At 41.3% G+C, this 72,089-nt stretch overlaps 1 protein-coding gene across 1 annotated transcript; it reads left to right on the top strand.

Moving 5' to 3' along the window:
* The first annotated feature begins 29,036 nt into the window (after positions 1-29,036).
* Positions 29,037-66,898, top strand: LOC115426257 (NACHT, LRR and PYD domains-containing protein 12-like). The gene is given in 14 exon segments (XM_030144257.1): positions 29,037-29,170; positions 29,253-29,351; positions 29,871-29,981; positions 31,867-31,873; positions 32,723-32,993; positions 34,580-34,659; positions 35,331-35,354; positions 35,356-36,368; positions 36,896-37,069; positions 47,460-47,633; positions 54,978-55,151; positions 56,452-56,622; positions 64,316-64,430; positions 66,364-66,898. Coding segments are annotated over 14 exon segments (3,030 nt in total). The 5' UTR covers positions 29,037-29,069; the 3' UTR covers positions 66,880-66,898.
* Positions 66,899-72,089: the final 5,191 nt, after the last annotated feature.

Below are 72,089 nucleotides of genomic sequence, written 5' to 3'. Positions count from 1 at the left end.
AGGAGACAGTGGGGAGATTCACATGGACTCAGAAGGAAAAACCCGAACAGGAGAACTTAAAATCGGCCATCACGGACCACTGCAGAAGACATAACTATATCATGGACTGGGATAAGGGCACAATCAGAACATCTGAAACAAACAAATTCAAACGTTGGATGAAGGAGGCAATAGAGATCAGGAAGCAGGCGAGCGGCGCCATCAACCGGGACGAGGGGGCGTACACCCTCTCTCACACCTGGGATTCCCTCCTCCACAGACCACCCAAGGCGGAGGAGGCACGGTCGGCTCGATGGGCACTGATTGGTCCGTCGAGCCGACCAGCTGATAAATGACACGTCAGCAACACGTCGGATGACACTTCTGAGGAAGACTGGAGTCACAGTCGAAACTGTCAAGCAGGTAACATCTAAAAACTATTCCTTGTCTGAACAAAAGACAATAGTATATGTCCATGATTCTCTCCTTTCACTTTGGACTTGGCGCTTTAATGGACACTGCTCATTTCTGTCCAATGGATGAACCACCTCAGCACACCTGGTTTTGTTTACAGATTTGGGTCCACTTACAAAAATGGACAATGTGAAAGCGAACTGCACAAAAAAAAAAAAAAAAGAAAAAACACATTTGGTCTGGCCCAAAGCAAGTGGACTATCGGACTTTCCTGGTGTGAATACACCCTTAGACTATTATATATGGAATTATATTTGTGCCAGTTTCTTGAGCGAGCAATGATAGATTCTGAGCACACAATTAGAGATTTTGAGCACATCAAAATATATTTTCCGAGCACATCAATTATATTTCAAAAAGAAATTATGCTTGAGCAAACAAAAATCGATATTGTGCTCCATAAATGTGTTTGCATGTTAGTTTTACTCATAACATTCTCTCACAAATTCTTTCCATGGCGCACAAACAGACAGCTGCGCTCGCTCACTTTCCCCTTCCCTCTCTCGCTCAACCTCCCTCTCCCTGCACGCTCAGGTTGTCGTGTCCGCACGCTCAACTTGACACGCACGTTACAATTGTGCCACAAAACCAACCAATCGGAGAGCTTGCGGAAGTACACTCTGATTGGCTGTTCGCTCTCCAATTAGCTCGCTAGTTACATTTACCTGAGACAATAATCATAATAATAATAAATACTGACCGAAGTTTGTGTAGAATCAATTCCTCCTCTTCCGGTCCGTGCCTGTCTCATCGAGCGCTTTTTTTTCGGGTAAATGTAACTAGCGAGCTAATTGGAGAGCGAACAGCCAATCAGAGTGTACAAACTCTCCGATTGGTTGGTTTTGTGGCACAAATGTAACGTGTGTGTCAAGTTGAGCGTGCGGACACGACAACCTGAGCGCGCAGGGAGAGGGAGGTTGAGCGAGAGAGGGAAGGGGAAAGTGAGCGAGCACAGCGGTCTGTTTGTGCGCCATGGAAAGAATTTGTGAGAGAACGTTATGAGTAAAACTAACATGCAAACGTATTTATGGAGCACAATATCGATTTTTGTTTGCTCAAGCGTGATTTCTTTTTGAAATATAATTGATGTGCTCGCAAAATATATTTTGATGTGCTCAAAATCTCTAATTGTGTGCTCAGAATCTATTGTTTCTCGCTCAAGAAACTGGCACAAATATAATTCTATAATTATACAGCCTTTTATAGTTATGTAAGTTGCATCTATGTGAAATACAGATATGTGCACCTGTGAACTCCCATGTCCATCATTAATATCAGACTATGTACTATACAGCATCCCACTTCACTTCATACTGTCATGCAGGATTTACCGGGGCTCATAAATTCACAAGTTAATGTCTTCATTAAAATAATTTTGAAAAGGTTCCATGCTATGTATTTAGTTATAATTTTATGTATTGCATGTTTTGAAAGCAACTCCACTGTTACATAAAATGTAGTTTAGTCCCTTGTATTAAGTCTAATAATGTGATACATGTTTTGGTTATTTCTTATTTTGTTTGTAGACAACTTTTTTCACTTTTTAATGTTTGCTTCAGCATTTATGTTTGAGCTGTTTGCAAATACCCAGTGGCTGCAGATGGAACTTTTCATTAGCTAGTAAATATAATTGATGGTAAGATATTTTTGTGAATAAGCCTTTTAAAAATACACAGGGTCGGATCTATCAAAGGTTTGTGTGTATTAAAACGTGTGCAAACTCACTGCACATGCAAAAAAATGTACAAACTGATTTATTAACAGTGTATAATAAGGGTTGCATCTTTCAAAGGTGAAAAATAGCGCGTCTGCATCCAGTTAGTACATTTGAAGCAATGAATATGAAATCTGGGGTGTTTACACGCAGTTGTGCGTGTGCTGGGAGGACAAAATGTAAATATATTAATTCAGCACACACAAAGTGATTTATCAAACCTGAAAGCAAGTTTGCTGATAGAAACTGCGTCTATATTTAACACATCTGAAAAGGAGGAGTGGACGGTCTGGATGTGTAATTACACACATGGAAGTGGTTAGGAGACAGTGAAATGATGAAACCAGAGGCAGAGAACACATGACAGAAGAAAAAATAATTGAGACTAACCCTAACCCTTTTTTTTTTTTATCATATTTTGAACATTAATCTAGTCATATTGGAAACCCCCCTTTTTAGCTTGTTTCTAATAGGGTACGGTTTTCTTGGTGTCTATCAGAATTGGTCAGAGAATATACATATGCAGTTAATTCCTAGAATTAATTTATCACATATTAATATTAAATGTTTTCCCAGAAAATATAAATTCTTTCCCAGAATGTCCAAAATTTCCACTCACGTGTACTTCTCTTGTATACCACGTTTGCCGAAACTTTCCATGAGCTCACATGCTATTTCTTCCCGCCCCATTTTGCAACTTTCCACAACTTCACATGTTCTTTCGATGGCTTCACGTGTTCGTTTTTTTGAAGGTCTCCTAGGAAAAAAGCCAGCTACTCTGGTACAATCCACACATTACACCAAGAATAACTTCAGGCATGCAAATGAATATAGGTTGAAAACTTTTTGAACACAGGTTAAATACTTTTGAATATGTAGCAGGATAGATTATGTGTGACCAGACCTGCTAATAACATCAATGAGAGGAGGGGGGGCGCTGATATATAAGGGGCGATCTTCTCACCAGTCCTTCCTTTTCCACATTCCGCTGGTGTGTCACATCCGAGGTCGACAGGTTGGTCTTGCAGGACCGCTGCTTCGGTGCTGTTTCGGCATATGTGGGCGATCTGCATCTGGCTTGGTATGTGTCCGCTCCCTCTGCGTTATAGTTGGTGCTGTCTGGTGGCTAATACTGCTGTGGCTGCTGGTGGAAATCGAAGGCGCTCTCTCTCTCCCTCCGCCCCTTCCTCTCTCTGTGTCTTGTCCGTATGGAACTGAATCCGGTATGTGTTAGCATAGCTAGCAACCGACACATCCTCTTGTACGTTTAACACTAATATCGTTCTCTATGATTAGGAGTGAGTCGCGTGGCTACTGCTGTTTTGTCCCCCATGAGTGTTGTTCTCCGTGGTGTTCCTGCTGCTTGGGACAAACGATGCGTCTCCCCCACGCTGACTCGCTGTTACCTGCTGCTTGCGGCTAGCTGGCGGTCACTTGGCTGCGCTCTGCCAGCGTGTGCGTCGGGCCTGCTGTCGCCGTCTGATTTCTGTGTACGCGCTGCATTCTAGAGCAGCGCACTGAGGCCTTTTACTGTGCTGTTTTAATTGTGTCAATGGTGTCTCAGTGCAGTTATTAATCATTGTCATTTGGATCCGTTATTTAGTTTCGTTTATTTTGAATTCCTTATGTAATTTGTTTGTATTTGATGTGTTTTCTTATTAATCATTGTTTTTTGGATCCATTATTTAGTTTTAATTTGTTTATTTTGGAATTCCTTATGTAATTAGTTGGTATTTGAATTGTCTTATTACTTTGTGCGTTGTTTACTGACTTGTTTATCTTTTTCTTCCCTTTAGTTGCTGGAGACTGGTGGTGGCGCTGGTGGCGGCGCTGGTGGCTGGTGTCCCCTTCTTCGTCTGCTGTGTCCCGGGAGCGGTTAATGTCACTGAGGGTTTTTGTCCACGCGTGCTGGGTGATTTCTTTTGGTTTGTTTGCTTTGGCACTAGCTGTCACTCACTTACCTGTCTCCAGCCTTATTTAGCCTTTCTTTTGTAATATGTGCATGGATTCTCTGATGGCAAAATAAACTAATTTATATATTTTTCAATCACGTCTCATGCCCTGTGTTTGGAGCCAACTTACCTGCGTGCCTTATATTTCCTTTTATTCTCCAGGTGCAATTCCTGGGCTGGCGTTGTCGGTTCCTTTTGTTATATTAATTAATTTGTACCATTTGGTTAATTTGATTAGTTCCAGTCGCCAATTATTAAATATTAGTTTATATTCTCATTTGGTCCTTTTCCTTCACCGCATTACCCTCGCACCGCCACAAATACAAACTGAATACTTTTAATTAAAATACTGATTTTTTGACACCACAACCAGAGTAAGAGAACTGAGGCGCAGACAGACACAGTGACATCTGACAGAGAGAGTGATGAGGATGATAGAGGAGAACTTGATGATGTAAACACACGTGAAGAAAACAGAGACAGTGCACATGGAAAATCAAAGACTCAGCCACAAGCAGACACAGTTAGTTCAGAAAAGGACAGTGACCATGAATAAGGCTTGGGAAGGGAAGAAGAGAGCGATGAATATGTAAACACGCAGCAAGCAGTAAACCTCAAAAACCACAATTAATTTCAGTTAATGAACTACTGCCCTAGTTTCTTTATCTTTAAACCACCGCCTACTGTAAATCTCCGGTTATCTTGGACAAAAAGCTGCATGTTCTAGAGATTTTTAGACTAGCAGTGACTCTAGACCACTACATTTAGAGTGCTACCAGAGGGGGGTCGCTTTATTCAAACTATTAACTCACCAGTTATGTTTCGGATGGAAGGACCAAACCAGGAGAAATGAAGAATTCACCAAAAAGAAGGGTTGAGGTTTAAAAATTTAAAACAGAGCTTGATTTATTGCTTCAGGCAAAAATAGAAAAAGTTACAAAAAAGAGAGAAGTCAGTTATCAATTAGTCCAGCATCAAACACACTATTCATCTCTGACACATAAGAAGTTTCTTCAGTACATTTTATAGTCTTTAGTGACTCGTAGAAGACTTCCCACTGTTTAGTTATTCCCCTATTTGGTTACATAAATCCAACATTCACATATGATTGGTCTGACAGTTGTTGCTGGGTAAAACATGTCAGCTTACGTCAATAACTCCACATAAGCTAATGCTAAGAAAAAACACATTTGAAAGTTCACCTGAGTTAGTCACACCTTGGTTTGACATTTGCACCAACAATTTAGCTTACACTGCAGAGTTTAACCACAAAGACTTTCTGTAAGTACATCTAGTTCTAAAACTTGCGCAATTCTTGACCACAGAAAGTCCCTAAGTTCATAATCAAGATCAACTCAGCTCGCTTTTACCACAAAGCTGTGAGATAAGATCTTTTTCTTAGAATCTGACGTTTTCTCTAAATTCAGCACACATGAAGACCTTTCACTGTTCAGTACACATCAAATAAAAATCAGAATATAACAACTTAGATTTGCTAAAAATAAAAGACTCTTCAAGCAAAACCACTTGTAACATTACATTTGTTCTTCTCCATTTTGGTTCATGATGTGTCATGTATGATGTTCATCCAGATTCAAAGTCACAACATTCAGCTTCCATTTCACGCAAGATACATCTCACAAATATATAACAGAGGAAAGGGTCCAGACAAAAGTCAAAGTGTGCAAACAATCAGATTAACATAAACAAAAAGAATACAGAAATTGCAAAGCAGGACCAAAAATATTCAAAATCACTATTACAAGAAAGCAGTGGAACAACATAAAACCTAAACATGGGAAGATCAAACTGGCTGCCCCTTGGACTGATGTGCTTTAAAGGTCCCGTATTATGCTATTTTTCAGTCACGTCATATAGGTCTCAGAAGCCCAAAAACATAGTATTTAAGTTTGTTCGCCCCAAAATCATCCTTTTTTCGGAGTTTCAGCGGTCGAAAAAGTCCCTCTCACCGGCCCTCCTCAGAACAGTCTGTTTCTGGGCCTGCTTCCGGGTATGCAAATGAACGCATCTGTCCACGCCCACTCCCCCTCCCCTCTCTGGGAGAGGACGCGGCTTACGCTAGCGGTACTACGCGCTAATGTTGACGGTGAAGCCATCATACACGTCTCAGACAGAACGTCTTTCCAAACACTGGCTTTCTTTGCCTTGAGGCGTGACTGAGCCCCGACGGAAAACGGCGGTGTTGTGTCGGGTTCGTGGACCTGACACGGAAAGACGCCTGCCGCCACTAATGCAGGCAGCTACTAACAAGCTTGATGCTAACTCTACTGATACCAACCACAAAAGGCCCGTGTTCAGAGTAGTTCTGTTGAATGTCTCTTCATATTATCAGCTCTTGCATGTTAACGGGGACGCGAACGTTAGCAGCAGTAACCGAGCTATGTTAGCTGCCATGCTAACGTTAGACGTACACATCAACAACCACCAGCTTATCCGTAGTGTAGGGTTATGCAGTAAAGATACAAAAAAATGAGAAGAACTTACATCTCCCACACTTGTACTTGGGTCACGAAGCGTTGGTACTGCGTCCTTCTTGATTCGGAGTCTTTGTGCTAAGCCGCAGCTGTATGGGCCCATGTTAAAAAAAACACTCGTCCGTGAAATGCCGGGCACACACATACAAGCGTTTGGGAATGTTGTTTGGTACATGACCATCACAGACAGAATCCAGCCACTTTTTACGGAGAGGCTCGGAAGTGGGGAGCAAAAATAAACTATCGTGTTGGTGTGTGCAGCCAACAACACCACAACTTGCGTGTCTCGCCTTCGCAATGTTTGTTGTCCAAGAGGTACTTTGCCAGTGCGGGGCTCGCTTTGCCAGGGTGGGGGCACAGTCAGGGGGAGGAGTTAAATCCGCTTATGTCGTCATAAGCGGACCCAACTCAAACTCGGCCGTTTGAGCAGGCATTTTAACAAAATGTGGTGTAGCAAGGCAGGGAGGAAACAGACAGTTTTCAAATTCCAACCTCATAATGAGGCTACTGCAACACACACTACTATAAGAAAACTTTCACAAAGTGAGATTTGCATAATACGGGACCTTTAAAATGAGTTTAGAAAAAACAACCCATCCTGCACACTTACTTTCAAATATCAGCACGTCAAAGGACCACATTCTCGCAAGAAGTTTTCCTCTTTTTTCTGTGCCACAGCAAAATGCACATTTGATGGATGCAAGGCCGCATACAATTTTCAATGAAGACAAAACCAAACAATGTAGACAAGATCTCCTTTACAGTCATGTGCTTTGGTGATGTGGTACACATGAAAGATCAGAGGTGTTTTTGTCACATCTCTGCCTGTTCTGTTCTCTCTCTCTCTCTCAGTCACACCTCCTCATCTCTCCCTGTTGCTCCTCCTAATCACCTAACTCCATCCACCTGTGGGTCCCAGCTGCAGCTCATTAGACCAGGGCCTATGTAACCACTCCCTTTTGTCCTTGTATTTTGCCAGATTGTTCAACCTCCAGTTGCAACTCTTCAGTGTTTATCTGTCTGTACCTCTGATACCGAACCTGTTTGTCCTGACCTGACCCACCTGCCTGGATTCCCTGACCACCCGCCCGTCTGACCAAGCCAGCCTGTCTTCTGCCCTGGTAATGACCAGCCTTCGCCTGACTAAGTCTGTCAGTCTCAGCCCTGGATGTTTCGACCCACCTTCAGTCTCCCGACCACGTCTCAACCTCCACCCTTCTGGTTCCGTTTGGATTCCTCGGCTCACGACCTCCGCCTGCCTTTGACCTACCTGTTGTGTGTCCCCTGTCTGTCGCAAGTTCATTTGTTAATAAAACTGTTAAAAGACTTAAATCTGTGGTGCTGCTTCTGGGTCCTCTGTTGTGCTTGTGTCAGTTTTAGACCAGAAAAATACATAAGAAGAGGGAAAATCCCCCAAGCTGTAAGAAAAGGTGTTAGTAATTACTATTACAGACAACTGAAAATGACACCAACTGATGAAATAATGTCTGGCAATATGACAAGAAGTCTCACAAAAGACATTTTAAAAACAATATCCTCCGAAGTCATGAAAAGTGTGAGACTCCACAACAACATGATGCTTGAACTCCTGTTCTTTCAAAAAAATCATCAAAGAGAACAGCAGCCAACCATCATCAAATGGCTATGTGCAGCACCTGCAAATCAATCCCTTTGCTGTGCATTTACATACAGACACTGGAATGAGGATTTTAGCAGAGCATTTGACAAAAAAAATCACCTGTCGCCTTTCACCTGGATGCCACAGGTAGTGTAGTACAGAAGATCATGGATCAAAATAAAAAAGTTCTGTACTATGCGTTAGTTTTGCCAGGTATGGGTAAGGATAAGCCTCCTTTGCCTGTCACAGAACTAATCACCAACAGTCACTCTATTCCATCCATTTCCCATTGGCTCATGGAATTTAAGAGGAAGCTGTCTTATAAATCAAAAAGACAAATTGCACAGCTTGAGACAGATTACAGTTGGGCTCTAATTAACAGTGTTCTTACAGCCTTCAACAAGGAAAATATGTCAGTCTCCCTTGACAGAGCATTTGAAATAGCTGCTGGACAAATGTCTTCTGTTCCCAAATTCACTGTGCTGCATCTGTGCTCTGCTCATGTTATTAAAGCTGGAACACATGCATTCAGCCAAAAATCTAAAGACTGAGGCATAAAGGAGTGTGTAACATTTTGTTTTGCCTATCTTCTCAACTGCACAGATATGAACATGGCCCTTAAAGTTTTTTATCACATGCGTGTACTTTTTTTTTTTTTTTTGCACAAAGTCTTTTTATTGGTATTTATGCAGGGACTCTACAGAATTGTGTTTCATACATGAATGACAGAAACAAGAACAGTCCCCACCCCCTGCTTCCCACCCATGTTCCAACAGAACCCCACCCCTAACAAAAAAAAAAAAAAAAAAAAATTTAAAAAAAGGTCACTGTACTATTTAGTAGATTGGCTTTAATTTCTCTATAATAAAGGGTCGGTCTTACTAAACATCAGTATGGGTGATATCCAACTTCTCTATATGCGTTAGAAAAGGTTTCCATATCTCATAGAATTTCTGAACACACCCTCTAGTAAAATAGCAGTCTTTCTCTAGTGTCAGGTGGTGTAGAAGGTCCACATCTTAAAGGTTGGAGGGTGTTTCTCCTTCCACCTACGAAGCATTAATCGTCTGGCAATGAGAGAGGCAAAGGCTATCATATTCTTTGCATGTTGGTTGTGATGAATGGTTTGTGAACTTATTCTGAATATCGCAGTAACAGCAGAGGGCTCTATATGTGTCTGTAACATGAAATATTGGATGCCAGAAATTATCTAGTTTTGAACAGAACCAGAATGAATGTGAAAGGGTGGCTGGTGTTTGCTTACATCAATCACAGATGGGATCAAAACTCGGTATAATCCTTGCTAGTCTCGCTTTCGACCAGTGGAGGCGATGTACAACCTTAAATTGAGTAACTGTGTGCCGTAAACAGATTGAGGAGGAATGTATTCGATCTAAAGCCTTTCCCCAAGTCTCCTCGGAGGTCTAGCATGTACTTTTTGATGCACAGGATCAGACATCTTCAGTAAACGAAAGCAAAACATACCTTGATGCCTGTGTTTTCAAAACTAAGCACATAAAGGTGGAAGACAGAGGACCTGTGATGAAAGAGGAAGAAAGCAGTGGCGAGAAAAATGCAAACAGCATTATGACCAAGTCACCATTCACAGCTGTCTTCCAAGCACAGTGAGACCAGGCTGAGTGGGATGTTCTTTCAGATGATTCTGTTCACATTCCAAACTCATACTACTGTCCTGGTGCTGTTAGAGAATTATATGGGGATTTTTCCATCATGGACTGGATTGTTGCTTGGACATCTCTCCCGTCATGTGAAAGGCTTCGGTGTTACAGGAGAAGGAACAGCCAAAATACGAAACACCAACTGCTATGTTGAGTTCTGGTTTGCTCTGGTCAAGCACAATATTCTTCTCAGGGGAGGTTCCGGTTGTTTGGTTCCTGTTCCGGTTGTATGAGTGGCCTGTTTCTGTTGGAGTATGCTTCGTGTTGATGCTTGGCTTTTTGGAAACTTTTGGACTAACTGACTACTGATTTCGGATTACGGACACCAGAGTTACTTGGCATGCACACCATAATGCCGCCGAAAAAAAGCCCGACATCAAAGGAGTTCAAGGACATGAAAAATTCCCTCGGCTCCTTGATTGAGGAAGTGGCCACGGTTGGAGAGCAGCATAAACAGCTTCTGGGGTTGCTGAAGGAGGTCAAGCAACTATATCTCCAGAACGTGGCGAAAGGCCGGCGCATTGTGGAGCTGGAGAGGTGAGTAGACGAGCTGGAACAATATTCCCGCATAAACGACGTTGTTATCACCGGCATCAAAATCAAGCCACGCTCCTATGCACGTGCGGTGACTGTGGACGGCGGGGAGCCCAGCGAGCACGAGACACACTCGGTGGAGCAACAGGTGGCATCCTACCTCCTGGGACACATCAAGGCCTGTCATTCACCCCCTACAAAGAACGACAGACCACCGGCCGTCATAATGAGATTTATAAGTCGAAGAAACAAGACAGCACTTCTGAAACAAGGACGCAAACTAAAAGGGACAGATGTTTACATGAACGACCACTTGACCCGAAGGAATGCCGACATCACTAAAAAGGCAAGATATCTCAAAAAACAACACAAGATTCAACACACCTGGGTAACAAACTGTAAAATATACATCCAATTGAATGGAACTCCAGAGGAAGCAAAAATGTTGATGGTGAGGAATCTCGAAGATCTGGATAAGTACTGATCCCAACAGTCAAGGTAACATCTACTATGAATAAGAAGAAGTACCTAAGACCAGCTGACTTCATTTTTAAAAATGTTTGCATCACTGCAAGGAAGATATGCGGAGCATATCATGAAACACAATCTTCCTCTCTATATTTTAGATAGAGACTATCAAATTCCTTGCAAACCAGAAGATGACCATGAAGAACACTGGAATAAGCGAGGCAGCTCTGATGCTCAACCTAAGAAAAAGTCAAAGTATATTGACAGTCAATAGAAACTTTGAGGTAGAAATGTCTGCATATTTCTATTTGTAGGGGGGTTGTAATTATTCATTGTGGATTTATTGATGACTTAGTGCTCGGGTAGTTCAGATAATAATGAGTTGTCACGGTTCATTGCACATGGGTTGGACTCTTTGCAAAAGTGGACCAAATACACATTGAGCAATACTCAGTGGATCTGTGCACAATCTGAGGATTGGTTTGGAAGGTCTATATAAAGGCCCAAAAAAGGCCACCATTGTTAGTCCAGTGAACGGCATCATGCCACGTCTATCACGTGAACAACATCTCCGGGCACTGGGTATGGTGGAGGCCGGTTTGAGTTACAGTGATATAGCCAGGCCTATGTGTGAGCTGTTCCCAACCCACAATCACAAACCCGGTTGAACGCCACAACACGACAGGCTCTGTTGATGATAGACTGCGTCCAGGGCGAGAGACAGAGAGCGACAACTCCCGACCAGGATCGCTACATCTGGTATTGACTGTTGTGACTGTGTGTTTAGCAGGTGACATTTTCTTTTGTTAAGTTTTTTGTTTTGAAATTATTCTTGAAACTTTAGATTTTTGTTTCTGTATGCCAATATCCTAAACAAATGATTCATATGAAAAAAATCCAGTTTAGGGTTCAAAATAAAAATTATGTAAAAAAAATATGGTCTCAAAGTTTTCATTGACTGTGTGTGTACTTTAGTTCACCCAAAAAACTCCCAAATCCCAAGAGACAACAAACCACAAAATTCCAGAAAAGAAGTGTTGTCGTATCTCTGTCTGTTTTCTGCTTTTTTCTCTCTCTCTGGCCCTTTAACCCTGACACACCTCCTCATTATCCTGATTCCATTCACCTGGTGAGGGGAGCTGCGTCTCATCAGGGGTGGTGTATATATTCACTGCTCTGGTGTCTGTCATTGCCAGATTGTTCTCCAGCCCCGTGCGAAAACTTTCCAGCGTTTATCCTGCCTGACCATCCGTTCTTGACCCCGTTCGTCCTGGTCTGCTCTGCCAACCTGTCGCCTGATCCCCCGCCTGACCCGTCTGCCTGGTTCTGCCTCTTCGTCCGTTCCCTGGTACTTGACCTGCCCTTTGTCCCTGACCACGTCTCTCCGTCCGCCACCTGGTATCGACCTGTTTCCGTCTCTGACCACGTCTTCAGTCACTGCTCCTCTGGATTCAACTGTCTCTCCTGTTACTGGACTTTCTGCCTGTTCCCCACGTCCCCTTTTGCCTTCCCCCTGTCGGCTTTCAGAGACTTTGTTTGAGACTGTGTGCTCTAATATTGAACACCCGTTGCAACAGCAAAGTTTCAGTAAAGGCTTTTCAAACGCTTACCTCTGTGTCGGTCTGCATTTGGGTTCCGGTTGTACCCGTTACAAGTGTAGCAGAGGATCATCAAGATAAAGATGCTCAGGTAAATATGGTTTTATTCAATAGGAAGGACGCAGAGTGCAGATCACTCTGTGTGAAGTTACAGTAATATTGGGGGATCAGTGAGCTCAAAGTGTTATGGATTAGCCAATGAAAAATGTTCAACTGCTTTTAGAAGTAGAAAAACATGGATGGTAAAGTGAAGTAATCTAAGTTACACTTACAAGACAAAGTAAAGTGAGAGATTTTGAATATATTTTTTAGTAATTAGGTCACAGTAACTAAAGTAATGACAATCATCATAATAACAGCAACAGTGGTCATTATAGAAGTACATCATGCCTAACAGTAACTGTAGCAGTGGGTGTGTAGCAGAGGCGATTCCTCATAGACTGCAAGGGAAGCTCGGCTTCCCCTAAAATTACGAAAATTAAATGCTCAAATCTGTTCAGTTGTGTTGACATTTCATTGACTCCAAATGTGTTAGAACACGTTCATCTCACAGACAAGTTTGTTCAGAATCAGCTCTATCCCAAATCAACAGACTGGATGTTGTTCACTTCTCCTCCATTCCTGTGTCTCTGGTTTCTCATTCCATCTCTGCTCAGTGCATTTGTCCGTAGACGCTCAGAGTCCATGCACTTCAATGGGACTGAGTGGAACTGGTTCTTTCACTGACTCTAAACTGGACCATCACTGGATAAATGCCACGATATTGTCCCGCCCCCGGATGCTCGGCGTCTCTGGGGGTGAATGGAGCTGTGGGAGGAGCTCGGCCGGGCTGGACGCCAGGCTTCCACGTGCTGATTGGAGGATCAGTCGAAAGGCTGAATCCAGTTTGATTGACAGCTATTTTCAGATCTACTCCTTCACTGACAGTTCAGTTTAATACCGTCACACATTCTGCTGTGAAATCAAGAGAAACCACTATGACATTAACTGTTCATTTCTCTCACTGTAAATAAAACACACTCATTGTACTTCCTTGTTTCAATTTAACATAATTTCAATATTTTCTTGTTTACTTGGTACGATAAGATCACTGACCATTTTCTTAAAAAGGAACAGAGGGACAAATTTATGTTTAAATAACTTGACTTTTTTTTAATGTAAGCCGACAATGAGCTTCCTCTGTCTGAAAGACGAGTAGCTGCCACTGGTGTGTAGCAAGACAACAGAAGAGTTCAGTAATGATAGGGAACCTGCATGTATGGTTGACAGTTCTGTGATTGTTTCTTCTTCTTTCCTAGCAGACTGAGTACTGAGTAATTTCAATAGTTCACACTTCATTTTCATAGCCAAATATGAGTTTGCCTAAAATCAGTTATCTTATAAATAGAGCTGGGCAAGTTAACGCGTTATTACCGCGATAATGCATTCATTAAATAACGCCGACAATTTTTTAAAAATCTCACCTTAATGCCGTTTTATTATTGTTCTGCCTTTCAAGTAAGTCTTAGTTCATTTATACATGCGGACTCTTATTTTGAAACTCATGCTCAGCGCCGGTGCTGTGTGCACGTGCCGAATGAGGAGAAAAGCCAGCGAACTTTCCCAGTAATGCTGAATCAAACTTTATTTAACTCCTGCAGTTCAACACCTGTATGTATCAATCATTCTGTTGTTTACTAAATAATTTCACATACAAACATGCCGTTAGAAACATGTTTATGACGTTATTTTGGATGTGTTTATTACAATATGTTATTAACATGTTTAAGCTAATTCGTTTATGCTAGCAGTCGCAGATGGGTTGCTAATTCTTTATGCAGGCTCATGTTAAGTTTACGTAAATTCATTGGTTGTGTTTAATATGCCAGCCTTTGAACTAACCTTTATTTATTTACCATGTGATTGTTGTATTAGCAGTCAATTTATGTTTATAATGATATCTATGCATTCTCCGTGAATATGCATATCATTAATAGACATAAGTAATTGATTTATTTTTGTCTTTATTTTATTAGTTAGTTCCTTCTTATGTCCGAACTGACTACGGTAACGCCGAAAGGACAAAACATACGTTAGTGCAATTTATTCCGACACTGGAATTATTTTTATCACCGGAGTACTTCAAATCTGAAATATCACTTAAAAGCAATAGATGCTGTTGATGCCAGCACCCCCCCCACCCCCAAAAAACATAACTATACAATTAATTGGAGAAATCCACGTGATTAATTCCGATTAGAAATTTTAATCGCTGCCCAGCACTACTTATAAATGAATAAACTGGCCAGAGTAATGCCCTTACAACAGTAGGTGTTGGTGCTCATGGGAAGTGGAGTCTTTGTCCTTTAAAAACACCACCGATTCCGGCCGAAGGTGTCGCTGCAGTCCACTTAAAATGAATTATCTGTACAGGACCTTTAAGGACTGACTGGACATACCTTTAAGCCACCCTCATCCCGAAGGTCCCTCGTAGCCTCTGCCAGGACTTTTCTGAATAGGCGGGTGAATAGAAATCTTCCAACAATCGTTTGTGCTTTTTTTCTCTCTACCTCATCTTCCTCCTGCACTGTGTGGCCATCTTGGAGAGCCTCTAGATCTTCAATTTGAAAAAGGTGCTTTCTCTTTATCCACGCCTGCATGACCTTAACATTCTTGGCCACAGTAGGGCTATAATGCCCCCCCGCCCCCAAAAAAAGCACATATGAGCTGAGCACAAGTGTAAAACTGTAAATGGTTTGTGTGTGCTCTGTCCACAGCAAATATCAAATGCCATATATATATATATATATATATATATATATATATATATATTTATACACTGAACAGAAATATAAACGCACCACTTTTGTTTTTGCTCCCATTTTTCATGAGCTGAACGCAAAGATCTAAAACTTTTTCTATGTACACAAAAGGCCTTTTCTCTCACATATTGTTCATAAATTTGTCTAAATCTGTGTTAGTGAGCACTTCTCCTTTGTCCTTTGCTGAGATAATCCATCCACCTCACAGGTGTGGCAGATCAAGATGCTGATTAGACAGCAGGATTATTGCACAGGTGTGACTTAGGCTGGCCACAATAAAAGGCCACCCTAAAATGTGCACTTTTACTGTATTGGGTGGTCCAGGGGGGTCAGAAAACTAGTCAGTATTTGGTGTGACCACCATTTTCCTCGCACAGTCTTCTTCATGAATTCTCTGAAACAGCTTTGGAGATGGCTTATGGTAGAGAAATGAACATTCAATTCACAGGCAAAAGCTCTGGTGGAGATTCCTGAAGTCAGCATGCCAATGGCATATTCCCTCAAAACTTGTGACATCTGTGGTATTGTGCTGTGTGATAAAACTGCACATTTTAGAGTGGCTTTTTATTGTGGCCAGCCTAAGGCACACCTGTGCAAAAATCCTGCTGTCTAATCAGCATCTTGATCTGCCACACCTGTGAGGTGGATGGATTATCTCAGCAAAGAAGAAGTGTTCACTAACACAAATTTAGACAGATTTGTGAACAATATTTGAGAGAAATAAACCTTGTGTGTACACAGAAAAAGTTTAGGATCTTTCAGTTCAGCTCATGAAAAATGGGAGCAAAAACAAAAGTCGTGCATTTATATTTTTGTTCAGTATATATATATATATATATATATATATATATATATATATATATATATATATATATATATATATAATGAAAGTCTGAATATATGGATTGACAGTCTGAAATTCATTCAATATATGTACACTTTCAGTCCATATATTCATACTTCATTCAAAATATATAGACTTCAATCAAAATATTCAAACTTCATTCGACATATATCGGCTTTCATTCAAAATATCCAAACTTCATTCAATATATATCGGAGTAAAGCAAAGTAGATTCAGATTCAGATTGACAAAAATTACATATTTCTTCCACATCATAAAATCGACACAAAATAGTGTTGGAGGGATATATGTTATGTAAAATTTTGAGATGTAAAATTCTAATTTTGTTTGTAACACAGTATTTATATGGTAATGACCATGCTTTTGACCACTCAATTTTAGAAAAAGTTGAATTCCATACTGCTTTACCTCTGGGGGAGATTTTCTTCTTTTCATTCAATGCATCATGTATAAGTCTGTTATTACAGCTCGAACTAAAAATATTAATACCATTAATCAATAAACAAGGTTTATTTTTCTGTGATGTTAGATAACTAAGATGATTTTTCATAAGTAAGAGAATACCATTGGGGATCGCTTTGAATACGTAGTTATATTCTTTATTTGGAATTGGAAACAAATTTATTGTCATAAATTGTTCATATCTTAATAAGTTCCCATCTTTATCAAAGAGGTCATTAATGAAAATAATGTCTTTGTCAATCCAGCTCTGTAAAACAATTGATTTCTTTCTAACAATAATGTTTTCATTATTCCAAATAATAGCTTTGTGTGGAGAAAAATTGTGTGTATAGCAAAGTTTCCAAGAAAGTAGAGCTTGTTGATAGAATTTAGAAAGTTTCAAAGGGTGTCTGGTGATATTGTAATTACAAGACAATAAAAAATGTAAACCTCCAACATTTTTAAATATGTTGGGTGGAATATAAAACGAAATAGATTGAGGAGCCATTAGACATTCCTTAATCTGTTTAATTTTAAATGTGTTGTTTAAATCGATAAAATTCAATAACTCAAATCCTCCCTCTTTTTTTAGATCCTGAAAGTATGTCTTTTTTGAGGAGATGTTTTTTGTTTTTCCATGCAAAATTGATAAATAACTTATTTATGTCTTTTAAGGGTTGACTCTTGAACAAATAGTGACAACGCAGGATAAACGAGCCTTGAGAACCCTTCAGCTTTGGTTAAAAGTATTCTATCCAGAATAAAAAGATCTCGTTGAAGCCACATATTCATAATGCTTTGAGCTTTTTGAATTCTAGGGGTAAAGTTTAATTGTTGTCTAGCTGCCAAGTCTTTTTGTAAAGGACTGAGTACAAAGCCTGAACCCAAATGCAAGACCAGCAAACAGATGTAAAGTTGAGTGTGTTTATTAGACACAATCACAGGGGAAAAAGCACAACACAGAATAATTTACACGTCTGTGAAGGCGTCGGTTTCTGGACTCGACGTCCGGGTTGTGAGTGGGGTCAGTGGGTGGTCAGCACAGCCGAGCTGGAGAAATCCTGACAGCAACCCGACTAGGGCAAAAAAAGGGATGTCAACAAACAGGCCAGGTCATACATGGGAGAGCAAAACAGGAGGCAACGGGACATGAGGAGCAGGCTTTACTCACGGTCAAAATCCAGGCGAGGGTCAAAACACACAGGTAGACGTTGGAGGCTGAGGTACACAGGGGAAAAGGCAGAATTGGAAGACGGATAAACGAACCAGGTCACAACAGACGAGCAGACAGAACAGGAACAGGCAGAATCGGTGGTCGGTAGACAAAACGGGTCACAACAGGTAGACAGACTGACAGGATCCAAAAATGCTGGTGAGTAATCACAATGAGTGTGGCAAACAAACTGGCAAAGACAGAGGGGAAGACACAGGGTTTAAATACACAGGAGGGCAGGAAGACAATTAGACACAGGTGGAACACATCAGGGCGGAGTCAGGTAATCAGGAGCAGGTGAAACAATCAAGGAGGTGAAGTAAAGACACCAGACACAACACATGAGGGAAACTTAACAAAATAAAACAGGAAATGACAGACAAAACAGAAAAGACAGACAAGACAGACAAAATCCAGACACTGTCTGGGAGCCGACATGACACTTTTGTTATATCAATGCCTAAGAATTTGATTGTGTTTTTTTACTGGAATGGAGTCTATGCTTTTATCTTCTGTATTATATAATGTTAGAATTTCACATTTATTAATGTTCAACTGTAAACCTGAGGCATTGGAGAACATTTTAACCAATTCTAAAGCTGGAACTAATTGATGTTTATCTTTTAGAAACAAAGCTTTGTCATCCGCTAGCTGTGTTATACGTATTTCTTTTTGAAATATAGATAAGCCTTTGATAGTAGTGTTATTTAGAATCATTAATGAAAGGAATTCAGCAGCAATTAAAAAAAGAAAAGACGAAATTGGACAGCCTTGACGGACTGATCTTTCAACAGAAAATCTTTTGGAAGTATTTGGATATAGTAATATATTGCTGTTAATATCTTTGTATAACATTTTAACAATTGAGATGAAGTAATCTCCAAATCCTGTCATATCTAGGGCTTTATAAATAAAGGGATGTTCCACTGTATCAAATGCTTTAAAAAAGCCAAGAAATACAATTATTGCATCTGATTCTACATATTCTGAGTAATCAATCAAATCTAGGATTAATCTTATGTTATTGCTCATATGACGGTGTCATGTTGACTCCCAGACAGTGTCTGGATTTTGTCTGTCTTGTCTGTCTTTTCTGTCATTTCCTGTTTTATTTTGTTAAGTTTCCCTCGTGTGTCGTGTCTGGTGTTTTTACTTCCCCTCCTTGATTGTTCCACCTGTGTCTGATTACCTGCCCACGTCCTGATGTGTTCCACCTGTGTCCAGTTGTCTCCCCGCCCTCTTGTGTATATGTCGAGGCCCAAAACGGAATCTGGCCCGATTCAGAATCAGGCCGGCCCAGAATGGAATTCTATTCTAGGCCGGCCTAGAATGGAATCCTGCTACTATAATGTTATTTTTATACCATGTTTAATGCAAATGATCTAAATTATTACAAAAATCAATACATGGAATTTGCAAATATGTGAAAAAAAATGAAACAAACAACATTTTAATTGTAAACTATAATACACTTTATTTACAAATAGAACCTAGTGGTACTCCCCACCAATATATGGTACAGTGAAATTGACTGAAATTGACAATAGTTACTCAAGGTATGTAAGACTGAAAATGTAAAATTATGACAAATTATGGAATTATGGATCATTTGCATTAAACATGGTATAAAAATAACATTATAGCAGCAGGATTCCATTCTAGGCCGGCCTAGAATAGAATTCCATTCTGGGCCGGCCCGATTCTGAATCGGGCCAGATTCCGTTTTGGGCCTCGACATATATAAGCCCTGTGTCTTTGTCTGTCCGTTGCCAGTTCGTATTCTCCTTGTGTGATTACTTACCAGCGCTTTTTGGATCCTGTTTGTCTGCCTGTCTCTTTTTGACCCGGATTGTTCTATATCAACTTCTGAGCTCCGCCTGACCCCTGTCTGTACCTCAGCCTCTGATTCTTCTCCTGTGTTCGACCTTTAGCCTGGATTTACCGTGAGCTTGCCTAACCCCAATGTCCTGTTGCCTGTCTGCTTGTCCTCCCGTGTATGACCTGGTCATACACGGGAGGACTCTCGTTTGCGTCCTCCTAGTCGGGTTCCCCTTGTGTGCTCCCGACCCGGGCTGTGAGGCTTTTCATTTGGATTTGGAATCCGTGACGAATCTGCGGCGCAGCTTCACTGAAGACTCACCCATTATCTTTTTGTGTGAACTGTATTTACTGACTGTGTTTAATAAACACACTTTCATTGTATATCAGTCTGAGGTTCTTGCATTGGGTTCAGATTTCGTACTACCAGTCTTAACAGACGGTTTGTCATAAATCCTGTTTGGGTTTCATTAATAATTTCTCCAAGGCTGTTTTTGAGACGCCTGGTGAATACTAATGCAAACAGTTTGTAGTCAGTATTTAGAAGAATAATGGGTCTCCAGTTTTCTACAAAGAGGGAGTCTTTATTTGGTTTTGGAATCAAGTTAATTAATCCTTGCTTCATTGTAGTTGACATTTCTTTGTTTTCAATGCATTCTTTATACATATTTATGAGAGGAGTTTCAATAACATCCCAAAAAAAAAAGTAGAACTCAGTAGATAAACCATCTATCCTGGGGGATTTACCACGTTTCATATATTTAACACTTCAACCATCTCAGTGTTTGAGATAAGTTCATCACAATTTTTTTTTTTTAAATTGAGGTGATATAGTAGGGACAAACTATTTGATATTGTCTAAGAAATTATCACAATGATTTGAGTCAAAGTTGGAAATATAAAGTTTGCTGTAAAAGGATCTTACATAATCAGCTATATCTTTAGGATTTGTGTTAAGTTTGTCATTTATTTTAAGAGCAGATATGTTAGTTCTTTTTTTATTGCGTTTTTCAAGTGCAAAAAAGTAACCTGAATTTCTTTCTCCATTTTCTATCCACCTTGCCCTTGAGCGTATAAAGGCTCCTTTAGCTGCTTCTACATACAAGTTATCTATTTCATTCTGAAGTTGTGATAGTTTTACTTGCCCAGAATCAGATAGATTTTCCTCTTTGCTACGTTTGATAGCTGTTTCTCTAATTTTAAATTTGAAATATTCCCATTTTTGAAAATTATTCATTTCAGCTTTTTTTTTAAAAAGATGTCCTGAACTAGTATCTTAACAGATTTTTGAAATATTTTGTCTTTAATCAAGTTATTTTTCAATTTCCAATGACCACGCAAGTTTTTATTTTTTTCATTGGAACCACTTAACAGTAGGGTGATTAATTTATGATCAGATAATGGAGCATGTGAGTGCGATACCTCAGATACATGCTGAAGGCAGGATGTGGATATTAACCACAGGTCAATTCTGGATTGCTGTGTACGTCTGGCATTACTCCAGGTAAATTCTTTGACATCAGGGTTAAAAAAAACGCCATACATCTGTAATTGACAACTTTTCACTAAGGTAAAGAGTGGGTTTGAAATGTTGACTCTTTGATATTCTTTCTGGAATTCTATCCAACAAGTCATTGGGCGCATCACTGAAGTCTCCTCCTATAATCAGGTAGGCATTATGATGCTTTTTTTTGTAAATTTGTTATTTTGGAGTGAATCTGGGTGAACATGGTTTTAGTTTGAGCTGTTCCATTGTGACTATAGAAATTGCACAGAATCCATTGTCTTTCATTGCTGTTATCAAATGAAAGTAAACATCACAAAAAGTGGTTACATCCAAAAAAACCCCCAAAAAACAGTCACATGTACAAAAAGCTGGTTAATTTTTATGCCACAGCTCCTTTCCCAGTGTCAGTATAATAGAAAACTCCAAAGTATTTACATTTCCTCACAAATCTTAAGATGCAATGTATCCATCCATCCATTATCTTCTGCTTCTTCTGGGGCCGGGTCACGGGGGTAACAGTCTAATCAGGGATGCCCAGACTTCCCTCTCCCCAGACTCCTCCTCCAGCTCTTCCGGGGGGACCCCGAGGTGTTCCCAGGCCAGCCAAGAGACATAGTCTGTCCAACGTGTCCTGGGTCTTCCCCGAGGTCTCCTCCCGGTGGGACATGCCCGGAACACCTCCCCAGGGAGGCGTCCAGGAGGCATCTGAAACAGATGCCCGAGCCACCTCAGCTGGCCCCTCTCGATGCGGAGGAGCAGCGGCTCTACTCCGAGCTCCTCCCTGGTGACTGAGCTCCTCCCCCTATCCCTAAGGGTGCACCCAGCCACCCTACGGAGGAAACTCATTTTGACCGCTTGTATCTTGTCCTTTCAGTCATGACCCAAAGCTCATGACCATAGGTGAGGGTAGGAACGTAGATTGACCGGTAAATCGAGAGCTTTGCCTCTTGGCTCAGCTCCTTCTTCACCACGACCGACTGGTACAGTGACCGCATCACTGCAGACGCTGCACCGATTCATCTGTCAATTTCATGCTCCATCCTTCCCTCACTCGTGAACAAGACCCCGAGATACTTGAACTCCTCCACTTGGGGCAAAGACTCCCCACCGACCCGGAGAGGGCAGACCACCTTTTTCCGGTCGAGAACCATGGCCTCGGATTTGGAGGTGCTGATCCTCATCCCGCTCGCTTCACACTTGGCTGCAAACTGCCCCAGGGCACGCTGAAGGTCCAGGTTCGATGAGGCCAACAGGACAACGTCATCTGCAAAAAGCAGAGATGAAATCCTGTGGTCCCCAAACCGGACCCCCTCCGGCCCCTGGCTGCACCTAGAAATTCTGTCCATAAAAATTATGAACAGAACCGGTGACAAAGGGCAGCCCTGCCGGAGTCCCTTGTATGAATCCATTAAGCCAAAAGAAATGCAATAGTGTCATCTTGCAGCAATATAAACTAATTTATTCATAAGTACCTTCAGAGTTGCATGTGAGGACTTTTGCATTAGGTGGACCCTCAAATATGCCATTTTTGTCCTTAATTTCATGAAGACAAAGTCGGAAAAACTCCTGAGTAGGTCCTCCATTGTCCACAGCACCCTCAGATGTTCCATAGTCATCTGTTAACTTCACATCCACCTTCTTCTCAGGTGAAAAATTTGATCTGCCCATAGCTCTGGATGCACCATCCCACACATTTCTTCTTATGATATTGAAGTGTACAGTGCAGGCATCAATGACCCTTGAAGAAATCTGTTCCACAATTGTCTCTAGAGCCATCCTTGAATCACTGAAATTTTCATAACACAATGTAGTTAGTGCAAATGATATTAACTCGCCTACTGAACTATAATATAATATTCCTAAGATTGTAAGCAATGTTTACTAAAGTTTTACAAAAACATTTGTGATAGAAAAACGTCAGAGTTTTACGTTCTCTTGTTTATCTTGAATTACCTTATCTAGTAATTTATCACAAAAAGTGTGAAGAGCAATGGAATCCTTTACAACACTAACTACAAATCACACATGTGCATATCATAAAATGTATCATAGCATCGATAATCGTCACTGAGAAATTTTATACCATGGCTTTAAAATAAATGTTGATAATATGACTTCAGAAATGAATGCATATCTCGTAAGAAAAAAAAGGTATACATAAAGATATTTCTGACCAACTTGGGCTGCAGCCTGCTTTTACGGGACCAAGTGACGACTCACCGTCATCTTTGCTTCAATGGTCTTTTTCATATATGAAAAAGTTGTTTCTTGTCATTTAACACTCATATGCTTAAAATTCTGCTTGCTAATCATAGTTACCTTGCAGCTGTCTAGTTAATCTTTGTACTAGTCCACACAAAGTTTTATACTGCAATACAATTTAAATAAATTACACTTTATATACCATCTTCTACTAACCTCTCATTTACACTGCAATCCAAAGACCTTGAAATGGCTTCCTGGAGATCAGGGTCATCAGAGTGGTATTCTTCCTCAAATAGGTCGAGGTATGTACTACAAAATTAAACAGTATCATTTTATAATGACATGGAGCTACAAATATGATATGACAGTTTCACAGGGCGAAGATGTTGATGGTCTAATGACGTCAACGGATCATCTATTGTAATACAAAAATTAGACTGTAAATATGGCCAATAGTTATAAATTCCGGACCATTAAAGGAGACCAGAACATTTTAAAAAGCTATACCTGTAGGACGTGCTGGACAAACTACTGCCAGATGCACTGGGCTGGTTGAGACCATGAGACACACTGGAGATACTGGTGGAGGACAAATGAGTGTCAGCACTAGCACTAGCACTGGCAGTGGGACAGATCAGCAAGCGATGGGTGTTGCTACTGGAGATAGGAGAAGTTCCACTGGATGGGGTGAGAGTCTCTTCATCAATAGTGACAGGAGCACTAGTGGACAGCATTAGGGTGTCAGCTGAGATGGAGGGTGCATCGGTGGAAATATCTTTGGTATCAACACACCAGACGACTTGATCACCACTAAAGCAGGATGGAGCCTCAGCAATGGAGTTAGCTGACACAACATGTTTGGGAATGCCAGGCATGCTTTCAGTGACTGCAAGAACATGGTAAAACAGATTAATATTTACATTTTGAGTAACATTTGAGGAACAGCGTCAGCATCAGACCACATCTTGAGCTTGTACAATGCATGAATTAAGCAATAGATTAAAAGTTGCAATAGGCTTGTTAGATTTGCGTCTGACTTTACACCAATTTGCTCCAATGTCTTACACACATGAGCAATGACAGCCTCACAAAACCGTAGTTTTTAGAGCCAGGTGCTGCAGTTGCTCTGCCAATTGCAGACCAAGAACATGGGAAACACTTGGCCCTCACCTGATTGGTTGTTGACTGAACTATGACATTTTACATAACCATGTCATTTCTGAGGGACAGATTTTGATTTTTCCGATTCAAAAGTTTATGCTGTTAGTATACATATTGTGTTATCAATTGTGACGTTTAGTCGATTCTCACATTTGTACAGATGTAAAGCCCTGACTGCATCCGACTGATTAATAGTGAAAGCCATTGTCCTCTGAGTATTAATGTATTTTATACATTCCTTTTTCACATTTCAATTGATTACCCTGTCAGTATTGAAACAGCTGTACACTGCAGACAAATTGATCCAGAAGTCTGATTACATTTTAATGGAGCAGAATCTGATTTAACAGGATGTAAGGGTTGCTGTGACTTCCTGCAATGACTGAAGGCTGCTGAAAACTAATCAAGAACACTGCAGATTTGTCACACCCCATGGTCTTGGCCACTTTAACAGTCAAGGTCCAGTTCATCTTTAACAAGCCTAATGTTGGTTTCTCACCTTGTGTTTTTGCTTTGGAGTTTGCTACATATACCTGTGCCTGAACTCTAACTGGGACCTGTAACTACCTGCCTACACTTGCTTATAAGCCTTCATCATTAAAGTCATATGCCCATTACCCTGCACAGCCAACTGTGAAAGAACCAACATCATTCTCAGCTTTTTTGTGGATGCATGTGGAAAAAAAATATATTTACCATGTTTGTCAGTGTTAATACTGATTTTAATGCTTAATGCTGACCATAAGTTTTCTTTTCTTGGCTCCTCACAACTGTTAGTTTGCAAGACACCTGCGTCCTTCAAAACATGAATTTTTCTCTCACTCAGCTTCTCAATTCTGCATATTGTAAGCTACTTTATCTCTAAAGATAGCGCAAGGTACAGTTTGACCTTTTAGCCCATAGCAGAGCATGAGCTGAGGATTTTGATAAGGAGTGTATTACAGTCACTGTAACATATCATTTTAAACAAATGTATTAGTAAACATACAACTACAGGAGTGAAAAATAAACCAGTAAAGTCAGGTTGTGACTTGCTTAGTTCGCTTCTAGGGTGGGCTGGCTCTGAGGACATGCTACCTGCACTGGTCTGGGTCCAGTCCAGGTCCACCGCGGCCCCTCTGCCTCCTCAGACGGGTCTGTCAGCCGACTCCCCCTCCCTCCTCCTCAGACAAACGGGGAGGACAAGGGCAGAGCCAGGATTAATGACAGCTACGCTGTGGAGGCATTTCTGTCTGTTTGACTGGGATAAAGCTGTGAAATAACACAAAGGCGCTGTGTCTATTTATGGCTTTAAATGCACAAAATAGAACCTGTCTAAACACACAGGCTTTGACAGAGGACAAGGACAGAAAAAAACTCCCTGTCCTTTAAACAGACATGCATCATTGAATCATAGGAGCCGAGTTTATAGCAGAGAGAGATGCTAAAGAATGAACGCATTACATCTGTTCAGGTTGAAGACAAAGAATGAATGGATGAACAGACAGAAGGCCATCAGTCTACACCTCAGAATAATGATGTGTTCTTTCTTTTATTTTATGGAGCTGAATGTGGAAGTGAACTTTTGGGCATCCATTAAGTTCATGTGTCAACTGTAGAGGACAGAGCTAATAGGGACATTTATAGTCCAATAAACACCTGTTATTCTAAAGTCAGAGGAAGCTGCATCAGCTGATCTTTGACCTGGTCCTGCAGGTTGGGACTGGCTTATGGTTTTACTGGTTATGGCTTTGTCTCAGACACATGAGACAGAAACAGGAGGAGGAGCAGAGGCTTTGAGCATCAGGACGGACTGGTGTCTGCAGACCAACACAGAGCTTTGTCTCCAAACAGATGGCCTCAGACGGTGTTCAGCGACAGGAAGTGGAGCTTTGTTAACACGTCTGTACATGGCTTTGATTGATGCAAACAGGACCAGACCGGACTCTGCTGGTTTTGGTCTCAGACTGGTGAGTAATGATGACCTCCTCCCTCTGGAGCTGGTTTTAGGAGGCGTTTAGGGGTCACTACCAGTGTGGGAAAATAGATGGTTGACATGGGCCTGTTCAGTCCTGATCCAGTTCATCTGTACAAATGTCATTATTAATGCAACTACTTTAATGACTTCATCTTCATAAAGTCACTGTGAACAAATGTCTGAAAGTGGACAATGAAGCTGAAAAGTCCTAAACTCATCCACTGAAACCAGGCGACAGAAGCCGACAGTGACGACTGTCGTTTGTTCAGTTCAATATCTGTTGAAGGTCATAGTGTTTTGGTTTTAAAGTTTATTGAAAGGTGTTCTTGCTGTGGTCGACATCAGTCAGTCATGTCAGAGTTTGATTTATCAGAGATGATGCCTTGATTTGATTGGCAGATGAGAGGCGGAGCTCATTCAGGTGAGTGGACCAATCAGAAACAGGGTTCAGAATGTGGGTGTAAAGTGTCAAATGAGTGGAGTCTGTAGACGTAGAGACGCTCTGTTAAGTCATCTTTACCACTGGTGGAGATGAACTCCCATTTATCTGACACTTTACTGACCCATGATGTCCTGAAATCAGACAAAAGAAGACACTGTCCACAGAGAAAAGACACAAACAACACAATGAAGGTTCTGTTCTACATGGAACTCATACATTCACATGGGAGCCCTTTGGCATCACCAACATGTGGATTAGGGACTATTCACTGGATTTCTAGAACCCCAGGTCCACAACAGTATCAACTGTGTGAAATGAACAGAAATACAGAACAAACCCATATTTGATTCACCATAAAACATCAAACACATCAAATGTTTCATATAATTCGAGGTCTTTGGATGTAATGTCAGTGACCTGGTCTCCAGAAACTGTTTCCAGGTCCATGTTTCCACTGTGGATCATCTCCTCTTCTTTAACATCTGTCTGGAAACGTCCAGACCTGAGGAGACCAGATGATGGACTTTAGAGGAATGTGGTCCTGTTCTGGTCTAATGCAGATTTTACAGGCATGTTGTAGATGTTCCTTTTAAAATGACCTGTAGACCTTTGGCTTAAAATAGTTTATTTTAATTCTAATTTGATGTGTTTTCTATGTTTGACTGTCAATAAAATATGGGTTTATGAGATTTTCAAATCATTTGATTGTGATTTGATTGACATTTTAGAGTCAGCATCCAGACCCTTCTGGAACTGGGGTTGTAGACCTGCTCAGACCTAGAAAACATCCATAAAACTACAAAGTGATGCTGTTTGATCAGACTCTCCATTGTTTAGGTTTGGACTCTGTTTCTGTGTTTGGACGTTGATTGTCTTATATTTAGTCTCATAAAAGTTAATCATTCATGTGGATTAAAGAAGTTGTTGGTCGTTAGTTGTTTAACCCTCAGTGTTTCCTGTTGAAAACTTTTCCATGTTCATAATCTTCCAGATAACTGTTGACGTGGACTCACTGACACTTCGGTCATTTATTGATCCAGTGCAGGGGTGTCAAACTTATTTTCTCCTGGGGGCCACATTCAACCCAATTTAATCTGAAGTGGGCCGGACGGACCAGTATAATAACAGCATGATAGCCAATAAATAATGACAACTCCAAATTGTTTTACTGCAAAAAATAACATTCAATAATGCCAATATTTACATTTACAAACTACTATAAACAAAAGTGATGTTAATAACCTGAAAAAAAGGAATTTGTTAAGACATATATGTACAATTTTATGCCTCGACTTATCATTTATACATATGGATTTACATATCAGATCTACAGAGGCACAAAACATTTAGTAACTGGCAGAAAATTGTTGAAATTCCATTTAATTTTCTTTATACATTTCAGATTGTTCATAATTGTTCAGGTTCACATTTTATTGTCAAATGATAGTTTGTTAATGTAAACATTTTCAGATTTTAATGTTTTTTGCACTAAATCAAAGAGAAAAATTGGTGTTATTATTTATAGGTTATTATGATATTATTTTTGAGTTCGATACCCTAACTTGCACTTTGCAAATGCATCCTGGGGGCTGGATTGGAACCTTTTGAAGGCCAGTTTTGGCCCCCGGGCCGCATGTTTGACACCTGTAATCCAGTGAAATCTGATCAGGTGATAAACAGCAGCTGTTTATTCTTTCAACAAACTTGATCTTATTTACCTCATTTCTTTGCATTCGTTTAGGTGAAACGTTTCCTAATAAAAGCTGAGTCTGTTTTATCTGACGTCAGTGAAGTGAACTCCTCACTGGTGGTGTTCTGTTTCCTGAGCTGCTCTTCAGGTCCCATATCAGCTCCAGGAGGCCATCTAGTGGTCTGACAGTAGAACTACAGCACAAGCAACACATGGATCAGCCATTACACTTCAACTCACACTCACACCACAAACAGCACCCACAAACACCTTAATTAAGTCCCATCTACATTAAACACACACCAGATGAGATGTGGGACGCAGGTCTCGGTCCAAAACCCTGAGTCTGGTTTATCTGTGACCCGCTGGTCCACATCGGACTCTTCTCCATCATTTAACCACATCTCAAACTCTGCTGTTTTCAGTGTTTGTCGTGTGACTGATGTGGATTCAGCAGAATGGATCAGTGTGAGGACAGAGAGGAGGGAGCCCCTCCCCCAAAGACCACCAACAGGACCCCCCCAGGACCTGGACTGGACAGACCCTCCGAAGCTCAGAGGTGAGACCACCATCTGGATCTGTCCACCACTGTTCTCTATGTCAGAGCTCAGCACTAAAACCACTGACATCACTATTCACAGACCTGGACCAGGACCAGGACCTGGACCCAGCTGTGGGTCCATGAAGAGTACTGAGTCCAAGAAGTTCCTTATGACCTTTCAACAGGATGGTTCATCCAAGTCAGTGTAGGTGGTCCTCATTCAGACCTTTAGACCCCAGTGCAACACTAAACCACGTGTATGTAAATGTTGATCCGACCACAGACTCTATGGATAAACGGATCCTCCAGGACTCAGCAGGAAACTGGGTTTGGGTTCCCTCATGTGATGTAGAGTTGTGTGTGTTCCGCTTCAGTTTCCATCCAGTAGTAGGTCTATCCATCAGCTGGGTGGACATCTGATGGTTGTCTGTGGACACACAAGTCCAAATAGTCTGTCATTACATTCACCTGGTTGGACTGAAGAACATCTGACCAACAAATACAGGAGCTACATTAGTGATTTATACTCAATAGTTATTCATCACCTCATTAACTTAGAATGGACTCAATGATCCTGATCTAATGGTTCAGTGACTTTCATTGATGTGTGAGTTTTTGGATCAGATTCACACTTTATTGATCTTCAGTGTATTGATCATTTTCTTATTGTTTCTACAGTTTGTTTAAAGACTGAACACTTTGTTTTCCTGTTGACCAGGATCCACCACCGACCAGAGTCCTCTGGACCTGATCCTGGACCTGGATCCAGTTGTGTGCCCTTCAGGAGTGACTGGTCCAAGGGGAACCCACCTGATTTTTCAACAGAGATGTAAGTTTGATGTAAATGTCCGATGTGTGGACTGTTTATTGAACATTGACTTTAGTTTGAAGTTTAGAACGTGTTCATTTTCAGTTGATTCTTCACATCATTGAGTCTGTTTCCATGACCATAAAAATCCAATAACTATCAGTAATCAGATCATTGGAAGAACCAGACCTGAGGCCTTTACATGCACTTCAATGTGAAAATCCTAAACCCTGGTTTAGATGCTCCAGTCCATTATGGGATGTCTTTGGGAGTTCATCTGTACATAGTGATGATAGAATCCAACTTCCTGTTATTGTCTTCAACTTCTGTTTTGTAGGATTGTAATAGTTTGTGCACATGTGCAGATGGAACAGAACTAAATCCATCCCATGAACCTGTAAACATGCATGAAGACATGGGAGGACTGGACACACATCCAGCTGTGTTCATCTGATTGATTGTAATCAGATTACTGCTGTGATCTGATCAAACACATCAGATTAGACTGTTTACATGGACACATGTAATAATCTGATAACTCCACAAATCAACTCACCACTGGGCGTCTCCATGGTTACTGCCCATTGTACATTCTGATTGGCTGACAAGTGTCTCTTTGTTTAGTCTTGTAGTGACTGTTCAGTAAATCTCTTCTTCAGTGTCTGAAATGACATTTCTCATACAGCCCGACTGATCTGGGATTTTTGGGGCTGATGCCCCAAAGCCACTTGGTACATAGTGTTCATATAACAATCATAAAAGTTCTTTCAAACAATGCTCATCCATTATTTTCTTTATTTTCTTCCCATAATTCACCCCCCACTCCCACTTTTCCAAGAACATACAAGACACCAACCCACAGAGAAAAGAAGAAAATAAATAAATAAATAAATAAATAAATAAATAAAATTATAAGAAAACATGTGTCACTGTTATAGTCGTGCAGTATGCGTTATGATTTACATGGACAAATAAAGTACAAAAAGATGGCTGCTAAGTAGGCACGATTTGAAGTTTACACAAATATGTCAACACTGGATCTCATACAGAAAAGAATGTATCCCTAGATCCTCTGAGTGTATATTTTATTTTCTCTAACTGTATTAATTGCATTAGGTCATTAAACCACAGAGACACATCAGGTGGGTTTTTAGATTTCCAATGCTGTAATATTGTTCTCAGTGCCAGCAGTGTTGTGAAAGCCATGATGTTTTTAGGTCTTTTCCTGATGGTAGAACGTCTTCTATCTATGGTACCAAACACAGCCATTACTGCACTGCATTGGACAGCCATATTAAGGTCCTCTGACAGTGTTCCAAAGATCACAGACCAATACGATGTCAGGACCAAAACATGCATGACCAGGCATGACCAAAACATACAGGTTTAGTCAGCAGGAGTGTTTCCACACCTGTCACAGCTGGCATCTGTGTTAGCGTATATTTTAGTCAGTTTTTCTTTGGAGAAATGAATGTGACATAAGATCTTGAATAGTATTGCTCTTACTTTGGCACAGGAAGTACTATCATTCACTCTTTGTAGAGCATTGTCCCATATGTCCTCCTCCAAGTCTTCCCCCAAGATCTGGTTCAGCTTTAACACATTCTTATCCTAGTCCTGGACCCTGAGTCTTCACATTTGAGCCTCAGGTCAGAGGTCAGAGGTCCAGAGCAGAGTCAGAAAACATTTGACAAAGAACAGCATCTCATTTTTAACATCCACATGGAAACTGGATTCTTCTGGAGTAGGAGATGAATCACACTAAGACCACAGTTTAATGTCAGAGTTCAGCACTAAAACCATTGTACCATCAATGTTCACAGACCTGGACCTGGACCTGGACCTGGGCCTGGACCTGGACCCAGCTGTGTGTCCATGAAGAGTGATGACTCCATGGGTGTTTCAGAGACTCGGTAAGTGAACCTCAGATCTGGTCCAGATTCACCAATAGGGTTTTCAGCTCAGTCAGTCCTAACCTGGCATTCCAGGTCCGACCTAAAGTTAGTCCTGTTGAACCATCAGAGTCACATGGTCTTTTTCTTCAGTCTCTGGTTCAGACACTGGCAGGAGAATCGCACTAAACCTGATCAATGAAAACCTGTAGTTGTAGTGGGAGCTGGTCCTGGATGATCCTGGATCAGAGTCCAGGGTTGGTTCCTGGTCCATTGAACACCTTTGTATCATATGTTGTGAGTGCAGATGGTGAGGACACACATTGTTAGGACAGAGCTGTTGGTTTCATCCAAATGTGGATGAGATCAACTAAACCCTGTGAGTGTGAAGCTCCAAACACACTCACATGTTGACTGTCAGTGGGACCAGCAGGACCAGGACACCTGTCCCACTACAGGGGGTCATGTGACTCATGATGGAGTCGGTGTGGACGGACATAATGTGAGCTCATTGTTGATGATTGGTCCACAGAGCGGAGCAGCAGAGCTCAGAGGTTCCCAGTGGTCTACAGGATCAGACTCAGCTGGATTCCACATGTGAGGTGTGTACTGGTCCAACATCTACTGGTCCATCTGTTCTGTCCAATCAATAATGTCCAACGTTGATGCAGTACAGCTTAGTCATGTGGAACTCTTCAGGAGGTTTTGGTCTTTTATATAAAATGATGTTGATGTTTATGTAATCTTTGTTTGAAACATTTGGACAGAAGGTTCATTAAATGTGAGGATTACATTGATGAACAGGTTCATGATCACATCAGATACAGACCTGGTTGTTGAAGGTGAACATGTTCTTTTGGATCTTTACAGGAAACACAGATGGCACCACTTAAAGAAAGTCTGTTGAAAATTCCGGAGAATTTGGTCGACGGCGATTTTAAAAAGTTCAAGTGGCTCTTGAAAAATGAAAAACCATCCATCCCAGTGAGTAAACTGGAGAGAGCAGACCGAATGGACACGGTAGATCTGATGGTCCAGACCTACTACACAAATACTCAAAAAGTCACTGTAAGGGTTCTGGAGAAGATGGACAGGACTGATCTGGTGAAGAAACTTTCAAAAGGCATCCCAGTACCTAAAGGTCAGTCATTAATAAGTAATTAGTAAAGTAAGAGGTTCCATATTTCATTCCCTGTGACACATTAAACAGAAGGACGGTGGTAATGTTGTTTCCATCTGTTCAGACCCAGTAGAATTCTGTGAATATTCAGATTCTGTCCTGGTAACATTCAAACCCCTCAGAGCATCAGTTTACAGATCAGTTCAATCTGTGAAGGCAGTCGTCCTCTGGGTTTGTAGAAGTCATTAATCTAAGATTAACTCAACAGAGAGTTTGGTCAAACTAAAAAAACCCCAGTAAATTCAGACTGAGGATGAAGCAGAACTGTATTACACAAACATTAAGCTCTTTATTTATTATTATTATTATTATTATTATTATTATTATTATTATTATTAATGGATCAAACGGACAGCTAATATAAACTAAAACATAAGCAGCTGTTTTATCAGACTGCACTCATGTAGTTTTTTCAGTTACTCACAGTCATTCCCATTACTGTGATTTGTGAGGTCTCAGTGATCTTTGACCTTTGTCCACCTTGATGCAGTTACTTCATCCTTCAGTCCAGGTGAACGTTTGGTCCAGATTTGACTGAAGTCTGTCAAAGCCTTCCTTAGATTTGGTCTTTTAAAGGTAACTGTTGCTGACAGACTGACCTTTTTCTATGGATCTCAAATCAAAGTGAAGCAGCTGTCAGTCTGTTTGAAAAGTTCAACTACAGTCAAAGAAAGAAGAGACTCTGAAAACACACACAGGTGAACACACCAAGTGGAAGGATGACACTTTTCACCACAGTCTTCCACTCCATGCAGGTCCTCACTCAGTCTCTGGAAACATCCAGTGGATCAGGTGTTATTCTTTCACTGTGGGATTTGACAGTTTTTACAGTTGTCATTTTCAGCTCCACAACAGTTTCCTTCTACGAAACCGGGAACTTAACAGATGTTTGGTCTCAGTCATAACACTGTGGTGTCCAAATACGTACATGTGAGAATAACTGAGTCATTCTTATTAAATAAAGATTACTTTATCATTGAACTAACTAGAGGTATTTGACTAAATTGACATGGACAAACCTGATGGATGACGTCCATGTGTAGAGTTTGAATCAGAGGAAAAACAGTGACTGAAGTCAAATGGTTGAAACTGATGAAACTACTGCTGACATGACTCTGAATATTTTTACAGCTGTGTTTGTTGTAGATAAAAGGGTTTAAAGGACATTCCAAAGGGAACAAAGATGATATTCAGGATTAAAGATCAATGATGATACAAAACTACAGAGAAAACTAAGTGTTGTTAATAACGTGGATTTAGTTTGTTTGAATAATCGATTATTGAAAACATTGAAGGGTTCTTCAAGTACAAATACACATGATGAGTATATCTGAACAGTTCAACTCTACTGTCCTCCAGCTGAATATCATGGATATGAGAGAAGACACGTGAGCAGTAAATTCATCTAATGAGAGGAAATAAATGACTAGACCTGAATACACACAGAATCTGTGACATCATATTATGATACTAGAATAAATGGGAAACATTTCCCTTCCATTTGTGTTTGGAACATCCTCTTAATTGTCTTCTTTGTCTTCACACAGAGAGCATTGACCAGTGTCGGCGAAAACTGAAGGTTAAGCTGAAGCAGAAGTTTGTGCGCGTGTTTGAGGGCATCACTAAAGCAGGACTCACCAAAACCCTCCTGAACCAGATCTACACAGAGCTCTACATCACAGAGGGAGGGGCTACAGAGGTCAACCAGGACCATGAGGTCAGACAGATTGAAACAGCATCCAGGAACCCACACAGACCACCAACAACCATCACATGTACAGACATCTTTAAAACACCAGCTGACAGACATGAACCAATCAGAACAGTGCTGACAAAGGGCGTGGCCGGCATCGGGAAAACAGTCTCCACACAGAAGTTCAGTCTGGACTGGGCTGAAGACAAAGCCAACCAGGACATCCACTTCATATTTCCATTCACCTTCAGAGAGCTGAATGTGCTGAAACAGAAGAAGTTCAGCTTGGTGGAACTGGTTCATCACTTCTTCAAAGAAACCAAAAAAGTAGGAATCTGGATCTTTGAAGACCTCCAGGTGGTGTTCATCTTAGATGGTCTGGATGAGTGTCGACCTCCTCTGGACTTCAACAACACTCAGATCCTGACTGATGTGACAGAGTCCAGCTCAGTGGATGTGCTGCTGATGAACCTCATCAGGGGGAACCTGCTTCCCTCTGCTCGCCTCTGGATAACCACTCGACCTGCAGCAGCCAATCAGATCCCTGAAGAATATCATGGCATGGTGACAGAGGTCAGAGGGTTCACTGACCCACAGAAGGAGGAGTACTTCAGGAAGAGGTTCAGAGATGAAGAACAGACCAACACAATCATCTCCCACATCAAGACGTCACGAAGCGTCCACATCATGTGTCACATCCCAGTCTTCTGCTGGATCACTGCTACAGTTCTGGAGGACGTGTTGAAGATCACAGACAGAAGACAACTGCCCAAGACCCTGACTGAGATGTACATCCACTTCCTGGTGGTTCAGGCCAAAGTCAAGAACTTCAAGTATGATGGAAGATCTGTGACAGATTCACCCTGGAGTCCAGAGACCAGGAAGATGATTGAGTCTCTGGGAAAACTGGCCTTTGAACAGCTGAAGAAAGGAAACCTGATCTTCTATGAATCCGACCTGACAGAGAGTGGCATCGATATCAGCTCAGCCTCAGTGTACTCAGGAGTGTTCACACAGGTCTTTATAGAGGAGAGAGGACTGTACCAGGACAAGAGGTTCTGCTTCATCCATCTGAGTGTCCAAGAGTTTCTGGCTGCTCTTCATGTCCATCAGACCTTCATCAACACTGGAGTCAATCTGCTGTCAGAAGAACAAACCACATCCCAGAGGTCTGGATCTGCACAGGCACAGTTCTACCAGACCGCTGTGGACCAGGCCTTACAGAGTCCAAATGGGCACCTGGACCTGTTCCTGCGCTTCCTCCTGGGTCTATCACTGCAGACCAATCACAGACTCCTACATGGTCTGGTGAAACAGACAGGAAGTAGCTCAGAGACCAATCAGAAGACAGCTGAGTACATCAAGAAGAAGATCAACGATGAACTGTCTGTAGAGAAAAGCATCAACCTGTTCCACTGTCTGAATGAACTGGAGGATGGATCTCTGGTGGATCAGATCCAACAGTACCTGAGATTAGGACGTTTCTTCAGTTCTTATGTGTCTCCTGCTCAGTGGTCAGCTCTGGTCTTCATCTTACTGTCATCAGATAAAGATCTGGAGGAGTTTGACCTGAACAAATACTGTGGTTCAGAGGAGGCTCTTCTGAATTTGCTGCCAGTCGTCAAAGCCTCCAACAAAGCTGTGTGAGTCCAGACAGAGTTTATTGAATTTAGAGTCTGGTTTAGGACATTTTTCTGCCTTATTCATTCTGTGTCAAACCACAACACTGATCATATTAATCAACATCATAACTTGATGGAATGCACATACAATCCACTTCATCTGTGACAGTAGGAGCACATCTGATCCAGTCCATCAAACATCTGAGTTAGTTTATGGTGGACCATGGATTTAGATCCTGTTTGGTCTTAAATGCTGGTTCCAGATTATCTGTAAATAAATGTGTAAAAGTATGTGTTACTGAGACCCCCAGATAAATAAAGGGGTCATAACCATAATCATAAATGAACAGCAGTGAACGTCCAGACAGTTTGAGTGTTCATTGGAAATAGGAGCTCTGTGATACATTGACTTTCTAACCTGATATTGGACCAAAACTAGTGATTATCTCTAGAACTATTGGAACTGAAATGAAGTGGAGTTTAGTGAAGATCAGTTTAATCTGCTGCTGTTTTTCAATACAACAAACCAATCTGTTATGTTTCTGCAGATTGACTGTCTATGACCTGTCAGAAAGAGGCTGTGAAGGTCTGTCCTCAGTTCTCAGATCCCAGTCCTCTAGTCTCAGACATCTGGACCTCAGAACCAACGACCTGGAGGATTCAGGACTGAAGATCCTGTCAGATGGACTAAGGAGTCCAGACTGTAAACTGGAGACTCTCAGGTCAGATAAAGTTAGAATCTGAATTCAATTCTTTCTGATCTGTTGGTCCTGACTGAGTTTTATTAAATCATGTTGTACTTGTTTAAATGAAGGTGTATTAGATCTAGAGCTGCACAATCCAGTCAAACACAAGTGTAATCACTAAATCAACCTGTGTAATTATGAAATGGAAAAAGATGATAATGTAAAGGTCAGGATTTAGGTAGATTTATGGTGATCCAAATGGAAAATTAGGGAATAGAAGTTTAAGACAACCTCTGTTTTATAGAGATGATTTGGATTTAGTGACACTGAGCAGATGTACAGGGTGGGGAAGCAAAATTTACAATATTTTGAGGCAGGGGTTTGACAGACAGTGTATGACCAATTAGTTTATTGAAAGTCATGAGAATTTATTTGCCACAAGATAATTTCCATAATAGGAAAATGTTTTTATTCTATGTGTCCTCCTTGTTTCTCAATAACTGCCTTCACATGCTTCCTGAAATTTGCGCAAGTGTTCCTCAGATATTCAGGTGACAGCTTCTCCCATTCTTCTTTAATAGTATCTTTAAGAAAGTCGACATTGCTGTGTGATGTTCTATTGGTAGCATGTTCTAAAACGCCCCAAACAGCAGAATCCAGAGGGTTTAGATCTGGGCTAGAAGGCGGCCATAAACATGATTCCCAAAAATTGCTAAAGTTGCTGTTGTCAACAAGTGTTTTGGTTTTTTTGTGTAAGATTTTAACTTCAAATCATCTTTTACTGCATTTCTAATGGTCTTGTTGTCTACCTCAAGTTCAATTGCCATTTTTCTCATGGATTTGGTTGGATCCTTTAGGATTTTGGATTTGAGAGCTTTAATAAAAGCTTTGGTCCGTTTTTTGTTGCTTCCTCCACTTCCAGACTTTCTGGTAATAGTTTTGCTCATAGTCATTCTCTTCTTTCCATTATAAACAGTCTTTATGGACACTCCAACTATTTTTGAAATCTCCTTTGGTGTGACGAGTGCATTCAGCAAATCACACACTCTTTGAGGTTTGCTTTCCTGATTACTCATATGGGCAAAAGTTTCTGAACAGGTATGGATAATAGTGTTAGGTATGATTATGACATCAATATATGTTCAGTTTCAAAACAATTGACGTAGTGCCTGCTGAGAAAAAACAACTAAATGTTCATTGTAAATTTTGCTTCCCCATCCTGTAGATACTGTGGAAAACATGAAAAAGGAAAATCATTACACAAAAGTGTTTTTTAGTTTTAAGTTTTGGTATTTTTACACTAGTTTCAGTTTTTATGGTGGACTTGACATTGTTAAATGAGTCATCTGTCCTTTTGTCTTGATAAACAAGCAACTTAAATTGCGCTAAAAAATGAGTTTTTCATCATATTGTGCAACTTTATTTAGATCTGAGCTGTTGTACAAACATATTTTTTTCTTTATTCTTCTATTTATCAGGGACAATGCAGTGAAACATAGTAGACATGTAGAACATCTGGGGCCTCATGTACAAAGACTTGTGTGGATTTCATACTGAAACCTGGCCTATGCCAAAATCCAGAAAAATCTGTATGCACAAAAAAATCCACATGAACAAAACTGTGTGTATGCCCGAATCCAAGAACATTTCCTTTGTACATCCCAATCAGCATGGAATTGAGCGCATATGTTGGAGTACCTGACTCCTCCCTCTCCACGCCCACATTTAAATATGCAAATCAGTATAAACAGGGTCTGCAGGTGGGATCCCCTCTGGGATTCCCCTATCTGCATGATCAGATGATGACATCAAGGTGGACGTGATGCAGAGGACGAAACGGGCGGAAGGAGAAAAGAGACAAACTCAGCCCATTTGAGCAGAGAGTCGACGCTACTGTGAGTAACACTGGTCTGACAGGGGCGACTCAAATCATCCCCAAGGTAAATATATATTTAGTATTAGTGTAACTCACACATTAGTTCATTGTACGGGTCATACAATAATCTGATCACAGCCAAAGATACAGGTTCATGTGTAATCATGTTAGGAGATCAAAGAGGAAATCAAAGACTTCGACTTGTGTTTAATCACTCCATTTATTATTTCCCAAAACACACTGAGACAGGAGACTGTCAGACGCAGTCTCGGCCTGTCACAGACTGTGGGATTTCTCCGGTCCAACAGCTGCTGATGCCCGTCCTCGGCCGTGTCCTCACCTGTACTCACCCAAGTCACCAGAGGACATTGTGAGGGCAATCTGCGGCATCAATGAGCACCTAGACCGACTAATAAATGTTCCCACAGACATTAATATTACATTAAATGCATCAACAAGTGAATTGTGTGTCCTTGTCTCTTCATGTGGTTGAAATTGGATCCTGTTCGGATGGCAGGATTGGTATTGATGGGTCCAGGGTCTGGTTCTGGTTCTGGTGGTGGATGTGCTGCTGTGGCAGTAGGATGACGTGTCAGTGTGTTCATTGTTCATCTGTGTATCTCTGATGTGCACATCAATCAGAGGAATGACCTTTTTCACATTATTAACAGTTTCTCAGTATTACCTCTAAGTGTCTCCAATGGTTCCAAAGCACTAGAAACATGCGTACGCCAGCTGTGAAGTTGGCATGGAGGACCACACATTTCCACAGTCATGTCACTCTTTGTACATCTGAATGTGAGCATGGAAAAGGGCATACGCCATGTTTTTGTGCATACGCAACCTTTATACGTGAGGCCCCTGATGTTCTGCATGAAGAGGATATAGCATTGAGCTTTTTTTCAACTCCAGTCCCTGGTTGGTCTTTTCAACAGAAATACATTTACCATATAAATACCAATAACATCAAACATTATAAACAACAGCATAAAAAACAATATAAAAGCCCATTTACATCACACACTTTCACACACATTAAAATCCTCAAAGAAAAGGTGAGAAAAAGATAAAATATTCTGACCTGACCAAGCATGATCCATTTTCAAAATGGGTTGATTGTAGTTTTGTTTTCATCCAGTTCTGAACCTTTGCTGTGAATCTTTTGTCGTCTGTGATCAGTTTTAGTTCGTATGGCGTTGCGTTCCAGATGTGGAACTGGTAAAATAGGGATTGGCTGATGGTTACTAATACTGTCCTGACTTCCTGATTTAAAAACAGGTATGACGACGTTTTTTTCCAACCAGAAGGAAATTTACAGGATGTAATGGAGACATTAATGGGATGGGTCAGTGCTTTAATGAATATGTGTCTGTGTGTTTGACAAAGGAAGTACTCATGTTCTGGATAGATCCAGGTTTAAGCCAGGACCTGGCAGGTCCAAGCGTTATCTGGGTCTGGCAGATCCAGGTGCCAGGTCCAGGTGCCAGCCTGAGTGTTTGATTGACAGTATGTTGTGGTCCCACAGATCTGACCTGCTGTTCAAACATGGCAGATCCTGGATTAAGTCCTGATCCAGGAGTAGAAGTCCCGACAGTATTTTGGCTGTGTACACTCTGCCGTGATGAGGTTTTCTGAACATCCTTGTTTTTGCTGCTTTCACACCGGCCTTTTAAAGAGGAGATACTGTGCAGATGAAGCGTCCATCTCCAGACATCTCCAGCTTTGGAGGTTCACATGTGATTCAGTTGACTATAATACCCATCTTGTTGAAGGTCCAGACACTTGGGCTGCAACTAATGACTAACTTTACTGTCGACTCATATAAACATATTACAAACTGAAAAACAAAACAAACAAAAGCTCTTATTTCTATTCATTACAGCAATAAAATACTGAAGTGTCTGACTGGATGTGTGAAGGACAGACGAGGGTTTATTCCACACTAGTTGTAAAAACGATGAAGGGTGATGTTGAAGGGCTGATTGAAATGAAATGAAATGATGAAATTCTTTATTCAGTCATCACATAATCCAACCAGTGTCAACACTCCAAACATTACTAACAGGTTAGAGAGTGAAAAGGCACAGGCAGAAGCAGAATGCTTATATTAATGCCTGTCCGACAGAACAAATTCAGTTACCCAGCATTCAATACAGAAAAAAGAAAAAAACAACAATGCATACAACCAAACAAACAAGCAAAAACATAAAAAAGTGAAACTAAACCAGAAATATAGAAAACTTAACCAACCAAATTAATGGTAATTTAATGTAGAGTCGAAAATAAATTATTTACTTATTACTTATTAGATCTTAACAATTGTATCCTTCAAAAATTGCCCTACATACCATTTTTTTACATATCAAAAATGAGCTCCACATTCTTAAATCCATGCTGGACTCATTCCATAGCTGAACTCCAACACATATACATATACATATTCTTTAGTCTCTTTTTTAGCTTTTTGTTCAACAAATTTACAAACATCTCGCAAATCCTATTTAGACTGTGTTGAGAAGAACCTTTGTACACAGACAGGGAGTCACTTTAATTTGGCTTTATACATTATTTGCAGTATTTTATAGTAAACCAAATCATTAAATTTCATAATATGGGATTTCATAAACAGTTCATCAGTATGTTCATAGTAACCAGCCTTATTAATAATACATATGGCTGATTTTTGAGGGAGGACTATAGCATTTACATTTGTTTTATACGTCCAGCCCCATACTCCCACACAATAGGACATATAAGGAAGTCAAAGCCAACAGTAAATTATATGTGGTGCCTTATGGTTGAGTAGATTTCTGGACTTATACAAGGTTGTCATTGACTTTGCAATCTTCCCTTTAATATATATCTAATATGTTGTTTCCATGTTAATTTGTGATCAATGACAACCCCTAAAAATTTTATATTGAACATTCTTTCAATTTCAGCATCACATATTTTTATTGTAATATCTCCATCAATTTCTTTTCAGTTTCCAAGAACCATAAATTTAGTTTTTTTTTTAATGTTAAAGCTCTACCTACTGATGTGGCATTTCTCACAGCACTTAATAAAAGTTTGAACATGAACAACCCGCCTCCCTCCAAAGCCCCACCCCCTTCCCTCTGCCTGAGCTCTGAGGCTCCTCCTCCTCTCTCCTACTCTCATCTGATGCGCGATGGAAACGGAGGAGGAAGCAGAGGTGGAGGTCCGGTCTGTTTTGGCGTGTCCGCGGACCCCTCCCTCAGTAATCAGATGCATCATCCACCTGCCGCGGGCCCGCGGCTCCTGTTCCATCAGTAGACCTGGTCCATCAGTAGACCTGTTCCATCAGTAGACCTGTTCCATCAGTAGACCTGTTCCATCAGTAGACCTAGTCTGTGCAGTACTGGGTCAGTGTCTTCACTGCAGTGCCCAGGGGATGGGCGCGCGCACTGTGAACGCGCGGCCTCCGCGAATTTTCCGTGGACATTTGAGGTTTCATAGTCCATACAATTGTCATCCTACATCATCGTACATGTGTGACACCATGTACATGCACCTGTATGAGTCCCACCGTCAGAAAAGCTGAGCTTTATGCAGACCTGTTCAGTCCAGTACAGCTGACTTCCGGACTTTTATCTCCATCTTTCATTCATCAGACTCCCGTTTGTTCCCCTCAGTTGTCGTTTCTGTTCATAAATCCATTTTTTCCCTTCCACATGTGCATTTGAGTTCTATCCAAACACATCCTAGACAGTAGACTGTGGTCAGCGACAGGAGAAGCAGCGCCAGTGAAGTGTCAGATTCAGAGGGACACATCGGATGCGAGGCGGTGATAGTGGATCGGATGCTGGATGACCGTAATGGATGATTGACAGGAGGCTCAGTCAGGTTTGGCCAATTATTTCATTCAGACCGACTAAAATGATTGGTTAGACTTTTATTAGAAATATATGAGAATTAAACATTTTTGAGTTTCAATGCCTGGTGGATTTCTTTTACATTTTAGTTTGACACACACTTATTAGGAGCATTTTAAGATGACAAAAGAAAGGTGTAAAAATCCCACATCATACGGTATAGCTTTAAGTGACAATCTATTGACATCAAACAAAGTTTTAAGAATTTCTAAATCCCTTTCTACCATGGACAAAAGTTCATTTAAATTTTTCCCAGAACAGGACATATTTGTATCATCTGTGAAAATAATAAATTTTAATAATTCAGTGACATTACAAATATCATTAATATAGAGTAGAAAAAGGTTTGGACCAATCACTGATCCTTGGGGTATGCCACAGGTGACCTTCCTGTATTGTGACATAGTATTGTTAATTTGTACATATTGCTGTCCGTTTTCCAAGTAACTTTTCAGCCAAGAATAAGCCACACCTCTTATCCTGTACTTCCCCAGTTTTCTCAATAACATGCTCTGATCTATTGTATCAAATGCCTTCTGTAAATCAGTATAAATACCAACTGAATATTCCTCATATTCATTTGCCTTTGCTATTTCATCTACCATCTCCATGACTGCATAGTCAGTAGTTCTATTCTCCCTGAAGCCATATTGATGTTCACTCAATATTTTATATTTTTCAGTAAAAAGATCCAGTTGTTTAGCAAATCATTTCTCTAATATTTCTGAGAACTGGGGAAGAAGGGACACTGGTCTGTAGTTATCAATGCAATGCTCATCTCCATGTTTGAATACTGGTATAACCTTTGCTGTTTTCATGTTATTTGGAAAAACACCTTCTTGGAAGGACAGATTACATATATAGGTCAGAGGGCTTACAATTTGGCCAATGACTTCTTTACCAATTGCCATATCAATTGAATGCATATCAGTTTTGTTTTTGAATTTTCTTTCTGTCTCAATTTTATCAGTTTCATCAATTCTGTAAAGGAACTGTTACGGAAATGTTTTTCTCTACTGCTGGTGAATAATGAAATAGAGACATCTGCCGGCCGACAATATTTTATTTCTTTGCAAAGAAAGGTCAGTTCTGCACACGAGCGGCGTTTGTGAAGAAAAGACAAAGAGCTTCTCACAAGGTCCACCTTTTATAGGGTGAATCACATTTGCAAGTGACACCTCCAGTCTCCTCAAAGGGCCTTTTGTTACCTTGCAAGAAAATTTACACACACAGTAGGGGAATTTAGGTAGGGAGACGGGAAAGTTAGCATGCAGTGGGGGGTATTCAGAAAATTAGCATGCAATTGGGAAGAGTGATCAGGAACAGAGACAGGAAAGTTAGCATGTAGTGGGGGTATTCATAAAGTTAGCATGCAGTGGGGAAGGGTGATCAGGAAAGGAGACGGGAACAAAAAGCGGAATCAGATAAAAAAGTAAACATTCCATTACAGAACATAGTATTGCTGTTACCTTTAATGAGATTGTCAAATAAATTTTGTTTATCCACAGGCACAGTAATTTTACTGGCCAAAGTACAACCAACCCCTACAAAGTAATTGTTGAACTCTTCAGCAATGCTTTTTAAAGTGTCTACTGTATCACCTGAGTCATTTAAGAAATTACTGGGGTATTCTGATTTGTTGTGTGTATTTTGAATGATACGATTAGTTACTTTCAAAGTCATTTTAATGTTGTTTTTACTGTCCTCTAACAATTTGTTGTAATATTCCATCTTCTGTTTTCTCATAATGGAAGTCAGTGTGTTCTTATACAGCTTATACTTTTTCTCATTTTCACTGGTTCTTAGATGTAAACATTTCTTACATAAAAGTTTTTCTTTTTACACGCCTTTTGTAGGCTCTTAGTCATCCAAGGTTTTCCTTTGTATTTTTCCTTCACCCAACACTTTCTAATAGGACAATGTTTGTTGTATAGCTGTAAATATAGACACAAATGCATCCTAGGCCTGAGTAGGATCCTCCACATACACATCATTTCAGTTACACTTTGTTAAATCCATCTGTAAAGCCTCAATTCTTTCTCGAGTCCTTATTCTCACCAATTTACAAGTAGACTCACTCACACCAACAGAAGATTGAACCTTTAAACTATGCAGTAGAACAAATATGGGAAAATGACCACTAATATCACTTCAGAATATACCACTTGTGTCTGGGCCATGCACATTAGTGTAAATATTATCAATGAGTGTGGCACTTTCTTTGGTTATCCCAGAAGGTTTGTTAATAAGTGGCCTTAAATCAAAACTAAACATTATATTACAAAAGTCATTTGTTGGTGAATTTTCATTCCATTTCAAAAGGTCAATATTAAAGTCTCCACAAACAAAAAATGATTTTTTAAATCACAAAATCCTCCAAGGATATCAACTAAAGTGTTCATAAACTGATCCATACAAGAACCAGGTGTTCTATATATGCAACTCAAGAAAATATTCTTGAATTTGGGAGTCTGTATTTCAATTGTCAAACTTTCCATTACTTCGTCAACAATTGTGGTATCAATTTCCTTACATTGAAGATCCTTTTGTACAAAAAAAAGCAACTTCACCACTGGTTTTATTTATCCGGTTAGCATAGACAGTATCATACCCTTCTAATACCCTTTGTTATCCAAGTCTCACTTATTGCATTCATTCATTCATTCATTCATTTTCTGAACCTGCTTTATCCTCACTAGGGTCACGGGGGTCGCTTGGAGCCTATCCCAGCTACATAGGGGCGAAGGCGGGGTACACCCTGGACAAGTCGCCAGTTCATCGCAGGGCTTCACTTATTGCAATTACTTGAAATTTATGTGTCACGGGTTCGGGTTTCCCAGATTAAAAAAAGATGATGGCTCAGTCGTCAAACTATTTTCTGTGATTTTATTCAGCACCACTTTTACCAGAATAAACATGAAAAATTAATTACAATACAAAACTAAAGTATACACAAGGGAAAAACATCCACCCTCACCAGAAGTTCACAGCATGGAGAACAAACCCTGTCTGCCCATCTGACAGAAAAACCCCTCATTAAACATTAAATACTCTTAGCCCCTCCCCCGGGCATACCAAATTAATAAAAAAGAGGGTTTTAACAAAAACTTAAAAACTCAGGAAAAAATAATTTACCAAATAAGCACATCCAATAACAGAAATATTATACTAACAAAATGCCCTCCATTTGGCATTTACTTTAAATGTAAATATCATGAAAATCAACATAATTGAATAATTAGGAAAAAAAATAAACTAGTCCAGGTCACCTGACCTCCAACGGCGCGCCACAATGCGCCATAAAAGGGCTAAGCAGGCAGTGCTTCGGTTCGCCACCCAGAGTGGTGAACGGAGGCGGAAGGTACGGCCGGATCAGCGTCTGGTGAGTCTGAGTTTGTGAGTGTAAGTGTAGGCGTCGAGTGTGCACCCTCGACCGCACTACTCATGGAAAAAAAAAAAAAAAGTTCAGAACGGGGAATGTGGGGAGAAACTACTTTCCCGCACGTCCATTGAAGCAGGTCTCTGTGGGACACTGGCACTCTACACATGCCGCCTCCTCCCACAGAGACACGGGGAGAACGCACCGTGCGGGAGACAGTGACGTGGCGTCTACGGCCACTCCGTCACATTATGTTTAAGTGATTCCAAATACTCTTTAATTTCTAAGACATTTGCATACAGACTTCTGCTGTTAAAATGTATTACTGAAAAATCCTCCAAATTAAAATGATCAAATGAATTCTCTGAGTAATATTCCAAATTTAAGTTATAATCATCATAGAGATTTTCCTTAGGATCAACACTGTTCTGAAAACTAAATGGTTTAAGGTCAGTTAAACTGAACAAATGTAGCTCCTCATTTACATTTTTAACTTGGGAGTTTTCATATCCAAGGAGAGCATTACCCTCATCTTCTTCAACAGAACAGTGAGAGTCCTCAATTGTCATTCAACAGAAAGGGATTGCAAGTTAGAGCAAGCCATGCACCCCAGACATCTACCAACAACATCATCAACTACACTGATCCAGCTCTTTCAGATTCCGTATCACAACCACCTTGACATTGAATCATTCAAACTTCTGCATTGGCATATGGTCAGATGCAAAACTGGTCAGGGATTCCCTTTATGCTTTTATTTTAGTGTTCAGCAGGATGAATGGATCAGATGATGTAAATCTTAAAGGGAAACAATAGTTCTATAATCCAAACAATTCCAAACATACTTAGGGATATGCAAATAACCACAACATAAAGTACAACTTACTAACATTTATCTGTATCCACTCAATGCATTCATTTAGTCTCTTACTCAAGCTGCATACTCCGTCAAACAAAGGAAAAGTGGGTGTGCTGGGCCTGATTCTTCCTCTTAAATGCTTGGGTGTGGCCTGATAGGTGAGGCTAGGCCCCACCCCTCCTCAAGCATGAAGTGCAGTTTTTAACACTAGTCGTTGCAGCCCTACCAGACACACGATGAGCTGAACAAAGAGTAGACAAATAATCAAATATACAGGCAAGTAGTGGAACCCAAACAACCACTCCTACTGTCAGCAGCATCCTGTTCCTCCCTGAGCTGAGTTCTGTGTGAACTGTGATGGTCCTTCAGTCCAGACCTGACCTGACTGTAATCCAAATATCATCTGTGTCCTCCAGGTTGAGTATCTGTAACCTGTCAGAGAGAAGCTGTGAAGGTCTGTCCTCAGCTCTCAGATCCCAGTCCTGTAGTCTGACACATCTAGACGTCAACAACATGGACCTGAAGGATTCAGGACAGAAGATCCTGTCAGATGGACTAAGGAGTCCAGACTGTAAACTGGAGACTCTCAGGTCAGATAAAGTTAGAATCTGAATTCAATTCTTTCTGATCTGTTGGTCCTGACTGAGTTTTATTAAATCATGTTGTACTTGTTTAAATGAAGGTGTATTAGATCTAGAGCTGCACAATCAAGTCAATCACAAGTGTAATCACTAAATCAACCTGTGTAATTATGAAATGGAAAAAGATGATAATGTAAAGGTCAGGATTGAGGTGGATTTATGATGATCCAAATGGAAAATTAGGGAATAGAAGTTCAACCCCACCTATGTTCTATGGTGATGATTTGGATCTAGTGACTGTTAGGTGCTGTGCACTATTTTTTTCCGGTCTTTTTCTACTTTTGACTTTGGTCGATTTTTGATTGATAATTTTGGAGAGATTTTACCTGGTGAATTTCGTTTCTCTAGGTCACAGGTGTCAAACATGCGTCCCGGGGGCCAAATCCGGCCCGCCAAAGGATCCAGTCCGGCCCTTGGGAGGAATTTGAGAAATGTAAAAATTACACAAAGATATGAACAATCCTTTTAGTTCAGGTTCCACATTCAGACCAATTCAATCTCCAGTGGCAGGACCAGTAAAATACTATCATAATAACTTAGAAATAATGACAACTCCAACTTTTTCTCTTTGTAAATGTAAACTTTTTCATGTATTTACTCTAAAACAAAGCATAACTTTGCAAAAAATGTGAATAAGATGAACAAATATGAACAACCTGAAATGTCTTAAGAGAAGTACGTACATTTTTAACAAGATTCTGCCTGTTACTAAATGTGTTTGTAGATCCACTGTGATCTGTAAGTGACAATGTACGTGTGTAAATGATAAACTGAGGAAGAATATTGTTAAAATTACACTGATTTTTTCAGTTTGTTCAGGTTATTCACATCTGTTGAAAGGATAGTTTGCAGATGTAAACCTTTTCATAATGTAAATTTACTTTTTTTGCTCTGAAACATAGAGAAAAGCTTGGAGTTGACATTATTTGTATATTATATATTATATATTATATATTATATATTATATTGGGTTATTATTTTACTGGTTTGGTGCACTGCAGATCAAATTTAGCTGAATCTGGCCCTTGAACTAGAATGAGTTTGACACCCCTGCTCTAGGTTAACTATTGTTTTGTCCTTTGTTGTATTTCTCTCATTTTTATGTTTAAACTTAATTAGGCCCGAGCCGAGTAAAGCTGGCACAGGGCCTATTGAGTCTGCAGTGGGCGTATGGGGATGAAATCACCAGCGATGCGGTCGCCTTTCGCCACTGTTGCCACTCTCACACATATTCACATTCACGGCACTGAGACCTTTCTGAAGACGTACATGACATGTGCACAAACTGCATATTTACACCTGCTCAGAATGAATGGGAGTCTGTGGGACACGCCCACTCAGGGTCAGTCATGTGGGTGTAAGTGCACGACACATGACATCTGACCCCACAGACATATGGGGGACCTCGAGAGCTTTCAAATAAGGCCAAATATGTGGTTGCCATAGAAACAGCTATATTGTTCTTTCTCAGATTATTATCTTTATTTATTTATTTATTTTTTGTCTTATTTTTCTTTCTCCTGTGCTTTGAGCTCAATTTTGACCCCCTGAACATTTACGAAAACTCACCAAATTTTGCCCAAAATTCAGAAATGTGCAAAATTGAATTTACACTGAACAAAAATATAAATGCCCCATTTTTGTTTTTGCTCCCATTTTTCGTGAGCTGAACTCAAAGATCTAAAACTTTTTCTGTGTACACACAAGGTTTATTTCTCTCAAATATTGTTCACAAATCTGTCTAAATTTGTGTTAGTGAACACTTCTTCTTTGCTGAGATAATCCATCCACCTCACAGCTGTGGCAGATCAAGATGCTGATTAGACAGCAGGATTTTTGCACAGGTGTGCCTTAGGCTGGCCACAATAAAAGGCCACTCCAAAATGTGCGGTTTTATCACACAGCACAATACCACAGATGTCACAAGTTTGGAGGGAATATGCACTGGTCATGCTGACTTCAGGAATCTCCAGCAGAGCTTTTGCCGGTGAATTGAATGTTCATTTCTCTACCAGAAGCCATCTCCAAAGGTGTTTCAGAGAATTCATGAAGAAGACTGTGCGAGGAAAATGGTGGTCACACCAAATACTGACTGGTTTTCTGACCCCCCTGGACCACCCAATACAGTAAAAAAAGTGCACATTTTAGAGTGGCCTTTTATTGTGGCCAGCCTAAGTCACACCTGTGCAATAATCCTGCTGTCTAATCAGCATCTTGATATGCCACACCTGTGAGGTGGATGGATTATCTCAGCAAAGAACAAAGGAGAAGTGCTCACTAACACAGATTTAGACAAATTTATGAACAATATTTGAGAGAAAAGGCCTTTTGTGTACATAGAAAAAGTTTTAGATCTTTGAGTTCAGCTCATGAAAAATGGGAGCAAAAACAAAAGTGGGGCATTTATATTTTCGTTCAGTGTACATATAGGTTTCGTAGATGTCGGTAAAGAAATGTTGCTGCAGCGCCCCCTTGAAAAGAGGAAATGCATTACGTCAAAGGGAGCACGTCCAACATAAAGTTTGTCGTAGAACCACGAAAATCGGTACACAGATTCATCATGAGGAGACAAACAAAAAATATTGTTGTGGCCACGCCCCTAAACCAACCGGAAGTCGGCCATATTGGATTGAAATTTCCAAAATGCTGAGTCAGCGTTTTCGCTGACGTCGTATTTTAACTATCTCCTCCTTGGGCATTTGGCCAAATGAGCTCAAAATTGGTGTACAGTATCTACAGAAGTGGGGCATCCACAGTTGGCTGAATTTTTGGAATCGGTGTCACCGTTCTTGTGTGACGAGGTTACAAACTTTGTGAAGTTTTTTCGAAAATTTACCATTACAAAAATTGCTTCAGCTCAGACATACGAACACTGATTTGGCTCAAATTTCAATCAGACGTCTATCTCCCAGGCCTACACCCATTTATTAAAGAAATTGAAATTTTGCACTATAGCGCCCCCTGCAAATGTACATGTACAAAAATGACATCAGTTTAGACATACAAACACCGATTTGGCTCAAATTTGACCCAGACATCTGTCCCCCAGGCCTACACCTATTTGTCAAAAGAAATTTACATTTCGTACTACAGCGCCCCCTACAAGTTTTTTTTTTTTTTTATTAAAATTGCTTCAGTTCGGACTTATAAACACTGATTTGGCTCAAATTTGACTCAGACATCTATCTCCCAGACCTTCACCCATTTATCAGAAAAAATTGAAATTTGGCTCCATAGCGCCCCCTACAACTTCACCTTTACAATAATTGCTTCAGTTTGGACATACGAACACTGATTTGACTCAAATTTGAATCAGTTGTCAGTCTCCCAGGCCTACACCCATTTATCAAAAGAAAATGCCATTTCGCTCAATAGCGCCCCCTATAAATTTACCTTCATGAAAATTGCATCAGTTCGGACATACGGACACCGATTTGGCTGAAATTTGACTCAGTGGTACATCTCACAGGCCTACAGCCATTCAATGGAACAAATTGAATTTTGGCTCCATAGCGCCCCCTACAGATTTATTTATACAAAAATTTGTTCAGTTCGGACATACGAACACTGATTTGTCTCGAATTTGAGTCAATTGTCAATCTCCCAGGCCTACACCCATTCATTAGAAGACATAAAATTGTGCTAGAGCGCCACCTGCTTAGCGATGGACATACTTGTACTGGATGTGCCCATGGTGAGGGCCTTTAGATGCCACGTGTGGCTTTATTTATTTATTTTTTTCTTCTCCTGCTCTTTGAGCTCAAATTTGACCCCCTGAACATTTACAAAAACTCACCAAATTTTGCCCAAAATTCAGTAGTGCGAAAAATTGAATTTACAGATAGGTTTCGTAGATGTTGGTAAAGAAATGTTGCAGCAGCACCCCCTTGAAAAGTGGAAATACATTACACCAATGGGAGCATATCCCACATAAAGTTTGTTGTAGAGCCACCAAAATCGGTACACAGATTCATCATGAGGAGATAAACAAAAAATATTATTATGGCCACACCCCTAAACCAACCCTTAGTTGGCCATATTGGATTGAAATTTCCAAAATGCTGAGCCAGCGTTTTCGTTGACGTTGTATTTTAACTATCTCCTCCTTGGGCGTTTGGCCAATAATAATAATAATAATAATAATAATACATCAGTTTTATATAGCGCTTTTCTAAGTACTCAAAGACGCTTTACAAAAAACAACCAAGGGACAAACATACATCCAATGGGTAAACAGATACAAAGTTAATGCTAAATGGTAACTGAAGAACAAATACAGAGACAAATATTGATTAAAGAAAAACACACAAAAGAAGGTATGTGAGAGTGGAGGAGGTTGAGCGGGCGGTCAGTTTTCGAATGATGATCTGAAGAGGTGGGATTTGAGTTGGCTTTTGAATGAGGTGACTGTGTCAGAGTTCCGGATGTGAATGGGTAGAGAGTTCCAGAGGGTGGGGCAAAAGCCCTGTCACCCAGGGTACGGAACTTAGTCTTGGTGATGAGGGTGAGAAGGTTAGCACCTGCAGAGCGGAGGTGGCGAGTAGGGGAGTGGCGGTGAAGTAAATCAGTCAGGTAAGGGGGGGCAAGGTTGTGTAGGGCTTTGTAGGTGATGAGGAGGATCTTGAAGTTAATGCGTTGTTGAACAGGGAGCCAATGAAGTTGACGGAGGATGGGTGTGATGTGATTTCTGGAGCAGGAGTGGGTGAGTAACGGGGCGGCTGAGTTCTGAACATACTGTAATTTTTGGAGGGCAGTGGAAGGAAGGCCATAAAGAATGCTATTACAATAATCTAGTCTGGAGGTGATGAAGGCATGGATGAGTGTTTCGGCAGCTGAGGGGGAGAGGGTGGGGCAGAGGCGTGCGATGTTGCGAAGATGAAAGAAGGAAGTTTTGGTGACATGATTGATGTGTGATTTGAAGGAAAGGGTGGGGTCCATAATGATGCCGAGGTTTCTGGCCAGGGGAGAGGGGGTGACTGAGTGACCATCGATGGAGAGTGAGAAATTCTGGGAGGAGGGGAGAAGAGATTGTGGTCCAAAAATGATGATTTCAGTTTTATTGCTGTTGAGTTTGAGAAAGTTGTTTGTCATCCAGGTTTTAATGTCAGTGAGGCAGTTGGTGATGGTGGAGAGAATGGCAGGGGTGATGGCTTTAGTAGAGATGTATAGCTGGGTGTCGTCAGCATAACAGTGAAAGTGGAGACCATGGTGACGGATGATATGACCGAGCGGAAGTATGTACAAGATGAAGAGTATGGGGCCAAGCACAGAGCCTTGAGGGACACCATGTGATACTGGGGTGGTGTGCGATTTGTGGTTGTTGATGGAGATGAAGTGAAATCTGTCGGACAGGTAAGAGGTGAACCAGGAAAGGGCAGAGTCAGTGATTCAAAATGAGCTGAAAATCGGTGTACAGTATCTAGAGAAGTGGGGCATCAAAAGTTAGCTGAATTTTTGGGATCTGTGTCACCGTTTTTTTGTACAAGGTCACAAAGTTTGCGAAGTTTTTCCGAAAATTTACCATTACAAAAATATCTTCAGCTCAGGCGTACGAACACCTATTTTTCTCAAATTTGACTCAGATGTCCATCTCCCAAACCTACACCCATTTATTAAAAGAAATTGAAATTTTGCACTAAAGCGCCCCTGCAAAGTTACCTTTACAGAAATTGCTTCAGTTCAGAAATACAAACACCGATTTGGCTCAAATTTGAATCAGTGTTCAATATCCCAGGCCTACAGCCATTTGTTTGATGAAATTTAAATTTTGCGCTATAGTGCCCCCTATAAAGTTACCTTCACTAAAATTGCTTCAGCTCGGACATACGAACTGGCTCAAATTTGGCTGAAATTTGAGTTAGTTGTCAATCTCCCAGGCCTACACCTATTCATCTGAAAAATTTGAGATTTGGCTCCAGAGCGCCCCCTAGAAATTTATTTTACAAAAATTGGTTCAGTTTTGACATATGATCACCTATTTGCCTCAAATTTGAATCAGCTGCCAGTCTCCCAGGCCTACACCCATTTGTCAGAAGACATTGAAAATTCACACAAAAGCGACCCCTACAAATTTACCTTTACGAAAATTGCATCAGTTCTGACATACAAACACCGATTTAGCTCAAATTTGACTGAGTGGTACATCTCACAGGCCTACACCCATTCAATGGAAGAAATGGAATCTTGGTTGCATAGCGCCCCCTACAGATTAACTTATACAAAAATTTCTTTAGTTCAGACATACAAAGATTTGCTTCAAATTTGAAGCAGTTGTCAATCTCACAGGTCTACATCTATTCATCAGAAGACATCAAAATTTGGTGCTAGAGCACCACCTGCTGAACGATTGACATTCTTGTACTGGATGTGCCTGTGGCGAGGGCCTTTCAATGCGCTTGCGGCTTTAATTGGTTTTGGTGCCACTGGCATTATATAGTCGAGCGCCCGTGGGGCGGCTCTCTCTTTCTCCTCCTCCTCCAGCGATGCCAGTGTCCAGGGTGTGCACGTCGAGGCGCACATCCACTCCACTCCACTTCACTCCACGCAAGTTGTTGCATGCCAGCGTGGCTTTTCGTTAGCTTTTCTTTTTCTTTGGCCAGGTGGAGCCAGACGTCCTGTTTTTGCATTTTTTTTTCATTAGGCCTTATGTTGTGTTTTTTTTTTTTTTTTATCGGGTAACGGTGCGCTGGCAGCTCCTAAGGCCCTGTATAGGGTTGGCCTGTCCAGCACACCGTCCTTTTTTTTAGTTTCCAGTCCACTCTGTCTTTCCTTTTGTTACTTTGGGCATGGGGTTTAAAAGGGGTTTGGATTCTGCTTAATTAAAAGCAGCTGGTTTCAACAGGAACAGAAGTAAACCGACGCAAAACGTAACAAAATAAATCAAATACAATAAAATATGTTCTTTTGAATTACACTCCTTTGACTCTGGTGTCCTTTGAAAATATGTTTCACCTTCGGGTTGTAACAGTGACACTGAGCAGATGGAGATGCTGTGGAAAACATGAACAATAAAAATCAAAACGTTAAGGGGTTTCTACTTTTAAGTTTCAGTGTTTTTACACTAGTTTCAGGTTTCATGTTTGATTTGACATTGTTAAATGACTAATCTGTGCATTTGATGTGATAAACAAGCAAACAGACTCATATTACAATAAAAAAATTGTGTTTCTTACTAAATTGTGCAGCTTTATTTGGATCTGAGCTGTGGAACAAACTGAGATCTATGTGGATTGTGATGGTCCTTCAGTCCAGACCTGACCTGATTGTAATCCAAATGTCATCTGTGCCCTCCAGGTTGAGTATCTGTAACCTGTCAGAGCGAAGCTGTGAAGGTCTGTCCTCAGTTCTCAGATCCCAGTACTGTAGTCTGACTCATCTGGACCTTGACAACATGGACCTGAAGGATTCAGGACTGAAAATCCTGTCAGATGGACTAAGGAGTCCAGACTGTAAACTGGAGACTCTCAGGTTTGGATTGTTCAACCAGTGTGAATGATGATGATTAAAACCAGGATGTACATCAGGGGTGAGCGATATGGTAAAAATATCATATCAGATTTTTTTAAAAATAAAACCATGATCTTGATTTGATCATGATTCTTTCCATTGATCTTTGAGACTAATTAGCATATCTTTGCATGTGTAAAGTCAGTGCTTCTGTTCCCTCTTTCCACTGTTTGCTCCTCTTCTCATACAGAGTACCTTTACTAAATGCTTTTTGTACTAAATGCGTTACAGTTGTTTGCTTTGGTTTAATTCTACCTGTTGCCTCTTGCTGGAGTGTAGCTGCTCTTCTACCAGTTTGACTCTCATACTGTTTGGGCATGCATTGATTCAGGTTGGACACGGGGCTAATAACGATGGGAACATACATGTGGAAAGTTTATAATGCATTCAGATAACACACCAATTCAAAGTGACATGTATATTTACATGAGTCATGATATCACATTGGCAGCTGACTGAACAGGTTTGTAGTGTTGCCATCCGATGTGCAAACTGTATCTGTGCTAATTTTGCAAATTACTGTTGTTTGCACTTTGTCGTTCGGGGAAAAACCAAACCAATTCCATGCGATGGAAGTGGAGTTCTTTGTAGGAAGCAACTAATCTGTTTGACTGTCAGCCATGACTCCCACTACACAACCTGAAATCCATGTGACAGGGACGTGAACTGACGTGATGTGTCTGTCTCCATCCAGAGCCATTGAATCCACTATGACTCTGACTACATCAGATTATAGACCATTCCACCATCTCAATGGTTTGTTGTATTGTCGATTTGTTCTAAACCTTCACAATCTAATGTCGTCATATCGCACACCCCTAATGTACATGTAGTGGATCAGTCTGACCTGGTTTTCAGACCAGCTGTTCAGTGTCTGACATGAAACACAGGCATGTTCCTTTATTTATATGAAACAAACACAGTAACTAAACTGTATGAAGATGTATTTGAAGCAAGTGAGTCTAAATCTACAGATATTATCTAAAGGACAGTAAAGTATCTACACTCTGAGAGTTGGACTGGAGTGGAACTGGTTTGTCTGTTTAAACACTGGAACCCAAGAACCATTGAACCTTTGATTTGGAGGTGGTGACAATGGTTAGTCTGTATTCAGATCATGTCCTGAACTGAGCCAGTCCAATAGAAACTGGCTTCAGGTAAATCCCATTTGGAATGAAATCCATCCTCAGAATAACTGTGTCCAACAGCTGACGCTGCTTCTTTTCCAACCTCAGATGATGTGTGATGTTTTATGTTGCAGACTGTCAGGATGTCTGATCACAGAGGAAGGATGTTCTTCTCTGGTCTCAGCCCTGAAGTCCAATCCGTCCCATCTCAGACTGTTGGACCTGAGCTACAACCATCCTGGAGCCTCAGGACAGGAGCTGTGTGCTCTAGTGGAGGATCCACACTGGGGACTGGACACTGTCAGGTATGGACTGAGCTGATGCACACACAGAGAATGTGTGATAGAACAGGTGGAGCTGACAGGAACACTGTGTCAGAATGTGTGATAGAACAGGTGGAGCTGACAGGAACACTGTGAGAATGTGTGATAGAACAGGTGGAGCTGACAGGAACACTGTGTCAGAATGTGTGATAGAACAGGTGGAGCTGACAGGAACACTGTGTCAGAATGTGTGATAGAACAGGTGGAGCTGACAGGAACACTGTGAGAATGTGTGATAGAACAGGTGGAGCTGACAGGAACACTGTGTCAGAATGTGTGATAGAACAGGTGGAGCTGACAGGAACACTGTGTCAGAATGTGTGATAGAACAGGTGGAGCTGACAGGAACACTGTGTCAGAATGTGTGATAGAACAGGTGGAGCTGACAGGAACACTGTGAGAATGTGTGATAGAACAGGTGGAGCTGACAGGAACACTGTGTCAGAATGTGTGATAGAACAGGTGGAGCTGACAGGAACACTGTGTCAGAATGTGTGATAGAACAGGTGGAGCTGACAGGAACACTGTGAGAATGTGTGATAGAACAGGTGGAGCTGACAGGAACACTGTGTCAGAATGTGTGATAGAACAGGTGGAGCTGACAGGAACACTGTGTCAGAATGTGTGATAGAACAGGTGGAGCTGACAGGAACACTGTGAGAATGTGTGATAGAACAGGTGGAGCTGACAGGAACACTGTCAGAATGTGTGATAGAACAGGTGGAGCTGACAGGAACACTGTGAGAATGTGTGATAGAACAGGTGGAGCTGACAGGAACACTGTGAGAATGTGTGATAGAACAGGTGGAGCTGACAGGAACACTGTGAGAATGTGTGATAGAACAGGTGGAGCTGACAGGAACACTGTGAGAATGTGTGATAGAACAGGTGGAGCTGACAGGAACACTGTGTCAGAATGTGTGATAGAACAGGTGGAGCTGACAGGAACACTGTGTCAGAATGTGTGATAGAACAGGTGGAGCTGACAGGAACACTGTGAGAATGTGTGATAGAACAGGTGGAGCTGACAGGAACACTGTGTCAGAATGTGTGATAGAACAGGTGGAGCTGACAGGAACACTGTGAGAATGTGTGATAGAACAGGTGGAGCTGACAGGAACACTGTGTCAGAATGTGTGATAGAACAGGTGGAGCTGACAGGAACACTGTGTCAGAATGTGTGATAGAACAGGTGGAGCTGACAGGAACACTGTGAGAATGTGTGATAGAACAGGTGGAGCTGACAGGAACACTGTGTCAGAATGTGTGATAGAACAGGTGGAGCTGACAGGAACACTGTGAGAATGTGTGATAGAACAGGTGGAGCTGACAGGAACACTGTGTCAGAATGTGTGATAGAACAGGTGGAGCTGACAGGAACACTGTGAGAATGTGTGATAGAACAGGTGGAGCTGACAGGAACACTGTGAGAATGTGTGATAGAACAGGTGGAGCTGACAGGAACACTGTCAGAATGTGTGATAGAACAGGTGGAGCTGACAGGAACACTGTGAGAATGTGTGATAGAACAGGTGGAGCTGACAGGAACACTGTGAGAATGTGTGATAGAACAGGTGGAGCTGACAGGAACACTGTGAGAATGTGTGATAGAACAGATGGAGCTGACAGGAACACTGTGTCAGAATGTGTGATAGAACAGGTGGAGCTGACAGGAACACTGTGTCAGAATGTGTGATAGAACAGGTGGAGCTGACAGGAACACTGTGAGAATGTGTGATAGAACAGGTGGAGCTGACAGGAACACTGTGTCAGAATGTGTGATAGAACAGGTGGAGCTGACAGGAACACTGTGAGAATGTGTGATAGAACAGGTGGAGCTGACAGGAACACTGTGTCAGAATGTGTGATAGAACAGGTGGAGCTGACAGGAACACTGTGTCAGAATGTGTGATAGAACAGGTGGAGCTGACAGGAACACTGTGAGAATGTGTGATAGAACAGGTGGAGCTGACAGGAACACTGTGTCAGAATGTGTGATAGAACAGGTGGAGCTGACAGGAACACTGTGAGAATGTGTGATAGAACAGGTGGAGCTGACAGGAACACTGTGTCAGAATGTGTGATAGAACAGGTGGAGCTGACAGGAACACTGTGAGAATGTGTGATAGAACAGGTGGAGCTGACAGGAACACTGTGAGAATGTGTGATAGAACAGGTGGAGCTGACAGGAACACTGTCAGAATGTGTGATAGAACAGGTGGAGCTGACAGGAACACTGTGAGAATGTGTGATAGAACAGGTGGAGCTGACAGGAACACTGTGAGAATGTGTGATAGAACAGGTGGAGCTGACAGGAACACTGTGTCAGAATGTGTGATAGAACAGGTGGAGCTGACAGGAACACTGTGTCAGAATGTGTGATAGAACAGGTGGAGCTGACAGGAACACTGTGTCAGAATGTGTGATAGAACAGGTGGAGCTGACAGGAACACTGTGTCAGAATGTGTGATAGAACAGGTGGAGCTGACAGGAACACTCTGTCAGAATGTGTGATAGAACAGGTGGAGCTGACAGGAACACTGTGTCAGAATGTGTGATAGAACAGGTGGAGCTGACAGGAACACTGTGAGAATGAGTGATAGAACAGGTGGAGCTGACAGGAACACTGTGAGAATGTGTGATAGAACAGGTGGAGCTGACAGGAACACTGTGAGAATGTGTGATAGAACAGGTGGAGCTGACAGGAACACTGTGAGAATGAGTGATAGAACAGGTGGAGCTGACAGGAACACTGTGAGAATGTGTGATAGAACAGGTGGAGCTGACAGGAACACTGTGAGAATGTGTGATAGAACAGGTGGAGCTGACAGGAACACTGTGAGAATGAGTGATAGAACAGGTGGAGCTGACAGGAACACTGTGAGAATGTGTGATAGAACAGGTGGAGCTGACAGGAACACTGTGAGAATGTGTGATAGAACAGGTGGAGCTGACAGGAACACTGTGAGAATGTGTGATAGAACGGGTGGAGCTGACAGGAACACTGTGTCAGAATGCGTGATAGAACAGGTGGAGCTGACAGGAACACTGTGAGAATGTGTGATAGAACAGGTGGAGCTGACAGGAACACTGTGAGAATGTGTGATAGAACAGGTGGAGCTGACAGGAACACTGTGAGAATGTGTGATAGAACGGGTGGAGCTGACAGGAACACTGTGTCAGAATGTGTGATAGAACAGGTGGAGCTGACAGGAACACTGTGAGAATGTGTGATAGAACAGGTGGAGCTGACAGGAACACTGTGAGAATGAGTGATAGAACAGGTGGAGCTGACAGGAACACTGTGAGAATGTGTGATAGAACAGGTGGAGCTGACAGGAACACTGTGAGAATGAGTGATAGAACAGGTGGAGCTGACAGGAACACTGTGAGAATGTGTGATAGAACAGGTGGAGCTGACAGGAACACTGTGTCAGAATGTGTGATAGAACAGGTGGAGCTGACAGGAACACTGTCAGAATGTGTGATAGAACAGGTGGAGCTGACAGGAACACTGTGAGAATGTGTGATAGAACAGGTGGAGCTGACAGGAACACTGTGTCAGAATGTGTGATAGAACGGGTGGAGCTGACAGGAACACTGTGAAAATGAGTGATAGAACAGGTGGAGCTGACAGGAACACTGTGAGAATGTGTGATAGAACAGGTGGAGCTGACAGGAACACTGTGTCAGAATGTGTGATAGAACAGGTGGAGCTGACAGGAACACTGTCAGAATGTGTGATAGAACAGGTGGAGCTGACAGGAACACTGTGAGAATGTGTGATAGAACAGGTGGAGCTGACAGGAACACTGTCAGAATGTGTGATAGAACAGGTGGAGCTGACAGGAACACTGTGTCAGAATGTGTGATAGAACAGGTGGAGCTGACAGGAACACTGTGTCAGAATGTGTGATAGAACAGGTGGAGCTGACAGGAACACTCTGTCAGAATGTGTGATAGAACAGGTGGAGCTGACAGGAACACTCTGTCAGAATGTGTGATAGAACAGGTGGAGCTGACAGGAACACTGTGTCAGAATGTGTGATAGAACAGGTGGAGCTGACAGGAACACTGTCAGAATGTGTGATAGAACAGGTGGAGCTGACAGGAACACTGTGAGAATGTGTGATAGAACAGGTGGAGCTGACAGGAACACTGTGAGAATGTGTGATAGAACAGGTGGAGCTGACAGGAACACTGTCAGAATGTGTGATAGAACAGGTGGAGCTGACAGGAACACTGTGTCAGAATGTGTGATAGAACAGGTGGAGCTGACAGGAACACTGTGTCAGAATGTGTGATAGAACAGGTGGAGCTGACAGGAACACTCTGTCAGAATGTGTGATAGAACAGGTGGAGCTGACGGGAACACTGTGAGAATGAGTGATAGAACAGGTGGAGCTGACAGGAACACTGTGAGAATGTGTGATAGAACAGGTGGAGCTGACAGGAACACTGTGAGAATGTGTGATAGAACAGGTGGAGCTGACAGGAACACTGTGAGAATGTGTGATAGAACGGGTGGAGCTGACAGGAACACTGTGTCAGAATGAGTGATAGAACAGGTGGAGCTGACAGGAACACTGTGAGAATGTGTGATAGAACAGGTGGAGCTGACAGGAACACTGTGAGAATGTGTGATAGAACAGGTGGAGCTGACAGGAACACTGTGAGAATGTGTGATAGAACGGGTGGAGCTGACAGGAACACTGTGTCAGAATGTGTGATAGAACAGGTGGAGCTGACAGGAACACTGTGAGAATGTGTGATAGAACAGGTGGAGCTGACAGGAACACTGTGAGAATGAGTGATAGAACAGGTGGAGCTGACAGGAACACTATGAGAATGTGTGATAGAACAGGTGGAGCTGACAGGAACACTGTGAGAATGAGTGATAGAACAGGTGGAGCTGACAGGAACACTGTGAGAATGTGTGATAGAACAGGTGGAGCTGACAGGAACACTGTGTCAGAATGTGTGATAGAACGGGTGGAGCTGACAGGAACACTGTGAAAATGAGTGATAGAACAGGTGGAGCTGACAGGAACACTGTGAGAATGTGTGATAGAACAGGTGGAGCTGACAGGAACACTGTGTCAGAATGTGTGATAGAACGGGTGGAGCTGACACGAACACTGTGTCAGAATGTGTGATAGAACAGGTGGAGCTGACAGGAACACTGTGAGAATGTGTGATAGAACAGGTGGAGCTGACAGGAACACTGTCAGAATGTGTGATAGAACAGGTGGAGCTGACAGGAACACTGTGAGAATGTGTGATAGAACAGGTGGAGCTGACAGGAACACTGTGAGAATGTGTGATAGAACAGGTGGAGCTGACAGGAACACTCTGTCAGAATGTGTGATAGAACAGGTGGAGCTGACAGGAACACTGTGAGAATGTGTGATAGAACAGGTGGAGCTGACAGGAACACTGTGGGAATGTGTGATAGAACAGGTGGAGCTGACAGGAACACTGTGAGAATGTGTGATAGAACGGGTGGAGCTGACAGGAACACTGTGTCAGAATGAGTGATAGAACAGGTGGAGCTGACAGGAACACTGTGAGAATGTGTGATAGAACAGGTGGAGCTGACAGGAACACTGTGAGAATGTGTGATAGAACAGGTGGAGCTGACAGGAACACTGTGAGAATGTGTGATAGAACGGGTGGAGCTGACAGGAACACTGTGTCAGAATGTGTGATAGAACAGGTGGAGCTGACAGGAACACTGTGAGAATGTGTGATAGAACAGGTGGAGCTGACAGGAACACTGTGAGAATGAGTGATAGAACAGGTGGAGCTGACAGGAACACTGTGAGAATGTGTGATAGAACAGGTGGAGCTGACAGGAACACTGTGAGAATGTGTGATAGAACAGGTGGAGCTGACAGGAACACTGTGTCAGAATGTGTGATAGAACGGGTGGAGCTGACAGGAACACTGTGAAAATGAGTGATAGAACAGGTGGAGCTGACAGGAACACTGTGAGAATGTGTGATAGAACAGGTGGAGCTGACAGGAACACTGTGTCAGAATGTGTGATAGAACGGGTGGAGCTGACAGGAACACTGTGTCAGAATGTGTGATAGAACAGGTGGAGCTGACAGGAACACTGTGAGAATGTGTGATAGAACAGGTGGAGCTGACAGGAACACTGTGAGAATGTGTGATAGAACAGGTGGAGCTGACAGGAACACTGTGAGAGTGTGTGATAGAACAGGTGGAGCTGACAGGAACACTGTGTCAGAATGTGTGATAGAACAGGTGGAGCTGACAGGAACACTGTCAGAATGTGTGATAGAACAGGTGGAGCTGACAGGAACACTGTGAGAATGTGTGATAGAACAGGTGGAGCTGACAGGAACACTGTCAGAATGTGTGATAGAACAGGTGGAGCTGACAGGAACACTGTGTCAGAATGTGTGATAGAACAGGTGGAGCTGACAGGAACACTGTGTCAGAATGTGTGATAGAACAGGTGGAGCTGACAGGAACACTCTGTCAGAATGTGTGATAGAACAGGTGGAGCTGACAGGAACACTCTGTCAGAATGTGTGATAGAACAGGTGGAGCTGACAGGAACACTGTGTCAGAATGTGTGATAGAACAGGTGGAGCTGACAGGAACACTGTGAGAATGTGTGATAGAACAGGTGGAGCTGACAGGAACACTGTGAGAATGTGTGATAGAACAGGTGGAGCTGACAGGAACACTGTCAGAATGTGTGATAGAACAGGTGGAGCTGACAGGAACACTGTGTCAGAATGTGTGATAGAACAGGTGGAGCTGACAGGAACACTCTGTCAGAATGTGTGATAGAACAGGTGGAGCTGACAGGAACACTGTGAGAATGTGTGATAGAACAGGTGGAGCTGACAGGAACACTGTGTCAGAATGTGTGATAGAACAGGTGGAGCTGACAGGAACACTGTGTCAGAATGTGTGATAGAACAGGTGGAGCTGACAGGAACACTGTGTCAGAATGTGTGATAGAACAGGTGGAGCTGACAGGAACACTCTGTCAGAATGTGTGATAGAACAGGTGGAGCTGACAGGAACACTCTGTCAGAATGTGTGATAGAACAGGTGGAGCTGACAGGAACACTATGTCAGAATGTGTGATAGAACAGGTGGAGCTGACAGGAACACTGTGAGAATGTGTGATAGAACAGGTGGAGCTGACAGGAACACTGTGAGAATGTGTGATAGAACAGGTGGAGCTGACAGGAACACTGTGAGAATGTGTGATAGAACAGGTGGAGCTGACAGGAACACTGTCAGAATGTGTGATAGAACAGGTGGAGCTGACAGGAACACTGTGTCAGAATGTGTGATAGAACAGGTGGAGCTGACAGGAACACTGTGTCAGAATGTGTGATAGAACAGGTGGAGCTGACAGGAACACTCTGTCAGAATGTGTGATAGAACAGGTGGAGCTGACAGGAACACTGTGTCAGAATGTGTGATAGAACAGGTGGAGCTGACAGGAACACTCTGTCACAGCTGATTCCACATCCTTTACTGAAGTTCCAGACCACGGTCACAGATACAGACCTTCAATAAGGGACTGACAGGAACCATGGACTGGATGTGAACAGAAAAGCTGCAGTGGATCACAGTGATGTCATGTCTATGCTTAATGCTGCTCTGACACCCCCCTCCCTTTCAGGTTGGAGCCCAGTGGAGTCCGATGGTTGAAACCAGGTCTGAGGAAGTGTAAGTGGATTTCCATTGGATTCCAGAGTAAACCCAACCTGAACATACAGTGGGAGCTGGTACCACATTAGAAAACACACCAACTATCAGTGAAGACAGAGGAGGAGCTGACAACTGATTGGTCAGGACACAGATCCCATGACACAAATACCCTGAGGGACGTGTCCTAAGAACCTCTGACCATTGGCCAATCACACCTCCTCTGTCTTTATGGATCATTCTAGTGTCGTTCTTGTGCCGCTGTCTGATAAAGGTGGAAGACCAACAAACAATACAGTCCAAAACCCAGCTGAGTCCACGAGGAGGAAAGTTTAACACAGTAACAAGTTCAACCCAAAACATCATATCACTTCTATAAATATTTAAGATCCATTAGATAAAGGCTGTAATATTATGGGTTTTATGGACAATTAGGAAAAAGGGAAAGATTAAATTAAAAAATCTGTGCAAAGGTCGTCATGAATAAAGTTTGTTTCTGATCAGAAGGTTTTTGACAGTCAACTTGGAGACACAGACTGAACAGAACCATTGAGTGAAATGTCAGTAAATTCCACTTCCTGTCTGTCTGTCCTTGACTACTGCCTACATGACATTAGACAGAAAAACCACAACTACAACTCACATCTCAGAGCTTCTCTGAAATAAAACTCAGACACGTTTCAGACCAGACCTTTGTGTGTCCATCATGAGTTTGGACAGAACCATCTGAACTCAAACCTGTGGAGGTTTAAAGTGCTGTGACGCTGCTACCCATCAGTCATCTGCATTGGAACACACATTATCTGTGGGATCACATGATTAGAATTTAGTTAGTCACATGTTTCTATGAAAGATTTTCATGATAACTTCATGACTTCTTTGTTTGGTCTTTGAATGAACTACTAGGACTTGTACAACTATCAGTACTTGTGTTTAATAGAATACAAACTGAACTAAAATTAACAAAAAATTTAATTAAATAGAGCGAGAACAGCAAAGTTACAAAGGACATCCTTTAAATATTCAACAAAATCAACATTTTATTAATTTTCTTTGAGTATTTTCTTCATTTTTCTGATTATTTTGTTCAGTTTGTTTAATTTCTGCTAATTTTGCTGATTAATTACCTCCGCCAGGAGGTATTGTGATCACTTTGATTTGTGTTATTGTTTGTTTGATTGTTAGCAAGATAACTAAAAATGACTATAGATGACGGATTTTCATGAAATTTTCAGGAAATGTTGATACTGGCACAAGGAACAACTGATTAAATTTTGGTGGTGATCGGGGGGGAGGGCAGATCTGTCTTGGCAGAGGTCTGTGCTTTCCAAGTGCTTTTCATGTTTTATATTTTGTTTTATTAGTTTTGTTAATGTTGTATTTAATTTGTTTTTTTTATTCATTTTCATTCATTTTACTGAGTGATTGATGATTAATTTGACTGATTAGTGTGTTCAGTTTTTATTCTTTTGTTGAGTATTAGTGTTTGTAATGTGGTACCAAGTGAGGTTGTGTAACTGTGGTTTTATATTTCAACTAATGCGGCGTCCTTCCTTGAGACTGCACAGCTAGCAGCTAGCTTACAGCGAGAAAACACACACATCAATCCAACATATGGTCATTTGTGTCACAGTAACAGTGTGTGAACCAGGGACACAATTACAAACAAAAAAAGCACTCGGAGAGCGCAGACCTCTGCCAAGACCGAGCCCCCCCCCCCATCACCACCAAAATTTAATCACTTCTTCCTTGTGCCAGTATCAACATTTCCTGAAAATTTTGTGAAAATCAGTCCATAACTGTGTGAATTATCTTGCTAACAAACAAACAAACACGCACTCAAACACACAAAGCAAAGTGATCACAATACCTCCGCCAGGAGGACTTGTTATTACCTCCTGGCGGAGGTAATAACAAGTCATTCTCTAGTCTTTCCCCTAAAGTCAAATCAAGCTGATCACTGATCAATAACTGCAGCTGTTTTGTGTTTTCTTCTGTCCATCAGATTTCTGTGAACTCACCCTGGATCCAAACACAGCGAACGAAAAACTCAAACTGTCTGAAAACAACAAGAAGGTGGAACGAGTAGAGGAGGTTCAGTCCTATCCTGATCATCAGGACAGATTTGAGTATGAGCCTCAGCTGATGTGTTCAACTGGTCTGACTGGTCGGTGTTACTGGGAGGTCCAGTGGAGTGGAGACGTTAATATATCAGTGACGTACAGAGGAATCAGAAGGAAAGGAAACAGTGGAGACTGTGGGTTTGGAGAAAATGATCAGTCCTGGAGTCTGGTCTGTGATGGAGATTGTTACAGTGTCTGTCATAATACAAAATACACAGACATCCCTCAGTCCTCCTCCTCCTCCTCCGGTACAGTCTCAGTGTATGTGGACTGTCCTGCTGGATCTGTGTCCTTCTACAGAGTCTGCTCTGACAAACTGATCCACATCTACACCTTCAAAACCACATTGACTGAACCACTGTTTGGAGGATTTGGACTGTGGTCTGGATCCTCAGTGTCTCTGTGTGATGTGTAGATGTGTTGTATAGTTGTGTAGATGTAGGGGTGCAATGGTACAGGTACCCAACGGTTCAGTCCGTACCTCAGTTCTTAGGCCATGGTTTTTGGTTCAGTTTCAGTACAGTTTTGTGCATCAAGAGAACAGTATTTTCTCTCCCTATATATATATATATATATATATATATATATATATATATATATATATATATATATATATATATATATATATATATATATATAATTTTTTTTTTTGCTTATCAGCAAAAACTGAATTTTACAGTAGGAACAAATTCTATTTTCTTTTTTCGCTTGTTTTTTTTTTTTTCACTTTCATCATTTGTTACTTTGTCATTTTTTTCCAAGTTTCCATTTTATTGTTTTGCTATTTTCCATTTTAATGAATTAATTCTTAGTATTTACTCAATCATGATGAATTATTTGTCCTGTGTTTTCATTTTTCATTTATGTTGATTTTTCTTTTTTTCTTTTTTTTCCTTTTTTTTCTTTTTTTTCCCTTTTTTTTTTTTTTTTTTTTTTTTTTTTTTTTTTTTAATTTTGGTAATTGTTGAGGTTTTTGTGACCTCTGATGCTGATTTTTTGCCTAACTGACCACTGTAGGGCTTTGGTCAGGAAGCACATGAGACAGCAGTAGAGTTTATAGCATTTACTGTAGAACTGTATGAATACAGTGATGCATTCTGGGTACAGAGCAGTTTCTGAAAATATGTGACAAGAAATAAAGGACTGATTTCTCCTTGTATACTGTTTTAAATCAAATATAGTGAATAAACACTTCAGAGTAAATAGCTTCTAGGTTAGCTTCTCCAGAGCTCTAGAAGTAGCTTTTCTCCCTCAAGTTGGGATTGAAATGTGATGGTTTAAAGGCGTCCAGTGTATATACACACTGTCCAACTGAAATGATGAAAAAGACAAATGCACTTGTGTAAAGAACATAATACGAACATCTGTAAATGTGTGGAATGAAAACAGAAATTTCAGTTAAACCAAATCAGACAATCAGTGACTTTCAGTGCAATGACCCATTTCCACACATTGTTTTTATTGACAGACTGTCATGTTTTCTTTGATAAAACTGCCTTGATAGTGGAACTTACAGGACAGTCTGCCATTACTGGTTCTATCAGTTCCTTCTGTATATTCGGTGGTAGAATGTTTAAGTATTTTTTTGGAAATAAACTAATAATCCTGTTACTCAACTACTACATAGTCATGATTTATGAGTGTTACCTTTTTTCGTTCGTTGCTTGGCTTAAATTTCTTAAATTCTTCAATTGTGTCTACTCACAAAGTTGCCACAACCTCTAGAGATGAAGGTATGTGTGTTATTCTTTCATTTTATTAAGTGTATTTTTATTCTTTATTGTGTGCCTCTGTTATTCTTCTGTTTTTTACTATACTTATCGCTGATGCAAAAAAGCATTTTCCCCAATTTGGGATGAACCCATACAGACCCAGTGATACTTTTGTGTCAGTTCCCAAATGGGTTTTTTCTCTCTATATAACCTTAAGTATTTTATCACCATTTATTACCTCCGCCAAGTGAAACAGCAGAGATTATGCTTTCACTGGGGTTTGTCTGTTCGCTAGATAACTCAAAAAGTAATGAATGGATTTTGGTGAAATTTTCAGGAAATGTTGATACTAGCACAAAGAACTAATGATTCCTTTTTTTTGGTGATGGGGGGGGGCTGTTCTACCTTGGTGGAGGTCTGCGCTTTCCGAGTGCTTTTCTAGTTGTAATATTATCCTCTTCATTTGAAGTTTTTTCAGTGCAAATCATTTATTTTCCTATATTTAATTCACTGATTATGCAGATGCTCATTAAAGCTCAGAGTAAATTCAAAGGTTATTACATCCAATCAGGAAAAAATTGGGGGAAAGTTATGTTTTCAACAAAAATATCATTGATCAAACATAAAGCCAGTGTCCATCCACTGTCATTGATTCAACTCCATGGGTTTTTACTGGTGAATCAATGTTGTAGAACATGATGGTGTTTCCATGGTAACTACAGAGCCTCTGAACGTCCAAAAGGGTCATATCTGATGACCATGAAAAGATGACGAACTGCATTTTACTTTATGGGTTAATAAAGCACACTGAAAGAAAAAAGAAACGCACCATTTTCATTTTCTGGATTTTTTCAGAAATATGACAGTTATTGCAAAATTGCAAACTACAGTGAGTTCAGTTCTATTCTGAGTCCAAATGAAATGATTGTTCTCCTGGTTCCAGTTGATTGATTTGGATTAGCAATAAGAACTGTATTTGTGTATTCCTCACCTGTGTCTGCTCATGACTGAAACTCACAGATGAATTGGACCTCTGCTCAACTGTGCACAACCATGGGGGTCATGTGATGCAGCGGAGCTAGGTGGATGCTGGTTTGAAGGCTCTCCCGTATTTTATCCTGAAATCACTCTTAAAAACTTTGAAACACCAAAATTTGCACATATTCTGATTGGTAACTTGCAATATGGACCTACGATCTAAAAGTAAGCAAAGCATTCTTTGTCGTGTGAAGGAAAAAAACCCACAGGAAGAGGTTAGCAAGATGGTAGGTGAACATGTGTATTCAACTGTGGACATGGCCCTTCTACTTCAGGAGATACGAGCGGGGAACCAAGCTCTCTCCAATAAAATGGACACACGAACGGCTGAGATTAATGAGTCAATTTCTGGATTAAAAGGCCTGCTTGATGGACTGACATCCCGCGTCGCCGAAACGGAGGAGCGCATCGGGTCAGCAGAGGACCAGCTTGCTGATATGAGCACCCAGCTAGTCCAGCTAACAAAAGATAACAAGTTTTTGCTGGAGGAAGTTGAGTCCCTGGAGAATTACAGTAGGCGCAATAACATTTGTATCGTGAATTTACGTGAAGGCTGTGAAGGAAACAACCCGGTAAAATTCTTTACTGACTGGCTGCCAAATATGCTGGGACGTGAGCACTTCCCTGAGCCTTTGATAACAGAACGAGTAAACCAGACGCTCGCACCGAGAGCATCCGCTGATGAGAGACCAAGGCCCGTTTTGATACACCTGCTGAAATACCAGGACCGGGAGAAGATACTACGCAGCACCGCCAAACTATCCATGGCAAGCAAAGGTCCTATCATGTTTGAGAGTAAGCCAGTGATGTTCTTCCCTGACCTCAGCGCTGGTCTGGGGAAGCGACGCAAAGAATACGACCAGGTGAAAAAGAAACTGCGATCCATGGGCATCGAGTATTCTCTGCTGCACCCTGCAACACTGAGGATAATGCTGCCGGATGGGAAAGGGAAATTCTTCAAAACACCAAAGGAAGCCACAGTGTTTGTTGACAATGTACTGGGAAAAGGAAGGAAACTGTGGCTCGAACAGACTCACTTGCAATTATGCAACCAGCGCAGTGAGTTATCATTATCATAAGCCCTGACTTTTATTTTTATTTTCAGTTGTTTTATAGATACTTCTTTTATTTATTAGGGCATCATTCGATCTGTTCACAACTTATCGCTAAGTTAAGAGTGCTTCAAAATCTGTCATGTTTGTTTGGAGGGCCCCCAGGGGGCGGTAGATTTTCATGTCGATTAAACTTGAGGTTGCTCACTCATACAGTCGTCCTCAAAATTCTTCATACCCCTGCCATTTTTTGTAACTTTTTGTTTTTGTGATGAAATGAATGAGTTTTGTCAAGTTTGTTTGTGACTTATATGTGATACACAAGTGAGGAAATAAGAACAAATGATACTTGGAGAAATACTTTATTTCAGGAGTATTTTATTAGAGGATTTCTAAAAAACGCCATGTTCAAAATTATTCATACCCTAGGTTTATTAAGTCCAAAGTCTTTTCTTAATAGTCAATAGAGTAGCCTTTGTTCTTGATAATGGTTCCTGTAAGTGTCCACAGGTTCTCTTCTGTCTCCTGTGGGGTTTTGGTCCACTCTTCCTGGACCAAAGCCTCCAGCTGGGTCCGGTTGGATGGTCTCCTACCCATCACTCTGGTCTTTAGCTCCCTCCACAGATCCTCTAAATGATTTAGGTCAGAGCTTTGACTGGGTCATGTCCTTGAACCACTACTGCACTACCTTGGTGGTATGCTTGGGGTCAGTGTCCTGCTGGGACGTCCAGTCAGGACCAGTCTAGAGTTTCTCAGCACTTTCACGCTGTCATCCAGGACGTTGATATGATTATGTTACATTCATGATGCCTTGTAACTTCATGAGGTTTCCAGTGCCACTAGCAGAGAAGCATCCTAGCATTATAGGTTATAACCATAGCATTATGTTGCCACCAAAATAACCAAGGTATGAAGGTATCACAGACAACCATCCAGCCAGTATTGCACAAACGAGTTCTCCATGGATGCAGACACAGGAAGATGGCATGACTCAGGATGAAACATCAGGAGGCTCATCTGGCATTTCCTAGAGCTCTTCTTAACCAAGATCCAAGCTTTTGGTCATCAATCCAGTGATTTGATGAAACAGAGATGGAGTTGTTTGGCCACATGGATGTTGACTGCATCTGAAGGAAGCAAGGAGAAGAACGCAAGCTGAACACAGCCCCAACCATCAAGCATGGTGGTGGCAACATAATGCTATGGGGTTGCTTTTCTGCTAGTGGCACCGAGAACCTCATCAGGATACAGGGCATCATGAAAAAGGAGGATTATATCAACATCCTGGATGACAATGTGGAAGTGTCTGCTGAGAAACTCTAGACTGGTCCTGACTGGACGTCCCAGCAGGACACTGACCCCAAGCATACCATCAAGGTAGTGCAGTAGTGGTTCAAGGACATGACCCAGTCAAAGCTCTGACCTAAATCATATAGAGGATCTGTGGAGGGAGCCAAAGACTAGCGTGATGGGTAGGAGACCATCCAACCGGACCCAGCTGGAGGCTTTGGTCCAGGAAGAGTGGACCAAAACTCCACAGGAGACAGAAGAGAACCTGTGGACACTTACAGGAACCATTATCAAGAACAAAGGCTATTCTACTGACTATTAAGAAAAGACTTTGGACTTAGTAAACCTAGGGTATGAATAATTTTGAACATGGCCTTTTTTAGAAATCCTCTAATAAAATACTCCTGAAATAAAGTATTTCTCCAAGTATCATTTGTTCTTATTTCCTCACTTGTGTATCACATATAAGTCACAAACAAACTTGACAAAACTCATTCATTTCATCACAAAAACAAAAAGTTAAAAAAAATGGC

Source organism: Sphaeramia orbicularis, chromosome 9 (assembly GCF_902148855.1).
Source record: "Sphaeramia orbicularis chromosome 9, fSphaOr1.1, whole genome shotgun sequence".
NCBI classification, from domain to species: domain Eukaryota; kingdom Metazoa; phylum Chordata; class Actinopteri; order Kurtiformes; family Apogonidae; genus Sphaeramia; species Sphaeramia orbicularis.
The sequence above is the reverse complement of the archived record's forward strand: the minus strand, read 5'-3'. Positions and strand labels throughout refer to the sequence as shown.